At 42.1% G+C, this 63,421-nt stretch overlaps 2 protein-coding genes and 2 long non-coding RNA genes across 7 annotated transcripts; 2 read left to right on the forward strand and 2 right to left on the reverse strand.

Annotated features, from left to right (window-relative positions):
- Positions 1-24,630: 24,630 nt before the first annotated feature.
- On the reverse strand, positions 24,631-31,086 carry AICDA (activation induced cytidine deaminase). Its single transcript, XM_031611523.2, has 5 exons — positions 30,859-31,086; positions 28,541-28,688; positions 27,816-28,086; positions 27,567-27,682; positions 24,631-27,274 (listed from the first exon to the last, which is right to left on the reverse strand). The coding sequence occupies exons 1-5, from the start codon at positions 30,864-30,866 to the stop codon at positions 27,221-27,223; spliced, it is 597 nt and encodes a 198-aa protein (XP_031467383.1). The 5' UTR covers positions 30,867-31,086; the 3' UTR covers positions 24,631-27,220.
- LOC149919757 (uncharacterized) lies at positions 29,953-38,393 on the forward strand. Of its 2 annotated transcripts, XR_016470193.1 has the most exons (4): positions 29,953-30,447; positions 31,858-31,988; positions 36,240-36,521; positions 37,109-38,393. It is a non-coding gene; the product is annotated as an uncharacterized LOC149919757 (long non-coding RNA). The 2 variants fall into 2 exon arrangements; XR_016470190.1 differs by lacking the exon at positions 37,109-38,393 and having other exon boundaries at positions 36,240-36,750.
- A 774-nt stretch (positions 38,394-39,167) lies between these two features.
- MFAP5 (microfibril associated protein 5) lies at positions 39,168-54,466 on the reverse strand. Of its 3 annotated transcripts, XM_090148522.1 has the most exons (9): positions 54,221-54,466; positions 53,537-53,664; positions 53,092-53,154; positions 50,467-50,514; positions 48,067-48,102; positions 44,968-45,003; positions 44,197-44,284; positions 43,675-43,748; positions 39,171-43,066 (listed from the first exon to the last, which is right to left on the reverse strand). In XM_090148522.1, exons 3-9 carry the CDS (start codon positions 53,150-53,152, stop codon positions 42,945-42,947), a joined length of 465 nt encoding a protein of 154 aa, XP_090004648.1. In that variant the 5' UTR covers positions 53,153-53,154; positions 53,537-53,664; positions 54,221-54,466; the 3' UTR covers positions 39,171-42,944. The 3 variants fall into 3 exon arrangements, with proteins under 3 accessions (XP_090004645.1, XP_031467382.1, XP_090004648.1); XM_031611522.2 differs by lacking the exon at positions 54,221-54,466 and having other exon boundaries at positions 39,170-43,066; positions 53,537-53,586; XM_090148519.1 differs by lacking the exons at positions 48,067-48,102; positions 54,221-54,466 and having other exon boundaries at positions 39,168-43,066; positions 53,537-53,587.
- On the forward strand, positions 48,274-53,161 carry LOC149919758 (uncharacterized). Its single transcript, XR_016470207.1, has 3 exons — positions 48,274-48,453; positions 49,673-49,862; positions 53,012-53,161. It is a non-coding gene; the product is annotated as an uncharacterized LOC149919758 (long non-coding RNA).
- Positions 54,467-63,421: the final 8,955 nt, after the last annotated feature.

A 63,421-nucleotide genomic window follows, 5' to 3' on the forward strand; every position in this document is an offset into this window, starting at 1 on the left:
TTTTGTTTTTCTATTTTTTCTCCCCTCATGAAGCCTTCTCCAGGATGAAAAGAAGGAGATTAATTGCATAATCAATCCTAGGTGAGACTCAGGCTCATATCCCATTCTAAAGCCCTTTCTAGGGGGACCCAGATAGGCTTGAACAGTGGGCCTCATGATGTGAACCTCATGAGGTTCAACAAATCGAAGTGCAAGGTCTTGCACCTGGGTCAAGGCAACAACCATTGCCAGTACAATCTGGGAAATGAAAAGATTGAGTGCAACTCTGCTGAAAAAAATTTGGGGGGTACTGGTGGATGGCAAGCTAGACATGACCGAGCAATGTGCCCTTGCAGCCTTGAAAGCTAACCATATCTTGGGCTGCATCAAAAGATGCCTGGCCAGCAGGTCGAGGGAGATGATCCTGCCCCTCTGCTCTGTGCTGGTGAGGCCTCACCTGGAATATTCCATCCAGATGTGGAGTCCTCAGTACAGGAGAGATACAGACCTGTCCTAGGGAATTTCTCTGTCCCTTTATTTCCTTTCATTTGTCTGCTGTGGCTTAAATTTTCCTTTTGGAGACAGAGATCCAAGTGAGGAGATTGACTAACTCATGGACAGATATCAGAGAACTGAAACTGAGTGGCTTTGTTGCCTCTGTGGTTGTTCATTTATTTGTGTCTGTAAAGAAGCCTGTAGATAATATAGTTGAATTGTAGGTAGGCTAGCAGGACAGGCAGGGTTATTCCAAAGCTATTGACCCTGATGCACGAACACACTATGAGCTGGAATGAGGTGGGGCATTTTCAGGCTGAGGACAAGAACAGTGAAGGTTGTGAACGTGCCTAGGCAGATTGCATATTGGTTGTACCTAATGCGGGCTATCCTATAGGATAGGGATTTATCCTGCTTGAGTTTCCTCAGCTCGGCAACTCAAGCCTCAGTCTGCCATGCCATGGATGCGTGGACAACTCCTTGTGCTGAGGGGCTTCTGTTACTGCAGATGTCTCCAAGAAATTCCTCTGGTGATGGAAGGGCCTTGCAAATGGACAGCTAGGGCTGCACAGATATACACTGTATTGCATTGTGGCTTTCTTTGCCTCCCTCTGACTCATGTTCTCCCTTCATGGAAAGAATTTCCCTGTCTGTCTTACTGAGGTGGAGTATCTGAATGGCAATATCACCACTCAGGGTAATCTTGTGGCAGTGAAGAGGAGTTTCCGGATGGCATACAGTTAATACAGGACAGAGAGATCTCCTTTAAGGAGAAAAAGAAATCTTTTATCCTGTTACAATTGTTAGGCTTATAAAGGAAATGACGCTCCTTACTCTCTTTTTTTTTCCCTCGAAGACCACCTTTCAAAATGGAATCTACTTCACTGTGTGCCCCCAGTATCATCCAGTTAAAAGTCTCTGGAAATCACTGGCACAACAGGGAAACAAGCTTGATAACATGAGATCAACAATTTTCCTTGGGGTATTTATTTGCCTATTGTTTTTTGTGCTCTGAACTGTCCCTCCTGTTCTTTGTCCAAGGAGCCTAAATGTCAGATAAGTGACTGTGACATAATATGAGACTAGAGCAGCTGGGCCATAAGGAAGGTCAGCAACTTGACAGCAAAGGCAAACAAAGTTTAAAGTACTACAGAGAGATGTGCTAAGGAGTGTTGTTGCTTTGTGATATAAGGATTTTCATGACATTTGTTGATTTGTATGCATTCTCCTGTCCTATTCAACTTTGGGAGATGATAAATGCTCCTTAAAAAAGTTAAAAATAGAAGATGGTGACAGAAAGCCCCAGCTGCTGGGAGATCAACATCCAATATGTGCATAAGTAACATTCCCTAATATTTGGCAAGCTCTTAAAAAATATTAAGGAATCACATAAGTGTAGTTATGTTATGGCTTCTATTTCATTGAGTAATCAAGAAAAAATATGAATAGCAACATATTAAATGATAAATTTAATTAAAGCATAGAAAACCTTTGACTCATAAATTCTTATTCTAGGATTCTATGACTATGCAATCAGAAAAATCCTAGACAATTAATGCCAGGCAAATGCTGTGCTGTCAGTCATCACTAGGTCCACAGATTTGTCCCAGCTCACATGTGTGCCTGTGGCAACATCCAGACAGGACACTGCTGACTGTTCCCAGCTGTGATTTTTTTGCCAGCAAATGTGTCACTGGCATTGCAGGTGGTACTGAGCATGGCTCATGCTGTGCATTGCAAGGATGTAGGCCTGTTGCACAGATCAGATGCTTAGGCTGCTTCCTAAATGGCATGAAGGAGCAGAGTGATTGTGTTCCTGAAGATGCTGGTGCTAAATGGTTGTGTCCCTGGATATGAGAGACTTTACTTCAATGAATAAGTCCAGATCCTTGGACTTTGGGATAACAAAAAAGCACACACACAAAAAAACCACCGAACAATCAAACAAAAAAATCTAAGCAGTTTTCTGACATACTGTTTTTAGTGAAATGGAATGAAATACATGTATGGTTAAGTAGATTATTGCATATCGGGGAAACCCACTTTTTGTGGCATCAGTAGAAAGGAAATATTCTGTGCTATTACAAGCACTATGTCCATTTTGGGATAACAAAAAAGCACAGCAAATTCAAAGTATAACTGTTGAAGGATATAAATGTTGTATTTTAGTTTTTGTTTCAGGATTATCTGTTCCACAGAGAGTGGCCATCTACTTTCTTATGTCTGGAAGACAGTAGTCATAAAGTGTTGCTAACTTTCCTCAGTTTCTATCAATATTGTGCACAATCAGCTTGTCATTGAGGGTCTTGAGTACACTGGACCATGCTAAATGTCCTTGATGAGAAACCTGAGGATGTGGAAATGGAAGCATAATGAAGAACAGTGTTCAAGGCCCACTTCTCTTCTAAGGTAGTTCCTCTATACTGTCATCTGTACAGCCCTGCTCTCAGTACTATGTGCTTGGAAATATAATCTTTCTCTGTCTGCTTTTCCCAAGGCTAGGTTATTTTTTCAAGACTAAAATAAATATTCATTTTTTATTGCTCGTTTCAGTCATTAAACGCTAAAGCTACAATTGGGTCTGATTCTTCTCTCTTTTAATACTGTCAGAAGAATTACTCAGAGTTATGGATAGATCTAACCTAAAGAAAGTCTTGCTTTACAGATACTAAAAGATGTCTACCTGTAACTCACAGAACAGTAGTGTTCTTCTGTTAAGTAAAGTCCAATTTGTTAGATGCATCCCCTTGATCACATACAGATTTTTCAATCTTAGAAAAACAGGAACTGATGCTTTCAATATTGTCTTAAAGAAGCAGAGAAAATGGATCGCGTTAGTTGTTATGGGGGGAAGAACAGCAGAAATGAGACACCTCTAAGTGCAGTTTATGAAGTGAATCGAGTGAGGGATATCAGGAGAAGTTTTAGACACACTCATACACACACACACAGAGATCAACTCGTCACCACTCGTGTGAGTCAGCAAAGCTGAGGCTAGGCTCAAACGTGGCTCTCTTTCCCATCAGTTTCCATATCAGGCACTTAGATGGTAATTTGTCTTCAACATGCAACAGTTCTACTTTGGGCACATGGCTTCTCATTCCTTAGGGAGTAACTGACCCTTGCTATGACCTAGCACTATCTGGCAAAACCTACTGTGACTTGGTCACAGAAAACAGTGGCTCTGGACTCTGAATCAGTTGTTCATATTCTGATTATCTATAATACTATGATGAATTTTCTAATTCAAGCCATTCTTTTTGAGTCATATTTGCTGTACAAATCAATCTGTATTCGAACAGTAAGCAAAAAGTGACATTATATTCAGTTCAGTTCGTGTCTGATTCCTCTGTGCCCAGTGTGTGAGGGGAGAACAAGGGAAATAAAATACAGAAAATATATGCTGTATCTAATGTAATAGCAAAAAATAAACATATTAAATGAGATCTGATAGGCCAAGTATAAACGATGCATCTGAATAATATTTCTCAAGATAACAAGGAAATCACAACTTAGGAATCAGAATCAATCTCTCTTGGACTGTTAGAGACAAAAATCAACTCATGAAACGTGAGAATAGTCTTGTTGCTGCCATAGGTGACTGGATCATTCCTATTTGGCCATGTGACATATGCATATGAGGCTGCAGAAAAGATCTAGAAACTTGGGGGTTGTGTTCTTTGCTTGGGTGCCTTGTTCTTATGAACAGAGAAGAAAAAGACCTGAATCCAGCTCCATGCAGGCTCTTTATGGTCACTGCTATTTATGTATTGTGGCTTTTCTGTTCCCTTTATTGGGCGCAGGACATCTTAGTCTCCTGTGGACTGAAATTTGCACTCAAACTCAGTTACTGTTGTAGTATAATCCAACAGGTAGCTCAGCTCCACACAGTTGCTTACTTGTTTACTCTTCCCAGAGGGGAGAGAATCAGAAGGGTGAAAGTGCTAGAAGTTGTAGGAAGAGATAAAGACAGTTTTGTAGGTGAAAACTGTGCATGCAATCCAAGCAAAACAAAGAATTCATTCACTATTTTCCATTGGTGGGCAGCTGCTCAGCCACTTACACAAAAGCAGGGCTCATCTCATGTAACAGTTTATTGGGAAGACAAACACCACCACTTTGAATGTCTCACTCTTCCTCCTTCTTTACCTCAGATTTTATTGCTGAGTGTGATGCCCAGCAATGGCATGGGACATCTCTTTTGTCAGCTGGGGTCAATTGTCCTGATTCTCTCCCCTTCCAGCTTCTTGTGCACCGCCAGCCTCCTTGCTGGCAGTGAGAGGAACGGAAGTGTTAGCTGTGATGGAGAGACACGAAAATTTTGGCATAAAGGCCTGTATCTCTGCTATCTTCTGACGACCTTTTTAACAGTCTACCTGTGGGTGGGTAAGGTAGATAGATTTCTAGCTTACTTGTTAACAAGATTTTGTATGGATTAACTCTAGTAAGCAGCTAAGCATCAAATCATGGAATCATAGAATTACTTGGGTTGGAAAAGACTTTCAAGATCATCAAGTCCAACCACAACCTAACCATACTACCCTAGCTCTAACAACCCTCTGCTAAATCATGTTCCCAAGCACCACATCCGAATGGTTTTTAAACACAGATCAGGGTTGGTGACTCAACCACTTCCCTAGAGAGCCTATTCCAGTGCTTAACCACCCTTTCTGTAAATAAGTTCTTCCTGATACCCAACCTAAACCTCCCCTGGCAGAACTTGAGACCATTTCCCCTCGTCCTGTCACCTGTCACCGATAAGAATAGACCAACACCATTCTTGCTGCGATCACATTTCAGGTATTTGAACAGAGTAATAAGGTCTCCCCTCAGCCTCCTCTTCCCCAGACTAAGCAGCCCCAGTTCCTTCAGTCATTCATAATAGGGCATATTCTTCAAGCCTTGTTGCCCTTCTTTGGACCTACTCCAACACCTCAATGTCCTTTCTGTACTGAGGTGCCCAAAACTGAACACAGTATTCGAGGTGGAGCCTCACTGGTGCCGAGTTCAGGTGCAAGAATACTTCCATAGTCCTGCTCACCACACCATTCCTGATATAAGCCAGGATACCACAGGCTTTCTTGGCCACCTGGGCACACTGCTGGCTCGTATTCAGCTGACTGTCCATGAGTACATCAAGGTCCCTTTCCATCAGAGTGGCAGCTTTCTAGCCACTCTTCCCCAAGCCTGTAGGGTTGCCTGGGGTTGTTGTGACCAAAATGCAGGACCCAATACTTGGCCCTATTGAAACTCATGCAGTTTACCTTGGACCATCTATGCAGTCTATCTGGGTTCCTCTGTAGTGCCTTTCTACCCTCCGGTAGATCAACACTCCCTCCCAACTTATTGTTGTCTGCAAACTTACTCAGGGTGCACTCAATCTCCTCATCAAGGTCATCAATAAAGATGTTGAATAGAAGTGACCCCAGTACTGAGCCCTGGGGGACACCACTCGTGACTGGCTGCCAACTGGATTTAACTCCACTGACCACCAGTCTTTGTGCCCAGCCATCCAGCCAGCATTTCACGCAGCAGAGCATATGCCCATCCAAACTATAGGCAGCCAGCTTCTCCATTGGGATGTTGTGGAGGACAGTGTCAAAAGCTTTACTGAGTCTAGGCAGACCACATCAACAGCCTTACCTTCATCCACTAAGCAGGTCACCTTGTCATAGAATGAAGTCAGGTTTGTCAAACAGGATCTACCATTCATGAACCCATGCTGACTGGTCCTGATTCCCTGCTTGACCTTTAATGATCCATGATGGCTCCTGAACTTATCTGCTCCGTAACCTTCCCTGGCACCAAGGAAAGACTGATAGGTCTGTAGCTACCAGGATCATATTTAAATGGTTGATCCCCCCTCCCTGCCCCAGCTCACATTTTGGGAGAGAATTGGAAGGGCAAAAGCCGATAGGCTGCTGTTGGGAAAATTTTGCTCAAACAGGCTTACTCAATTATCTTTATCCCAAAATAGAGACAGGGGAGAGTCTTTAGCTTTATTTATTCAAATAAAAGGAGAGTCTATTGGGGACATTTTCCCAGTAGGATCTCTCAAAGTACCAGACTTTGCAGATTCCCTTTTAACTTCCCATTTGCATTATCCCACTTCCTTTCCTCAGTGTCTGAAGTACTTGGAGGTTACAGACTTCCCAGTCCTCCTAGTACATGTTCCTCCTTGTATAACACTTATTAGGTCTGTACAGTAAGTCTAAAACTCACAAGTTCAAGTTCTCTATGGATCTTTGTAACTAAAACCTTATCTGATAAGAGTATATAGACTGATTGGAAAGGAATTTGCAAGCTTCTGCACAACAGCTTATGAGCAAAGGCTTCTTGATTGCAAGTCTCCGTGTAAATGATTTTATTAGCAAGGGCATCCTGCTTGCAAGCCTTCATGTAACTGATTTTATTAGCAAGGACATCTTCAAGCTTATTTTATGTCAGCTGGGAAACAAAAGTGAAGGAAAATAGAACGAAAAACAACAAGAAATCCCTCAAATAATGTAAAAGTGATCATCACCACCAGTGTGTGTGGTATCTGCAGAAGGACTGATAAGGATAGAGTATCATCATAGTCCAAAGTACAGATATTTTCAATTAAAACTTTTTTTGTTTGCTTGTTTTTCACACTGTCTCATGAAATATATTTGATCTACTTCTCTGATTTCTGTAGCATCACCAGTTAAGATGAAGGAATTGTATCATAAGGATATTGGGACGTTCTGTTTAGGTAAGAAAAAATAATACTGAAGTAAGAACACAGGTAAGTCCTCACTGCCTGTATTCTCAGCCTTCCCTGGGTTAGGACTCTACCCCCACATCCTCATGGCTGGCTAAAGCTGGCTTGTTGTTCAGAGTTAGAGTTGTAAATCTCACTGAGTAATAACAGAATGCTACCAGTTATCTTAACCTGTTATGCTACGTACAGAAATTGAACAAGAGTCTTAGTAAATTATGCTGCTATGTAACCTGCAGTTAGAGGAAAGGAGAGCAAAAGTGCTGAAGAGGGAAAAAGAACACTGTTGGGCATCCATATAGGTTGATATTTTTAAACTCCTATGCATTTAGGATTGAATATTTGTGTGTCTACAAGTTTGTTTTTTGTGTGCATTATTGCAGGTCACGGAGTTATTTCTAGATCTGTGTCCATGACAGGGGGCATAGGCCTGGAGAGAAAAAAAAAAAAGAGGAGAAAATGAACACTGTTTACTCCCGTCCAGCCCAGCCCAGTAACTAATAAGTGACTTACAGGCCAGTGGCTCAGACGAGCAGGGAAGGGGGTGCAGGAGAGAAGGGTAAGGAGACAGTAGATTAATCTAAAAAAAAAACCAATGGCAATGATCTGAGGAGGGACAGTAATTTACTAAAATCCAACAAAATCAAACAAAATGAGAGAGTGTGTCTGATACGAGGTCTTACTCTAGTAGACTGCAGGGGAAGCATGTGCTTTTCTCCGCAGCAAACTGAGCAGGAGAGAGGGAGAGCGGCTGGCATCCTGCCAAGGGCTCCACTTTTCTTCCTCTGGACCTGAAGTCCTCTGGGAATGCCAATCCTCCTCTTCCCTGTTTCCTGAGAGACATCTGTATGGAGCTCTCTCTCTGACACTCTATCTAGCTCTCTATTACTTGGAGTATATCCTGGAGTCCCTGTGCAAAGTGTTCCCAAGAAATTCTGAAGTTCCTGGATGATTTTCTGCAGTGACTCTAGTTATATATATATGTATATATATACAACATGGCACTATTACCACCAAAATGAATATTACCATGAAGGTCTAGGGAAGCTGGTGGCAAAAGGAGTCATTAATTGGTGTCCACTCTGTGTGCCCTTTGCAGTTTATGTTTCTCTAAAGTGCATTTATTTTTTGGAAGTGTGTGTATGAGAGTAGCGTTTTTTTTGTTTTTTTTTCAAAAATCCATTTGCTGGTGTAGGTGAGATATACTCAGATGTTACAATAGCTCAGCATTTTATAGTTTTTGTGTTTATCTCTAAAATTACCTTGAGCAACTTCTATAATGGATATAATTGATATTATGAGAAATTGGAAAAAATATTTTCATTATGGCCATAGTCAGCATGCACCAGGGAAATGTTGAATAGTAGTATTGATGGTGAAACATAGTATGACCATAACTGGAACTTCCACTTGAAAGGCTTCAGATGACAGAACTCTGTGTTTCCCCCTTCTGCATTGCCCACTGTAACTGTGGCAGACATCAGTTTTCATTGCTGTTACATTCCTGGCACCATTTATTTGGAAGATCGGATAGGCTGTGTATGTAGTCAAAAATAGACGCAGCATGCCTTAGTTGCATGTCAGCAAGCACAATAAAATAATGTTTCATTGACAAAGCATAAAGGGCAAACAACTGGGATGGAGGGAAACACCTCAACTGATGTATTTGTTGCTTCAATGTTATGTAGGCTACTAAACCACCATGAGAAAGAGATGAAGTGACACTACAATATTCCTTTAATTTTCTTCTTTGTGGTAGATACTTACAAATATGTAGTTGTAAATATGTATCCTTTCTCTGACCTGAAAAGAATGGTTTGATTAGCAGTAGTGCTCAGTAATAGTGCCACAGGAAACAATTGACTCCAGAATAGCAGTTTTTCTTGCGTGGGATTAGTGGTAATAAATAAAATTTCTATTCTGCACTGCAAAAATCATTCACCTGCTAGTGAATTTAGAATTGAGTGAGAACAAAGTCAAACCCTTAAAGCGTGCAAAGTTTCAGTGTAGTTTTAATGATCAAGTTTAGCTCCCAGGTAAAAGTACATCACTTCTGGGTCCCAGAGTAGCAAGACTGCTACTGTGCTGTGCAAGGATTACTTATTAAACCCCTTTATATAAAAGAGATTTGACAAGGGAGTGAAAGGGATGAGAACAGGAGGTGCAGAAATTTTGTTTTCTGAGCTACTGTCCCCAGATGGCTGACAATTTTTTTTCTGCTCAGATCCTGCACTCAGAGTGAACAACAAAGGGTAAGAGACATTGTTCCATTACTATGTGCTTCCTGAGCCCCATGGAAATCTCCAGAGACAGACACAGTTAGAAAGCATTGCCTCTTGTTTTCTTCTCATCACTCTTTTTCCAGATCTTCCTTTCTAGTTGTTGTGCTGCTTTGACCAGTGCTGATCTCAGCATGGTGATGGCTATGATGACTCACCCACCCAACATCTGTCCAGGAGGTGTTTCACCTTCTTTTCAGTGCTGTGGACATTTCACTAGGGTCACTCTACGGGTATCATTCTGGGATCTTCATCGAATTCCAGACTTAGATGATTAGACTGTAACATTTTTCAAGTTATTCCTCTGTGACACAGAAGGCTGAGAATGGAAGAATGTGTTGGGTGATGCTGAGAACAGGCAATGCACAGTACAAGCAAACATCCCTAAGCATTGGAGTCACAGAGATACTGCTGATACTTTTTTTTCAGATGGAAGATTCAGCCAGATGACTTCAAAATGAACTATTTGCCTGACAGAATGTTGTACCTTTTCTAAGAATTTAGGTGTAGCACAGGTATTATCTGGAGGAATTGGTTGGGATCAAAAGGTTATAGTAAGTGGAGTTACATCAGGCTGGTGACAGCTCACTATCAGGGTTCTCCAGGGCTCCATTTTAGGGCCAGTTCACCTTAATGTTTTCATGAATTACTTGGATGCAGCAGTGTTTTAAGCAAGTATGCTGCTGATACTAAATTTGGAGAAGCTGTTGACTTCTTCGAAGGTGGAGAAACTTTTCAGAGAAACCTAAAAAGAGTAGAGAGCTAGGCACCAATCACCAACTGCATGAGGTTTTTAATGAGAGCAAGCACCAGATTTTGCACCTGGGATGGGTGGCTATACATAAAATTCTGGTTAAACATACAGATGGGGGGGATGAGATGCTGAAGAGCAGCCCACTTGAAAGAAATCTGGAGATCTTGGTCAACAGCAAGTTGAACATGAGTCAGTGAGTCAGGCAACCAAGAATGCCAACTACGGTTAGTCTTGATGCACCTCCTGGGGGGCATCAAGCATGGCATTGCTAGCTGGTGAAGGGAAGTTACTGTCTCACTCTACGCTGCACTGATGCTGCCTCACTTTGATTACTGTGTTTAGTTTTGGGTGCCACAGTACAAAAAGGACATAAAATCATTTGAGAGTGTCTAAAGAAGGACTACAAAGGTGGTGAAGGGTCTAGTGGTGAAGATGTATGAGGAGTAGTTGAAGTCCCTTGGTTTGTTCAGCCTAGAAAAGAGGAGACTGCAGGGAGACATCGTCACAGCGTATGATTTCCTCATGAAGAGTAGTAGAGGGGCAGGCACTGACCTCCTGTCTCTGGGGACTAGTAATAGAACCTGAGAGAAAAGCATGAAGCTGTGATAAGGGAGGGTCAAGTTGGGTATAAGGATAAGGTTCTTCACAATAGTTTGGTCAGGCATAGAACATTCTTTCAAGGAAAGTGGCCATGGCACTGAGCTTCCCAGAGATCAAGAAACATCCGGACAATGCTCTCAGACATACGGTATTATTTTTGGGTGTTCTGTGTGGAGCCAGAAATTGGACTTGATGGTCCTTATGTGTCCCTTCCAACTCAGGTTATTCTGTGATTCTATGATTCTGTGAATTCTAGCCAACACACTGAAGTCAACTTCTTGGAAAACTACTTCAATGGCTTGCCATCAGTTTCTTGCTCCACTGCCTGGGTCCTATCTCCTACCCTCTGCGGGAAATACTCTAGAAAAATTCCAGAGTTCCAGAGAAAATACTACAATGCGACCTTGGAAGTATACACAGTCAAGTTGTTCAAACCTGGACATTTGTAACTGGCAAGATTTCAGGAGCTTGATGATTGAAGGCTTCATCATATGTATTATGAATCTTGAAGGTAACCCAATACTTTTTATCTTTGCATGGGTGTGGATCTAAAGATATGGGACTATCTCCACTATCAGCTGTCATGCTTTGTAATAGACTGGTACTGGGAAGGACTAGCAAGTGCACAAACACCACTCCTTTCTGCCTTATTTCTTTCCTGGTACCAGCTGCTGGCTCAGTATGGTCATTTCTGAATAAGGAGAATTATGACATTCTCTAGCCATCCATGCCTCTATTTTATACAGTGTGGAAATCTGACAGTAAGATAGATCCTGTCTCTCTTAGCATGTATGTGCACATCAGCTTTCTAGTTGCACCCAGTAAATGCATTCTTGATAGCTGGAGAAGAGAGGGAGACAAATTTCTAGGAGATTCTGAGATAATCCATCACAAACTTCAATTGTGTCTTTTGCATTTGTGTTTTTTGTATGTATTGCATGCCTGTTGATATTTGGTTTTAAGATAACCGAGGGAATTAACTCATAGAAAGGAGTATACATTGGAAGATATGAATCTCCTGTATGTGTCTGCGTATGTTTTATTGTAGCGTATAGTTATAAAAGCTACCAAGTCGAACAAAAACTTTAAGGACATTGATTATTTTGAGGTACTCATCCATGTGATTACACCACCAGAGCACTGACAGAAGCTCAGGCTACTGTATCAACACTAAGATTAATATGAAGCTGTTAATCTTCATAAATGTTAGTGTTCACATCCCTGATCATAGAGGTAAGTCAGACTGATTCATAAATGAAGCAAGTTTATTGCCTTACTTGGAGTAGCTGTGATCAAGCTCACAGTGCTAAAAGATACACCTGAACAGCCCTGTTTGCATGTTCTGCTTCCCTTTCCAGTACATCCCAAAGAAGCAGCCTATCATTCATATTACTCCTTCCTTGGCAAAGTTTCTCCGGCCTTAAACTCTTATGTGGTATGGGTTGCCTAAGCCACCTCAGTGATCTTTGTGTCTGGTAATTCCCCTTTTTAGACGTGTTGCTATTTGTATAGTTTTGGTTCCCCTTTCCACTAACTTATTTGTGTAGTCACAGGTCATTGTTGTCTCCTTGCATGAATACCCTCAGATGATTATCTTTCTCCTGACCTTAACAGTTATCTTACTGAGAAAGGACTGACTTACTGATACTTTAAAGAAAGAATGTGGCATGCCTTTCAGCTAGAGTGACTGTATATTTCTTTTCTCAGATTACAATTACTGGTGGAAATAATTGGTTGCATGCCAGTATGGAGAAGATGGTTGCTGGCCCGTGAGCTTCACTTCATACATCTTTCTACACTGGGTAGAGCTCTGTCATATAATTTTGGTTAGTAGCCAGTTTGAAGAAAATGCTGAGAGCAAAAATAATATAAAGGCAAATTTAATTTGTGTCATCGCAATGATGTTAGCAGAAACTGTAGTAGGAATATTAGGTGTGGGTTTGGTGCTGTGTAAACGGAGTGCTGAATGGCAAGACATTGCCAAGGACTATGCTGATACATTGTACCTTTCCTCATAGCCAGGAACAGAGCAGTGAAGTAGAAATTCTTGAAACTTTATAATAAGTTATATATACTATGTTAGCTTGCATTTTACTGAATTATTTGAACTCAAAAGCAAGGAAAACTAATTCTTGTTTGAACTATTTGCTGTATGTAAGGTATATAAGAGAGGGACTAGCAGAAACAGATGGACAGCAAAAACAGTGGGAGAAGTGCGTAATACAGACAGGGATTTAAAGTGTAGAAGAAGAAAAACTAACCTATTTATAGGATACTGTTTCTGCTGTTTCTGATTGAGGAAAAATTAAACATTAGACTTCATTTCAATTTCATTCACCCTAAAATTTACACAGGTCTTTAAATATCTCAGGACTCAACCTTTCTAATTCTAACTGTCTGAATAAGATATTGAAGTGACAGAGTATGTAGTCAGTGACATGCAGTCGGTCAGCTAAGCTAATCTCTCAAAGCAGTTAATACAGTGTAACTGCTTGGGAGATACTTTCCCTTGTCTTTGAGCCTTCCTCAGTGTCTTCATATCGGAGTGTAAGTAGTTTAGTAGATCATACACAAATGATTTCATGATTTTGTGGCTTGTTATTCGTATAGCATCATATAGCGTACTGGGAGTTAAAGAGTTAATGCCGTAGTTCTGTGGATTGTTGATAGTTTCAGGTACCTGGTTCTCAGAAGAGAAGAGTGAACTACAGCTCCCAGAAGACTTCATTATTCTGTTTCTGTTTTCCGTTCAGAGGAAAAGATAAAATTGACTGGAAGTCACAAGACTATCTCTTTGCTCGCTGGCAGGTCAGAGTAAGAACTTCAGTTTTCAGAAACTCTCTCTCTCATTTGTTTTATTTATTAGCTTCAATCCCAATTAACTTGTATTTCGCTACTACAATTAGTAAACTAAGTTTGCTTTCCTCCTCAGATTTTTACTGCTACTTTTTCCCCCTCTTTTGTTCCTTTCCCTTTCTTTCCCTTTTTGGGCCAGTGGGCTTGTGGGCCTGCTGTCCCCCTGTCATGGAAAAAGGCCTAGAGATAGAAACCATGACAGATAAATAGCATGCTGCTAACCAGGCAGCTGGACAGAACTATCTGCCACATGCCTGTGTGTTAATAGCAGTCAGCAGAGGACATAAGAAATGGGGACAGGGGACATGAGAAATACAAGAATCCTGTCTGCCAGTGAAGACCTAGGCAAAAAAACTCTTCTATTACCTCAGCCTTCTCCATATCTGTTGTAACCAGTTCTCCTTTTTCATTTACCAAAGGAGGTATGATCTCCTTGGTCTGTTTCTTCTGGTTAAAGTACCTAAAATATCTATAGAATCCCTTCTTTTTGCTTTTAACATCCCTTGCCAAGTTCAGTTCCATCTGTGCCTTGGGTTTCCTAATCCCCTCTGCAAGTCTGGACAGCATCCCTGTATTCTTTTCAGGATACATGCCTTTGTTTCCACAGCCTGTGCAAACCCTTCTTTTCCCTCTGTCTGACCAGCAAGTCCTTGTCAAGCCACACCAGTTTTCTGCCTCCCCGGCCTGCTTTCTTATTCTGAGGGACAGAGAGCCCACATGCTCTCAGAAAGGCATCCTTGAAGAGTAGGCAACTTTCTTCCATTCCTTGTCTCCAAGGACAGCTTCCCAGGAGGTCTTATCTAACAATTCCTTAAATAGACTAAAGTTCACTTTCTCAAAATTCAGGGTCCTCATCCTACTCTTTGCCATGCCCACATTCCTTGAGATCCTTGAGATCATACCAATTGTGCTCAAAATTCAGATGTGTCTTACTGACCTTTGCTATAGCGAAGATAGCTTACACTGTCCATGGGGCAATCCAAGACTCTCTGATCACAGAGGTGTAACGAGGAGAGTGAGTTCCAGACACATACTCCTGGAAAATACAGTCCCTAGTATCAAATTCTGGGTTCCTTCACAGAGGAAGAACACAAACCAGAGGAGTACCACTGCAGTAGTCATGGAGCTGGAGCACTTGCCCCAGAAGGAGAGAGGCTGAGAAAAGTGTATTTGTTCCACATAAAGAAGGTTAAATGGAATCTAATTGCAGTTTTCCACTGCATGAAGGCAGAGAAGACTGAGCCAGAGTCTTCTTAAAGCTGCACAGAAGGAAAATAAGGCAACAAACACAAACTAGAGCAAGAGAAGTTTCTACTAGAAAAAGCCTCCCGCTGACAGTGATACTGTACTGTAACCTAGAGAAGCTATCAGATCTTCATCTATGGAGATACTGAGAACTTTCCCAGGAAAGGTTCTGAACTACATGACCTAGTTTTGCCACACTGTAAACACAGTATTGGGCTAAAGACATTTAGAGACATCTCTAAATAAAGTAGCTGTGTTTCTACAGTATCTAGTCCCGTTTCCTCTAGTTTCAGTGAAGCAATCAGTTACCTTTTAATTGCTTCTGTTTCTGAGTGGTCTGCTTTTCTAGCAAGAGTTTAATTGCTTGGTAAATTCTGAGGTGTTACTCTGTTGTATGTACTCCATTGCATGTGTCCTGTGGCCTAAGGCTGATTCTCTGACGTTCTGATGGTGAAACTATAAAATATGTAAAATCTGTGGCTAGTAGAAAATGGAAACCCTTCACTAAAAAGTTTCAAGAAAATCTTCAGCACTTGAAGACTCATGCTTGTCTCTTGTCAAAATTCCTCAAGCATCATAAGAGTTTTGATCACAGGTTAGCTTAGCACAGGCCTCCTGTCTTGACACTGCCCACCGCTAAATAAAGCCTGACTCCATCTTCTTCACACCTTTTTCTTCAGGTATTCATATACAGTAATCAGATGTATTTGAGATTTATCTTTCTGAACTTGAATGATTGGACTTGAATCTCCCTGTATTCCTCCTAAGTTATCCATCCTCGCTTTCAATCTCTATATTCTTTCTTTTTGTTTTTGAGTTTGGCTAGGAACTCCTTGTTCATCCATAGAGGCATGCTGGCATTTTCATCTGGCAACATCTTTGTTAGGATGCACAGCTCTTGAGCTTGGGAGAGGTGATCCTTGAATATTAACTACCTGTCTTTATTAACCTCCAGGGCCTTATCCCATGGAACTTTTCCAAGTAGACATTTGAAGAAGTCTGCTCTTCTGAGACCAGGGTTGTGAGACTGCTTTTTACTCTCTTCTCTGCCTTCAGGATACTGAATTTCACCATCACATGGTCACTGCAGACAAGGCTTTATTCTTGCTCTGAACTTCAACTAACACTCAGATGTTTAGCCCCAGGCCAGAGAGAGTTGGATGAGGGTGGGAAGGTGGCAAAGGGAGAAGAGCTCTTGTCAAGATATACAGCAGAATAAAAGAAGACAAAATTACTGTGAAGGCAGAAGGAAACAAAAACACTTTGGGCTTCTTGTTTTATCACACAGCTGGTTGCAATAGTATGATTCTCTTCCAATTATGAGTGTTGTGGCTAAGCCCTGCAAGCAGCTAAGCACCATTTGCTCACTCCCTTGTCTGGAGGACAGAATCAGAAAAAAGGTAGAATGCCTGGGCTGGGAGAAGGACAGCTTGACAGGAAAGAAAAGGGGAGAGGGATGGAAAGGGGAAGAAGAAAAACAAATGAATACACAAAACAAATGATTTACAATTGGCATGGTTTCCATGACAAGGAGGCAAAGGGACCCACACATTCATGCCTCAAGGAGGGTGGGGGGAAGGGAAAAGGCAGGGAGACAGACCTGGACAAAGAAAATAGTGGCAACGAGCCAAAGGAAAAAAAAAATCAATTTACAAAATATAGTGGTGGAATGTGAGATAACACAGTATAATACAATATGATTGAAATTGATGCTAATAAATCAAATAAAATGCGAGAGAGATTTCTGAAACTGAAGTCTTTACTGTAATGCTGAACGCAGAGCGGCCAGGGAGCTAAAGAAAGACAAGTCTCGTGACTTGTCCGTTTTATCTTTCCCTCCAAACGGAGAACAGAAACAGAAAAAAGAGATCTTCTGGGAGTTGTAGTTCATTCTTCTTTTCTGAGAAGGGGGAGACTGGAAGACATGAAATATGTCAACAATCTATGGAACTGCAGCATTAACTCTTTAACACTTGGAGCACTGCATAATGTTATGGTGTGGAATACTGATGAAAAACCATAAAACTATGACATTCGATCCCTTATTCCACATCACCACATCATACTTAATATGTACAAGCTATAATTAACATGCATTAAGCACACACACATACACACATATTTACATACATACATGGAATTACTGGCTGCATCCCCAGCATTAAATTTCCTTGTGGTACACACTGAACATCCCCATTTTTCTGCATTACCCACCAGGTGGACCCAGGTTCCTGAGCAAAAACAGTTCCACAGAAAGCTGGAAGGACCCAAGCTGCTTTTTTTTCCCAGCAAGCTCTTTACATGTATTAGAGGGACTTTATCTCCCTCTACAGTATACAGGGAGCTGGATTGAGTCGGACCGTCTCGATACATAGATCCTTGAGTTCTGACCAACCAGGTGGCTTCTGCTAAATGCTTCTCCCAGTGCTTAAATGTTCCACCACCCATTACTTTCAACATGGTTTTTGACAACTCACTGTATCGTTCAATTTTACCAGAAGCTGGTGCATGATAGGGGATATGATAAATCTGTTATATGCCATGATCTTTGTTCCAAGTATTTACAAGAGAATTTTTAAAATGAGTCCTATTATCTGACTCCGTTCTTCCTGGAGTGCCATGTCACCACAGAACTTGTTTCTCGAGACCTAATATAGTGTTTTGGGTGGTGACATGAGGTATAAGGATATGTTTCAAGCCAGTTGTTGCCTCCACCATGGTAAGCACGTAACGCTTACCACTACGGGTTTGTGGCAAAGTGATTTAACCAACCTGCCATACCCCTCCATGTTTATACTTTTGTCATTGCCCTTCCTCCCAGAGAGATTTCATCCTCTTGGCTTGTTTAATTGCGGTGCATGTGTCACAGTCATGAATAACCTGTGCAGTAGTGTCCATAGTTAAGTCCATCACTCATTCTCTAGTCCACTTATATGTTGCATCTCTTCATTGATGGCTTGAGCTCTCATGGACCCACTGAGCTAGAAATGACTCACCCCTGTGTTGCCAGTCCAGATTTATTTGAGACACTTCAATTTTGGCAGCTTGATCTACCTATTCATGATTTTGTTGTTCCTCAACAGCTTGACTCCTGGGCATACGGGCATCTACATGACGCCTTTACAATCATATTCTCTGTGTGGGCAGCAAACTTGTTCCACAGTTTAGCAGCCCCAATAGGTTTACCTTTACCCCTTCTTTGCCAGTATTTTGTTCCCACTGCTGTAACAACCACCATAGGGCATTTGCCGCCATCCATGAGCCAATATAAAGATAAAGCATTGGCCACCTCTCCCTTTCAGCATCATCTAAAGCCATTTGGACAGCCTTTACCTCTGCATATTGTCTTGATTCTCCTTTTCTTTTTGGTAGCCTCTGCAATTTATCTTATAAGGCTCCATACGAAGGCTTTCCATCTTCGATGCTTCCCCACATGATCCATCAGTGAACAGGGCATATTTCTTTTTGTTTTCTTGAAGTTCATTGTATGGTGGGGCCTCTTTAGCACATGTTACTTCTTCTCCTGGTGATGTTCCAAATTTTTTACCATCAGGCCAGTCCATAATTACTTCTAAGATTCCTGGACGACTGAGGTTCTGTCATGGTTTTATGATTTTTGTTATTAGTATTCCACATCATCACATCATGTAGTGAACTGGAAGTCTTGGAAGAGAAAAAATGTACTACAGCTCCCAGAAAACTTTGCTGTTCTGTCTCCATTTTCTAGTCAGTGGAAAAGATAAAACTGACTGAAAGTCACTTTTTGATCTCTGGTGAATCAGAGTAAGAACTTCGGTTTTCAGAAACTCTCTTATTTTATTTGATTTATTAGTTTCAATCCCAATTAACTTTTATTTCTGCTATTATAATTAGTAAATATTGTTTTTCCTCAGATCATTGCTGCTGGGTTTTTTTTGTTTGTTTGTTTTTTGTTTTTTTTTTCTTTTTCTTTCCCTCTTGCCTTCTGCCATTTCTCCCTCCCACCTTTTTTTGGGCTGGTGGGCCTGTGGGCTTGCTGTCCCCCTTTCACAGACACAGATAGATCTAGAGATCACCATGACAGGTTCCCCATCCTACCTTGTTGTGTAATCAGTGCAATCCACTTACTCCAAGGAGCATCAGTAGCTTGATGGGTGGAGTTAACATTTCCTTTAAACATTCAGTTTAGTACAGGCAGTTGAGGTGCTAAAAGGAGCTGATTTCAGTACTGATTACTTTGGAAGCAGCTCGAACTCCCTTATATGTGGCTAATATCTCCTTTTCAGCTGGAGTGCAGTACTCTTTGGATCCCTTGTACACTTCACTCCAGAATCCAAGCAGTCAGCCTCAGATCTTTTCTGAGGCTCTTTCCCAAAGACTCCAAGTGGGGCCTCTCTCTCCAACTGCAGTATAGAGGATGTTTTTTGTATCATGTTCTATCTGTACTGTACTGGTCCCAGGGCCACGGCATGGGCTATCTCCTGTTTAATTTTCTCAAAAGCTTGCTGTTGCTCAGGGCCCCATGTAAAGTTGTTCTTCTGCATCCCCTGAGGAAAGAAGCTTACAATGAGGCTGTAGTTCAAAACATACATTCTTTAAAAATCTACTACACCTGGAAGAGATCGAGTTTCTTTCTTACCAGTGGGTGGAGACATAGCATTAATTTTGTTGATCACATCTGCTAGGATGTGACATTGTCCCTCTCGCCACTTTATTCCTAGGAGCTGAATTTCCTGTGTAGGTCCTTTCACTTTGCTTTGCTTACAGAAGTACTTGGATTATTCACTCTCCTTTCTTGAAAACCTTCCCTGCTGTATTGCTCCGCACAGTAATTTTGTCATTGTACTACAGGTGCTTGGGAGCACCACCTGCGCTATTCCAGTGCAGTTTGGATCAACCCAAGGCAAATTGTTGGACTATGTTTGCATCCCTGGGGCAAACGGTTCCAGGAATACTGAATGCCCCTCCAAGTGAAAGCAAACAGTGGTCTACATTCTGTGGCCAAAGGAATGGAGAAGAAGGCATTAGCAATGTCAGTTGTAGCCTACCACTTGGTTACTTTTTACTCCAATTCATTACTCCAATTCAATACATGCTAGGACTGGAGTTCTAGCATGTCCGATACAGCAGCACTCACTGGGAGTGTGACTTCATTCAGGCCATGGTAGTTTGCTGTCAGTCTCCACTCTCTGCTGGCTTTATGCACTGTCCATAGGGGGCTTTTAAAAGATGAGTGAGTTTTGCTTATCACTCCCTGACTCTCTAGTTAATGAATCAACGTATGAATGGGGAGCAAGGAATTGTTTTTAGTGCGGTACTGCCCTCTATGCACTGTTTTTGTAGCAATCAATAACTGTTGCTGTTCCACTTGTAGCAACCTCACAACAGACAGATCTTCTGACAGGCCAGGCAGAACAGACAGCTGCTTATCATCTTCTTTGTCTACAGCAGCTATTTCAAAGGCCCATCAATACCCTTTGGGCTCCTTCTGAGGTAATCAATACCAAGTATATACAGACCCCCAGGCCAGTGACAATAGGATGCTTTTGCCAGTCTTTACTAATGAGGCTTATTTCTGCCTCCAACACGGTCAACTCTTGAGAATCCTCAGTCACCTCAGAAATATAAATTGATTCTATCCCTTCATGTCTTAAGGGCATTAGAGTTCACTGCGCACCAGTCTCTACCAGTGCCTCATATTTCTGTGGTTCTGACGTGCCAGGCCAACAAATCCATGCAGTCCAATACGCTCGATTATCCCTTTTCATCCCTTTTTATCCCCCCTCCCCTGTGGGCAGGGCTCCTCTAATTGTTATCTGTATTGTTCTTCTTTTGTGAGTCATGATCACCCTTACAGCTCTTGCTGTGTTCCTCAGTAACTGGAGTGATCACCTTTGTAGAGGAGATCACATTGGTGATTGGTGTGTTTTGTAATTCTCTTACTTGTGCTTATAGTACAGGAGTGGGTTTTTTATTCCACTTCTTTATATCTTCTTCATGATCACTTAGGTGACATCTCAAAACAATGTGTGACATAGACTTACTATTGCCACTTCCTTGTGCAGGAGAACATCTGCTTTTAATAGCTAAGATACTGGATGATACAGATGGAGAGCAGGGTTCATCACCTTTAATCAGTTTGATCGGCTCCTTCTGTAGACTGTTCTGATCATCCTGATTCTCATCACGTGTCTCTGATGCCTCTGTGGGTGTATTGGATTCATAGGTTTCATCACGATTAAGCAATGTAGAGTTTTCTCCATCATACTTTTCTGATTACTGTCCACTTTATCCAGTCTTTCAGTTACTTTCAAAATGGCTGAAATATAAGCTTTTGTATGGGCTAGATATTGTTCAATGTTATGAAGTATAATATGTTATTCTCTGTAGTTATCTGCCCAAGTATTTTTTTTGTCCCTCCTTCTCTGAGAGGTTAAGCAGTCTTGCCAGGAGGAGTCCCAAAAGAGAAATCCAGCAACAACAGATTCCTGAAAGTGAAATCTTAGAGAAGAAAAAAGTGAAAATGCTTCTCACTTGATGCACTTCCAGGCTCCAGTTCTCTTTAGATCTTCCTTCACCAAATGTGTTTTCTGACTAGTCAGTAGCCATTTCTGAAGTGTAAACAGCTACATTACTGTTCTTGGAGAAAAAGTGAAGAGTGATCTTGGAGCCAACTGAAAGCAGAGACTGCATTTTATGGGGGCTGTAACTGCCTGTAACTGGAATATGATATGGTCCTGTGGCCCTGCTTAAGTAGAATTGGCCAGAGGGATGGGACAGAGACATGCCCATTTGCTCAGCAGCAATTCTAGTTCATTAAGCAAGAACTTTGAAGTGGTTATGGCCCTAAAATAGATAGGTCTATCATTAAGCAAGAGGAAACATGATGAAAGTAGAAATTCTGAACAGGCAAGTGTGAAAGCCATACTCAAGGTAGAACCTGCACACCAATCTGTCACAGGCTGGTGCTGGAGCCTGCCTGAATCACAGTTGACTGGGAATAGTCTCTTACTACAGCACAGCACTAAGGTGTAATGCAGAGCTCTCTGGCATCCCAATCCACATAATAGGTCACAGTTCTGCCACTACTCACGTCAGCTCTGGACATTACCATATCATTCAGTTACACAGAAATGCCTGAATTAGCTGTAGTGCATGACCTCATCTAATGAATTAACCAGAGTTTGTAATTGTTTTATGAAAACATCCTTTCCCACTGATGGCAAAAGACAAACTTTCTCAGGTCCACCTGGAAGCTTGCCAGTTCTAAGTTGAGTTTTTTGCACCAAACTGCCAGAGTGATTCACTGTATCACCTTGCAACTATTAGCTTGTTAAGCTCTAGCAGTGAGTCTACCACTGCTAGATAAAACTACAGAAGAAAGCTGCTCTAATTTCTTTTTCTTTCTCTTTGGAAGGTTCCTAACTGTGATTAGCAAAAAGGTTATAACATGGAGACATCAATATCCTTCCTGCCCCTGAACTTGAATGCCACCTGCATTCTCCAGTGTCAGGAGACAAGTCTGGTAGACAGGAATATTACCTATCTCCAGGTAATATTAATTCCAGACCTTGAAAATTCACATCAACCCTTCAACTGATATGCTTAATAATAATAGTGGCAATGACAGCAGTAACACTGGTATTTTAGTTACACTTGAAGCCTGAAAGAAAATTTGCTTATTACAAGCATATGAGAAATTTAAATGTTAATTGCAGCCTACTTATGATAGAATCATAGAATTCCTGGGTTGAAAAGGACCACAATGATCATTTAGTTTCAACCCCCCTACTATGTGCAGGGTTGCCAACCACCAGGCCAGGCTGCCCAGAGCCACATCCAGCCTGGCTTTAAATGCCTCCAGGGATGGGGCATCCACAACCTCCTTTGGCAACCTATTCCACTGTGTCACCACCCTCTGTGTGAAAAACTTCACCCTAATACCTCCTAAACCTCCCCTCTCTTAGTTTAAAATCATTCCTCCTTGTTCTATCACTATACACTCATGTAAACAGTTATACCTCCTCCTGTTTATACGCTCCCTACAAGTACTTGCCACACTTTGGCTCCTGCCCTTGCAGAAACCTTTTCTCCTTTTCCCTCAGAGGCTCTGCTTATCCCTACTAGCTTGTCAGAAGAAATGGCATCTTATATGCTGAGCATTTGTTCTGTGAACCAAATCTGTTTCCTACTACCACGAGTTTTGAATATGTATGTGATTAAAAAGTGATTTTTTTTTTTGGCCCACAGAAACACCAGTGGGTCTATACCAAGGAGGTGAGAACAAAACAACTTGATTTCAAGAACAGTGATGGACACAAATACCTCACAAATACCTAAAAACCTTTGATCAGACAAGTAGCAGGGGACCAGACACCATGACTTTGAAGCCTTTTCTATACATGTCCAAACACGTGGGGGACTGGGGAAGGAATAGAAAGAGAAAGGAAGAGAAAAAGAGAGATAAACTTCCCCTTCTCTCCTCCTTCCTCCCTGGTATTTGTAAGGGCCTGGAGCTTGTTTTTGAATTGTTCAGTGGTAATGTTTCTTATTCTTGCAAAGTGATGTCCAAGGATGCTGTGTGCTGACGTAATGTAATGCTATGTTCAGCTGTGGGAATGATGTTTGCATCCCGCTCTTAAATGATCTGGGGATTCTTGAGAACTGGAGTCTAGTAGCCATTTGCAGAGAGTAGAAGTATCACTCCAGCCTACGCCTTCCTAAGGGGTGCCACATACTCCATGCCCATTTTTACATACAGTACCAATAACCATCCAATTTGTCTTGTTTCCTGCATTATCAAAGATAGAGCCTCTGCAGAGATGGAGCTTTGACAGAGTGGGTAGTCTCTGCATCCCAGTTATCTAAGTGATAAAGCAAATGTGAGTTGTTCTAAATCTAGATGCATTCTGGGAGTCTGATTGCCAAAAGGTCCTTCATATAGCTGTGTGAACAGAAATACAGACTCATCAGTGAAGATGCTGGAGCTATCCCCAGTGTGTGGACAGCACCCTCGGCTTCATACAGCATGGAAAAAGCATCCAAAACTTTGGACAACCAGCTGTGGAGTTTTCTAAATGGCAGACCTATTGAGAATTTGATTATTTTGCCAGATTTGATGATAAATCTTTTGGATTCTGTTGTTAATGGTACCTATAGTTATGATAAGAGTAACAAGAATGCAGAGATGGACACTGTCATGAAAAACAAGGTTTGTATCATTAGTGTACAGTTATTTGGATTCAGTCTATGCCTTGTGCATCTCTGCAGGTCATGAGATTTTGAAACAAGTGAGACTAGAGTTTCAGCTAGCACCACAGGCCCTTTCTCTGTGTGTTGTCCAACCTCCTGAAGGAAAATTCCTTCCAGAAATCTCAAGCATGGCTCCTGTTTCCCACAGCTCAGGCAATGAGATCTGAAGAGTACTCTCTTCATTCCGGGGATTTTTCCCAGGTGCATGCCAAGGAAAGAAAGAGAGACCCAGAATAGCATATCCACTATTTCCATATGGGACGTGCTATAAATATAAGTGATAACCAATACGCTAAAAGTAGTTATATGTTCCCTATATACACAGTCAAAAGACAAGCAAAAAATTATTAGGCTGAAAAAGTAATGTTACTATGTTGTAGTCATTGTCCTGGGAGTTATCTTGGCAGACACATCTAATTCATTCGAGGTTGAAATAATTTATAATGCCAGTTCAAGGAATGCTTTGTAGCAAGTAATAAGAATTAGTATGTAAGAACAGAATAAAAATCTTCAAAAAATCTTCATAGCAGGAGAGTTAAATTCCTGTAAATAAATCACATAAATCAGCTGAAAAATCAACATTTCATTTAATCTGCTTTAGGTTCAGAAGAATCAGCTTGGAATGTAGTTCATGTTTCTTTGTACTTACTCATTATATTTATTCTCCTATTGTATAACAACACCAATTTCCATGTTTCAATACTTATCTTTGAGTTAATGTTTGTTTGATAGAATTTCAGTAAAAAATAGTATCTCAACTGCTTTATTAGAAAATGCTACTTTTTTAAATTGTTGTCCAGCAATTTCATTCTGAAGGACAGTGGTGTTGGATAGGTCAAACCAGAAGCTGGAAGACAAAAATCCTTTTTTGACCTCTTCTACACCTCTTGTTTTGCATTATGTGTCGATTCCACACTTCCGTGTTCAGTTTGGTCAATTAGGAGTCATAAATTTGGAGGAGCTAGTAATCAACAGATGAAGCATCTTGAGCAACTTTAGTATTTACATGATTGATTTTTGGTACTATTTCCAAGGCAGCTATGGGCTGAAGACTTTATCAACCTTGATTTTCTGGGTGACACTGTCAACAGATCAACAGTTAACAGTTAAAAGGAAAAAAGCATAAAGACAGTCTAACAGGATAGTAGTGCCAGTTTCTCCATGTAGAAATCAAACAGGATAGATTACATGCCAGTCTTCTGTGTTGATTTTTACTTTTCTCTTGAATTGTTACTAATACAATGACAAAAAAAAGGTGCTCTTTTGCAAGACTTTTTTAATATAAATAATATGCTATCCAACAAATATATAACACCACATCTGCAAATTAATGCTTTGTAAAGATCTCTTCCTGCTGTTCTTGGTCCAAATTCCTCAAAATGAGAGCTTGTCAGAAGTTGTAGGAAGCTTGTGTTGCACCCAGCTCTGACAGAGCAAAAGGCACTGTGAGTGAAGAGCTGTGCACTGTCCTGCTGCTGGCCCATCACTATAGGAGGCGTTAGGAGCTGCAATGGAACACTGGCCATGCCCAGAAAGAAGAACAGGATGGAGCAGAGAACTCACAGCGATCATGAAGGAAAAGACAGAGCACCTTCAGAGTATGAGACACACTGTTAGCCCTGGTAAAGCCTGAGGAAGTTAAACTGAAGAGGACAGTCCATCTGCAATCCAGGGAGTTGGTGTGAACCATGAACCAATATTTTCAACTTAGTAAAGACTGTCCACAAAACAAGATTCTAATTGGGCCCCTTAAGGAAAACACAGTCAACATCAGGAAGGAAGATAATTTGGTTTTGCCCCTACATCTATGAGCTGTACAGCTTCACTCATGATGGTTGTTTTTTCTGGTCAGTTCTCAGTCTAGTCACCAGCTAGCCATATCTAGATGTATTATAGTCAACAAAAAGCTTTTAAAGACGGAGGACTATATCTCAAGAGTCACAATTTCATTCCACGCTTGTGGATAATGACAGAGAAACAATTATAGCAACCATCTCCAGCTGCTTTCTAACCTGGCATTTCAAGAATCACAGAATTGTAGGGGTTGGTAGCGGCCTCTGGAGATCATATAGTCCAACCCTCCTGTGAAAGTGGGTTCCCTCAAATAGGAAAGAAACTACAAAATTGTTAGTTTTGAGTAACCAAATTAACAAAGAGAGCAAATCCTTAACCTTTCAAAATTGCAGGCTTTTAAACACAGTACACAGGCCAGAGCCTTCTGTCATATAAGCCATACTCAAAAGAACTCACATAACCCCAAGTAAACTGGAACAAGCAGGGTGCCTCCAACAGAGGACAGTTGCCTAGGGATGAAGCATATTGCAGGTCTGATCTAGGAAGAAATGCTCTGTGACTGGAAAGTACTCTGTTAGTGAGACTTGTACTGCTCATCCTTGCAGTATGTCATGAAACAGATGGTGCCTGATGTGGATGCCAAAATACCATCTAAAATGCTACAGTCTCAACCTACAAGTCTGAGGGATGATACAAATTAGAAATGAAGTGTGTTTTCTGGTAGGTATATGCTGGAAAAACACTGCCATAGTGAAATGCCTTGGAGGCTCCTTTCTTGGCTGGGTGAGAGGTCTGTAAAGTGATAAGCACTGATGTGGAGCTGCCACGACTCTCAATGTAGTAGCTCCTATTTCTGCAGCTCACACTCGAAAATGTTGGACAGAAAATCTTTTGCTTTCATTTTAGGCTTTTATTGTCTAGTTTCAACCTGTCATAGGGAACAAAATCTGGACCTACATCTATTCAAGCTCCCTTCATTCTGGCAAAAGGGCCTAGATCTGCACACAAACCACTTAGAAGATTTGCTGGTTTCAAATGAACTGTTCAGGACTCAGTTCAGTACTCTCATGAGAGCTTTTCAATCTGGCTGTTAGGACAGAAAAGTACGAAAGGTCTTATATTTGGACACAGGGCTGGAAGAAAGAGAGATGGAAAGAATGAAGAAGGCAAAGATACACTGTGAGGGAGAGAGCTGGATATCAAAGAACAAATGCTTGTGAAGTCTTCTCTTTGCTGATGACTTCCACTTCAAAGTCCCAGAGTTCTAAAGGCATCTCGTAAATCATCTACTTCATACAGTGGCTGCACAACAAAATATAAGCAATAGGTCATTTATCAAGTAAGCAGGAGCCTATAATGATGGGGAAGGACAAAAGAATGGCATGAAATGTGAAGAGAGGTGGAAGAGAATGAGGTGTGGGAATATGAACAAAGTTAGGAGAAAGAGGCATAAGCAGAACGATCGTGATGACACAGGAAAGAATGAAATGATGGATAGCGGAGATGAGTAGTAAAAGCAGAGCACTTTTGCAAGGAAGAGAGGAAGAAGCTGAGGAAAAGAGGCACTGGAAGGAGAGGAAGAATTAGTCCTTACCAGAAGGATCCGTCGAAGTTTCCTGGACAGATGGACAGAGTTTTCATGCAGACCTTCCCAGGCTTTGAATGTCTTTTCCCTGTTCTCCACAAACGTGTTCCAGCAATAGAAGAAATCTGTGCAAGGCACAGGGGCATTAAAGCATGCTCAAGATTGCTCCAGAGAGGACACTAATCTCTTCTAGGCTCACTAAATCATCATACCGTATCCTGACATAGCTCTCAGTTATTTCTCCCCTGCCCATTTTACCTTTGAAAGTCATGATGGCGATTTGGGCCCCAGCCCGGTGCAGGCGTCTCAGCCCCTCAGGCTCTGCCTTGCGATCCTCACAGAAATAGAGGCGGGCAGTGAAAATGCGCAGGGTCAAGTTTGGGTAGGCACGAAGGAATTCAGCCACATGTCGGGCGCAGTCATAACAGGGGCTCCAGGAGGTGAACCATGTGATGCGGTAGCAGCGGCCTGGGTCCAGGTCCCAAGCTGAGATGTAGCGTAGGAACAGAACCTCCACATGGCAACCCATCTTCATGAAAGAGGAAGAGGGGCAAAGCATGAGACAAGAATGAAGTAGGCTATAAGGGGAGGAAGGAGGGAGGTTTGAGCTGAGTGATGTGTGGGAGGAGAATGAACAAGGTGAGAGAGAGATCTTAGGGTCAGTGCACAGAAGATGGCACAATGCGTAAATGATGACCACAAGAAGAATGTGGGGGAGCAAGGTAGAAAAATTGAAGTATTGTTAAAGCAGCAGGGACTATATGGATGTCTTGCTAGTAACATATTTGTGCGTAGCACAAATACAGATCTACCTGGAGGCTGCATCCCACAAATGTTATATACCAGCATGGTATCCATTCTTGTGGATGCATATGTCAGAGGAGGTCTTGCTACTTGCAGCTCTTCTTTCCCTGCTGCTCCATGTGAAAGAGCTGCATCCTCAACATGGATATGAGAATAGGATGCCAACGTGTACCTCATACCTTGTTACGCAGATATCCGAAGTCCAGGGAGCACGATGTAGCACTGTCACGGCGCTTCACAACATAACAGAGGTAGGTTTCACGACGGCCTTTGGCCCAGCGGAGGTTCTTGAAATTGTAGAGGAAAAGCTTCCTCTTCATCAAGAGGCTGAAGGAGAATACAAGAGATTGTATATTACTCTCATCCTGAAGTCATAGGTGTGAAGTTGGTCAGACCTATGTTGAGGGCTCAGCAACAAAAATATCACCATCAAGTTCAGACCTTCCTTTGTGAAATAAAAACATCAGTAATTTGCATGCACTATTTTGGGGTGAGAGTGTAGACGTGACTGTGGGGGATGAAGGAGATAAGGAGGTGACCTTGTGAGTGGGAATGGTAAGTAAATTAGTAGTGATTAATCAAACAGCAACCATGTCTGAGCAGAGTGCAAAAGTATCCCAAAGATGGACACAAATGAGAGCAAAGTAAGAGGGTATCTGGTAAAAAAAGATATGAGAAGATGAGAAGGTCTGGAGTTCAGTGATCAAGGTATATTCTTTCTAATATGTGAAACCTTTATAACCACTGGGGTAATTAAAGGATCAAATCAGAGGCTTTTTAGAGAAGACTGGACTATTTCTTTCTATCCTTTTCCAAATGAAGAGTGTGGCTGGAAGTGTTCCATACGCTAGTTGACAGAAGTAAGTACTAGGGTAGGCATGCTGACATACCTGATGTGTTAGTTCCATTCCCACACTAGGTAAGTAAGCGAAGAGATTGGCAAGGGCCTGATCCTATGCCAGGTTTCCTGATGGGGATAGGTAGCAGGAAAATGAGAACGATAAGATAGTCATGAGCCTTATTCAACAGTTCTCAATGTAATGTGGAGGTACATCTGAGGACCATGTTCACTGTGGTAAGCTATTCACCTCCCTCACAGCAATGCAAAACAGAAGTGAATGTGTTAAAAATAATAATGTCCTTTGTCATCTTTTCCATCCGATAAGCTGGTGTTCAGCAGGGAGCTGGAGTCAGTGTAAGAGACGTGGAGCTGAGTTTTCTGGGGGTCTCTGGTGTGGTGTGGGAAAGGGGAATTTGTATTTGTTGGGAATTTCCTGATTTATATATGAGAGTTTAAACAGGGAAAATTTCATATATAAACACTCAGATGGTTTAGGGAGGACAACCTAGTCATTTACATAGTAAATAAGTGGATATGATAGGCCAGAGAATTGCAAAGCTCTTACCTGAGCTATATAACAAGAGCAAAACATCAGTAAAGTTTTCATATAAATATTTGCTTTCAAAATGTTTTTGATTTCCTTCCTGCAATCCCTTTCCTTCCATATTCCCATTTTTTCTCTTTTCAAAGCTCTTACTCCTGCAGAGCAACATGGTGTTGCAAAAACAAGTGAATGAGAAATAACAACAAGAAAAAAACATTTGGGCCCTTTCAGTGTCAGGACAAAGTGACGACTATACAAGACAATTTTGAGTCACAGGGAGCCATTTGTACATCTAGAAATATTTGTTAACATCAATTCCTGATTTCTCTGCTCTGCAGAATTGACCATTGCTGGGGATTTTTACTAGGAAGAATGACCAGTATGAGAACAAAAATGAATGAAAAGATGTTATGGGACGCAACTGAGAAGATCTGCAGCGAAGTGCGATGTGATGGCTACATATGCAACTCCTGTAGCATAGGAGTACGTTGCATAGTTCAAGAGAAAGCAGCAAAGACACAGGAGCTGTGATCATACACAAGCACTGAACAAGGATCTTCTCCTCAAATAAAGATTCATGAAGCAATCCAGAAATCAGAGCGAAAGCCCTTGAGTGTGTGAATGATATACAGTTATGCAGAGTAATTGAAGAGCAAGTAGAAGAATGCAGTGCTGGAACAGTCTGTGCCTGAAAGCACAAGGTAAGAGCAGCAGAATAAGATTGAAACCTGGTGCAAGAGGGAGAATAGGTGGAGAGAAAGAAGAGTGGGCAGAGATCAAAATGCTTAAGCAGCATCTAAATGTACATCTTTCTGTTATATATATATATTTTTTGTTTGTTTATTTCTAGAAAAGAAAGAATGAAAGGGAACAGAGAATAGTCACAAGAAAGAAATGACAGGAAGGGAAAAGGATGCAGGTTAGTTTACAGTCAAAGAGAGAAGGAGTGATGGGGACAGAGTGCTGCAAGGTGTAAGAGTAGAACAGGGTGGGGATTTAGATCACTGAGTCATAAGGAGAAAGGGAAATAGACAGTAAGCGCCAAATGGACAGCAATTTAATTAGAAACCCAATTTATTCTATCAGCAAGAAATTGGAAGTGTTCATTTTACCTGTCCATGTCAGCTGGGTTCTCTCTCAGATGACTGGGTTGCACAGAAGTTGCCTCACAGGCTCTGACTGTTTAGCCCTCTGGTGCACAGAAATGTGGAATGCTCTGTACTTCCCTTCCCCATTCACCCCTATCTACTCTTGATGGGCTTCAGACAGTGTGTCTAGGGGAGGAGTTAGAAGGGCCCCTGGAGCTGTATGAGCCAAAGAGCAAAGGGTTAAAATGTGAAGGGACTCTAGTTCTGAAAGATGCTGTGCACTCATTGGCTGTCTGTCCTCATTGCACTTGCCATTGGGCCCTCCCAGTCTGCAAAATTATTCTGAATTAATATCAATAACATGACAAGGCAGGAAGCATTGTCTACTGGTTAGGGGGGGGGGCTGGGAGTTGTGTACCACTGACAGTGCAAAACCACACTACCCCTCTGGGCCTCTGCTCACACAGCTGTGCAGTGATGATGGTGATGCTGACCTTCCCTGACAAGGAAGCAGCAGGGGTAGCCTGTGAGAGTGCACTGTGAATCCAGGTGGAAAAAGCCCAGGGAGCACCAAATTGTTGTCTCCTCCATTTCTTCCAGAAAGGTTTGGCAGCTTCTTGGGAGCATGTGGCAGCACCAAAACTGAAGAGAAGTGAGAATAGAGCTACCTAGCTCATGGAAAAGGCATAGGGGTGGTGTGCAGAAATTGGGCATGTCACCCCTGTTTGACACTTGGGTGTCATGAATTCTGGGCTGTGTCAGCATGAAAGCAGTAGGCACTAACCGAAATCACAAAACTGTATGCAAAAAACCTGCTGAGCATGACTGAGGCCTAAAACCTACTGAGCACACGACAGCTGGAAACATTACTGGAACCAGCAAGCTTGGGGTGCAGAATCCCTCCTCTGGATGTCTCATGGCAGCATTGCCTTCACTCATCAGGCCTGTGGTTACATGCAGGTGTGCTGAGGTTTGCTCTCACTATGTGTACTCTCACTTTGCTAACAGTTTTCTGCTTCTCAGGCTCTGCTCCACTGCAGCACTGTTGAGGTGACCATCCCCTCAGCAGGGCTGAGGGACAGCCAAGAAGAATCTCACCCAAGACAGGCTTGGGTGCTGAGGAGGCAGATAAGGACTATCGTGCTCCATTTCAGGTAGGGGCTATCCTACTCCATTACTTCCTCAAGCTGGGCATGACTGTGAGCACTACAGCCCTTTTGTTTACCTCATGCTAGGGTAGTTCTTCATTTTTTCTCTGCTTGATTTACTTTCTTTATTAATTTTACCGGCTTTCAGCTTGCTGCTAGTACCCTGTGAAGCCAGTATATGCAAAAACATGAGTTGACAGACCAGAACAGACTACTCCAGCTCAGTACTTTAAGAGTGGCCAGTAATGCATACCTCAAGAAAAGGAGAACTCCTGGAAGATTCAGGACTGGACTGTCCTACATCTTGGGGAAGTGTATTCCTAGCTCCACAGTAGTAGCGGTCATACTCAACAGACACACAGTTTAGCAGCTTCATTGCCAAGGGTTGTGGCAATTATGCTCTTTGGAGATCTGGCTTTTAGTGTTTGACCAAAGACAGAAGAGTCTGCATCCCTTATTAATCCCTGTTCTACATAACAGACTAATAGAGGACTTTCCTGCTAATAAAACAGCTGCTCCCTTTCAGCCTTTGCTCTAGCAGAACCTCATGACAAATATCCCAGGTTAGTCCTAGAATAATTTTATCCTGCCTTCATACTGTTTTTTCTTTCAGTAACACAAAGAGAATGTCTATTACACATAAAAAATAAAAAACAACAACACACCCTTGGAAATGTTCTACTGAAGGTCGACTGTCTATGTTTCATCAGATAAATTAAGATAATTTATCTGATAAATTGGCTTTATTCTTGTTCTGGTTCCTAATTTTTAGATCCAAACATTTATAGAAAATTTTGCAGATTTTTATTCACATTAAAAGGAATGAAAAAGGAAATCTTAATAGTCAGCTAGATCATATCAGTAAATGAAATTTGTGAGATTTATGTGTTGATTCTCATAAAATCACAGAATGGCCTGGGTTGGAATCTCAGGGATTGTGAATCTCCAATCCCCCCACCACAGGGCCACCAAACCTCCACATTTAATACTAGACCAGGCTGCCCAGGGCCCCATCCAACCTGGCCTTGAACACCTCCAGGAACGGGGCATACACAATCTCTCTGGGTGGCTTCTTCCAGCACTTCACATCACCTCACCTCACTAGTAAAGAACTTTCCCCCGACAACAAACCTAAATATTCCCTCCTTCAACTTAAAACCGTTTCCCTTTGTCCTGCTGTTATCTACCCTTGTAAAGGGTTGGCTCCCCTCCTGTTTATAGGCTCCCTTTAGGTACTGGAAGGCTGCAATTAGGTTCTCCTGCAGGCTGAACAAGCCCAGCTCCCTCAGCCTGTCTTTGTAGGGGAGGTGCTCCAGCCCGCTGATCACCTTTGTGGCTCTCCTCTGGACCCTCTCCAACAGCTGTCTTTCTTGTAACTGGGGGCTCCAGACCTGGACACAGTACTCCAGATGAGGCCTCACAAGGGCAGAGTAGAGAGGGACAATCCCCTCCTTGTTTCTGCTGGCCACCCCTATTCTGATGGAGCCCAGGATACTATTTGCTTCCAAGCTGCAAGAGCACACTGCTGGCTCATGTTGTTTTTTATCCACCAGGACCCCCAGGTCCTTCTCCCAAGGACTGCTCCTTCCAGTCTATATAGATGCCTAGGATTCCTCTGGCCCAAGTGCAAAACCTTGCACTTTGTTGTGTTGAACCTTTCAAGTCTGTTGAGGTCCTTCTGAATGGCATCTCTTACTTCCACCATGTCAACCTCACCACTCAGCCTGCTGTCACCAGAAAACTTGCTGAAGGTGCACTCAATTCCATCGTCGATGTCATTGATAAAGCTGTTAAAAGAGCACCGGTCCCAAGACAGACTCCTGGGGAACGCCACTCATTATCGGCCTCCACCTGGACATAGAACCATTAATCACCATCCTGTGGCCTTTCAACCAATTCCTTATCCATTGGGTGGTCCACTCATCAAATCCACATCCCTCCAATTTGGAGATAAGGATGTGGTGGGTGACCATGTCAAAGGCCTTGCTCAAGTCCAGGTAAATGACATTGGTTGCCTTTCTCTTTGTCCACCAATACTGTCAGTGTTGAAATAGATTCTTTCTCAGATTCTGCAAAACATTGGAATGCATTCTTCAAGATTTAAAACATAAGTCATTTTCCATAAACTTTGATATTCTGTACAGAGATAAGAAAGAACAAATGAACCAACAGATGAGTTATATCACTCTTTGGAGGACTAGCAAGTCTAACTGCTGTTGAAAGCTTCTTAATACCCTTCATTTTGACCAGCCATCCACTTCCCTCTCACTTTTAATGTGTATGCCCAAAGACAGTAGCAGCACTTCTCTGCCTCCAGCTTTAATCCCCAGAGCAGGAATGTGTTGGTGTCAAAGATAGCTATGGATTGTTTTTAGTGTCTCATAGCAAGTCTAGGATTATATCTTGAGAGGGACCCTCAGCTCCTATGCTGTTCTTATGGCAAGAGATGCAACCTTTCTTGCACATTAGCAGAGATCACCTATGATCTGGTTAAGAACATGATTAGCAAACAAGCATGGAAAGATCACCGACCCCTGATTTATTTGCTAGTCTATCTTTCTCCCTGGCTGTAAATTGCCAAATTTTTAATACCTGGTGGGACTTCTTTCTGGGTAGGAGTTAATATACATGAGGAGAGATTTTGACCATGCTTGTTCTTCCCTTTCTGCTCAATGCAAAATCATTTGGAGAAGGGATGAGCTGTGAAAGAGTGAAAGGGTTTTACAAATTGTGATTCATCAGATTAAAGCTCAGGTCAGTTAAACAAGGCTAATGGGGAAGGCTAGGAAAGTTTCCTTTATTGGTGTGTTTGGAGTATTATTTAGAAAAAGACACTGGTCCCGCTTATCATGATTACATAATGATGCCCTAGCATCCTTTCAGGCATCTTAAATTCGGGGATTTATTCTCTGCATAAAAGTGAGAACATCAGAGAATTAAAAGCAGATTGAAGAGTGGAGTAGGAGAGGAAAAGGAAGGTTAACATCACCAGAAAGCAAAGAGAAGAAATCAGAGAGCAAAAATGTGGTGAATAATTAAAAGTAATGATCTAAACCCGAAGCAGAGTAGAAGTTGCTTGTTTAGTCAACAGGAAGTTGTGTGCTGTTGTGTACTGATATAAATATTTTTTCCATTCACCTCTTGCTCAGAAATCATATTTTGAATCGACCGCCAGTGTCAACAGTTGGTTATTTCTTACACTGAGCATAAGAACTGCAACCACCTGCTTCCCTTGCCTCAAGCGAAATTCTCAAGCAAAAAACTTTCTCTTCTTGAAAAGTGCTGGTGCACCATAGACACATAGACTTGCACAGATGCCTCAAACAGGGCAAAAGCAGAGGTCTTTGTAGATGGACACAGGCAAATAAACAAGTTGATGTGCTTATTTTTTATAAGCACATTACATTGTATTGTGTTTTTTTTTTTTCACAAAGATTAATTGTCCCATTTTGAAAGATAGATCCAGCACAGAAGTAAAACAGTTCTGCCAAGACTACTCACATTGCTCCCGTCCCAGGTGTGAAAAAAATTAGCATTACATGTGGAGGCTGCTTGTTCCATGGAGCAAAGGGCCTTGTCCCTACATCTGCCAACTCTTCCTGTGATGCATCTGTTGAAATCATGACTGGGAAACATGTTTCAACAGTGGTATGGCAAAACACTGCCTTTCATGGTGTGGAATATACAGCACCACAGAGATGCAGGAAAATTCTGAGGATGTGTGTGAAGTCTACTTGGATGTGACTGGGAGGATTTTGTGTTAGTTGGGGTGGGCTGCAAATGAAAATCTAAAGCACTGTGAGGCAAGTGCCACTGAAGAGGCATCTGTGTTAGATAAGAACAACGGTCTAAAGTCAGAAGAAGGAAGTGGGAGTGAGAGAAGGTGGAACTCAAGGATGTGTGGAAGTGCTACTGAGGGGGTGGGCTTATGAAACTTTTACCTCCACCTTGTGCACTACTGCATGCTGAATGCTTGTAGATGATGCCACTGATGTAGAATTGAGGGCTGATTGAGGGCTGGGTGTGCACTAAGATCATACTTTATTATGCCTTTCACTAGTAATTTGGCTTTCCAGGCTCAAACTGCAAAACTTTTACCTGGAAGCTTGTCATAGTTTATTTTTTTTATTCCACTGTTGAGTTTGTATTTTTGCTGGAGGAAGAGGAAAATTAGGGTAAAATTATTGAATTGAATACATGTTTTTCAACTGCAATTGTATGAGTGCCTCTCATTCCTTCCCTGTAACTCTCTCCTAGCCCAGAGAGACTGACACCTGCTGGGATCACTACTTGTAGAAGAAAAGGAACCAGGTTAGTTGAGGAGTATAAGAGCTACTGAATATCTTCTGCACCATACATGCAGGTAAAAATAAAACTAGAAACCAAGTACATACGGTAAATGTTTGACACTTACAGTAAGAAAGACACATAATCTGCAAATCAAAGGAGAATGTAACTTCCCAATGCTTGGAGATGGACCTGGGGAAATAACTACCAGAGCTGCTTGCACCATAGCAGTGCATGCAGCTCCAGCCTCAGGTATGTCCTACCTATCTGACTTGACTTTTGACTCTGTAGTGTGTGGACCTGGAGAAAATCCTCTTTTTGCTCAGGGTATTGCAGGTGACATTCCAGTGTTACTCCATTTTGCAGCACAAACTCCTGGTTTGGACACCCCAGGCCCTGCTCCTAGTCCCATATTTCCCTTAGTGCAAGTCACTGGCTCCATATCTCTGCAATCTTCTGCTAGTCACAGAGAGAAACTCAATTTTGCACCGCAGTTTTTCACAATGAGAGTCATCTCTTCACTGTGGTTATGGTTTCCCATAGTAAGAGACCATAGTTGTCTCTTATTAGCTCCTGTTTGTGCAGTTGCTGCAGCTCATGTGATTCACTGAAAAAAGAGCTTGCACCTGGCACCTGGTGTAAATCCTGATTTTTATTTTCCTTTTGTTTTTCAGTAAATTTTGTTTAGGCTGTGACAAAAGTGCTTGGAAGCTTACTAAAGAGCTTTCATGTTTCTTGGCTTGCAGTCATGTGTTCAGAATTCCCTGCAGTTTCATAAGTTTTTCTTGGCTGTTAACAAAGGGCCATTGTGTCCACTCTGTGGTTTCTTTTCTGTGCAGGTACAGGGATGGGTAGGGAACAGGCACATTTACATTAAAGGAGCTAGCTTGGTCCAGCCTCAATTTGGAAAACCACTGACAAGACTAAAATAAGATCACTGATTTGAGAAGCGAAAATCTACCATGAAGTAATTCTCCTAGCAGTGCTCTCAGTGAAGACAAATGGCAAAGGAGCCAGCAGAGACTATGAGGACTTCCATGCTCATTGTTAGGAAGTTGCCCTTCCTAACACAAACTGAAGAAGTTACAAACATACCAGCTGAAGTATCTAGGAGAAATGGAGTAATGCTGAGCTCAAGAAGAGATGATGAGAAACTGAAGGGTAATACTAGGCTTGGAAAAAAGCATGCTTAATTTGTAATTGAATTAAACCTTAATAATGGCAAACACTGCTTCTTGAGTTGTTCTGTGCCACTTTGAATACCAGACAAGAGACACAGAGAGATGTAAGCATTTTCTAGTGGGTACATTTTCTGTCAATCTGACTTCAGTGCTCCAAGGGAATAATCTAAGCAGTAAGTTTCACCGGAATGCTTTGAGCATGGAAATGCTTTGTAGGTACAACATACCCATTGCAAGATATGCATGCTGATGTTTATCATTGTGAAACCACAACCTTAGTCATGTTGGTAGACTGTTGGCTTTCATGTTCAAAATAACTGTTGCTGCTGCACTTGCCACTGCTGCTCACACCTCTAAAGTGTTTGCTAAGAAACTAGAGAAAATAGCAGGAGGATCCAAACCCTGCAAACCTTCAGTCTCCAGGTTGCTGATTAGGAGAGTAATGTCTGCCTACAAGAAACACAAACAAATGATAACACATGACTCCAAAAGGGAACTGAAGTCTAATTAGTATACAGAAACTACATCGCTACATCGCCAAACTGGGGCTCAGTAGCCTGGACAAGGGCAGCAGATGATTTGGTGCTTCTAGCTCCTCAAGCTCAACAACAAACAAACAAACAAACAACAACAACAAAAAAAACAAGCAAAGGAAAAGGTGCCAAGAAAGCAGCAAAGACCAAAGAGAACCTGGCACATAGTAGCTGTGACTGTACAGAACATCCCAAGGAAAGCCAAGAAACTGGTAGCCATGGTGGCCAAGAAAGCAATCAAAAGACTAGGGGAATATGAAAGCTGACAGACCAAAAAAGGCAAAGATCCCATCTAAGGGCAAAACAGTGAAACTTGAGACTGCCAAATGCAAAGTCAAGAAATGAAAAGTAGCCCTGGTTAAGAGGGCAGTGCATGAGAAAAATGGGCTACATTGAGCACAAGCAGAGTCTTGCTTCAGGGACACAAAATTCTTTAACTGATTAATTTGTTTCAATCAGGTTTTGCATTTTTGCATGTAGTTCCCTCAGAGGAAGAAAACTCATAATAATAATTAAAATATCCTGATTTGAAAGAAAACTCAACCTTTATATAAATTATGGGGTTTTTTTTTGCTATTTCCTTCAATTCTCTACAGCATGACTGTTGAGGAGAGAGAGCCAATCTCTCTCACAGCAAAATGAGCAGAGGCAACAGATCAGCTGAAAAAAAAGAATTTGTGATTTAAGATCAGGAAAATATTCTCAATTGTACCAGGAGGGCTGTGGATTCTCCATCCTTGCCAGTTGTTTCAAGGTCAGCTGACCTAGGCTTTGAGCAATTTGATTAGTTTTGGTTAGCTCTGCTTGCTGTTAACATAGTTTAATCAATGATCTTAATTGGGATCTCAGTGAGGACACATTTAAAAAACTGTACATTTAATGTACATTTATTCTTACATTTAAGCAGGTGAGTTCTTTTGTTTCTTCTTACTTAGAAACATTTAATACAGATATTTACTTATATATATAATAATATATTTATAGTTTATCTCTTTCTTAATGTCTAATTTGTGAAACATTGTAGTTGGATGGAAAGTGGAATCTTGTTGAAGTATCCAAAAAGACAGTCTGAAAGAACATTTTGTCATTAAATCAAGCTTTGCTCTGTGGATTACTTTTGCCAATTACTTGTTTTATATATGGCAACAGATTGGCAAGTACGTGCAGCTTGCATTTTAACATATATTATTGAAAACATTTATATTAAAAGGAAATCACTTACTTGAACAGGAAAATCATAGAATTATAGAATGGATTAGGTTGAAAGGGAACTTTAATGATCATCCAGTTCTAACTCCCTTGCCACTGGCAGGGTTGCCTCCCACTGGATCAGAGCCCCATCCAACCTGACCTTGAATGCCTCCAAAGATGGGGCATCCACAACTTCTTTGGACAACCTATTCCAGTGCTTCACCACCCTCTGAGTAAAAATTTTCCTCCTAACTTCTAACTTAAATCTCCCCTCTTTTAGTTTAAAGCCATTCTCCTTTGTCCTATCACTATTAGACTGTGTAAAAAGTCAGTCTACTTCCTGCTTATAAGCTCCCTTTAAGTACTGGAAGGATGCAATGAGATCTCCTCAGAGTCTTCTCCAAGCTAAACAAGACCAGTTCCTTCATACTTTCTTCATAAGTGGTACTTCAGCCCTTTGATCTGCTGGCAGAAATACACTGCAAATACAAAAGAGCTCATGAGTCAAAGCCTAACTCTACACAGGTTCAGGCCTGTGCAGATGAGAGCGCCATTTATAGTCACTCAGGCTGAGGTTGTTTTTATTCTAACAGTGTGAAATAAGGATTCAGTAGTGCTAACCAGAAAGAAATATTGATTCTAGGGGATAGAATTGTGCAAGAATGTGCACTGTGTGCTTCAGTCGTGAAGAGTGATGGGATGCTATTAGATGCAGTTTAATGGGCAACTTGGGTCACTGCCATTTTTGTTCTAGAAATACTATCTAAATGTAGTTCTCTTGGACAAGAATGGACACTGCTCAAAGTCCTCCATGCATCGAATTCTCCTTCTTTGTAACTGAAATATGTGCAGTTAGCATCTGATGAATCTACATGAAAGCCAAATAAAGATAATTTTTCTGATCTTCTTGATCTAGATGTATACTATTTAACATAGTAAATCTTTCAGTTCTCCATATTTCTGAGTTAAATGTCACTAGAAAGCAGATTCTTTGCTTATAAAGTGATGTATCACAGTTCTTTACTTACCATTTTACCACCATACCACCTTACCATTTTACTTGGAGACAGTAATTCTTTACCAGTAAGTCATGGCACATGATTGGTTGGAAGACATATCTTCAACACACATCTCAAGTTATCATTGTGCTCTCCAACTATGAACTGTCAGAAAAATGTAGCACAACCATCCATGGGAAATAAAAAATAAAAAAAAAAGCTGAGGATAATTTTCTTTATCTGAAAAAAAAATAATGAGCTCCTGGAAAGACCTGTGATTCATGAGTGAAGCAGGTAGCAGCTCAGGAATGAGCTAGCAGGGAGTAAAGAGGTCCAAATGGCAGATTTGGGCTGGAATCAAGTCTACCCACAAAGCTGGAGGAAATACAGCTAGACACAAATAAACTCAGACGCATGAGATTTGCCAAGAAAAACAGAAAATAACCTTTCTTTTAATGTTTTGTGTGTATTATATGGACTCAAGCATTAGAACAGTGTTCTCCTGGGGAGGAGCACCTCTTCCTATCCTTGCTGAAAGCAAGCAACAGAAAGATTTCTAACTATTCCCCAGATTGTATGAATATTTCTATATACTGTACAGTAGATATGTTATGCAGTTATATATCTATATATCTATATATCTATATATCAGCTTATATTCAACTCTAAATACAGGGTGGAGACTTGCCCTAGTCCAATTTCCAAGAGCTCCTTCTAACTTCTCATTTCCATCCTACAGGGGGGCAGGACATGAGGAGGGGGCTTCATAGGCATCCCAGCATAGAAATCAGTGACTGCAAGTTACTCGATCAGTTTTGAGATAAAGTTCTTGGTGCCCTTCTCTCCACATAGATGTGTAATCAGTATAATTTCCTCATCCATCCCTAATCTCTTGAGCCTGGAGTACTCAAGAGGAACATCATCCTCTGTGTACAAGGGCTATGCCCTTTTGTATGTATATGCAGGCACTGCATAATTTGAAATTCTTTGTCCTGTAAAATTTATTAACCGTTAGAGATTTGGCTCATTTAGCCAATTTTGACCTTATATAGAGCAAACATGTCTCTGCAGGATGTCCTTCCGTACATGGAGGATGTAATGCAGCTTCTGTCTGTGTACAGCAGAAATCCAAGTATTGTGGAGAGGCTCTCATCAGTTTTCTGAGAATTCTAACTCTGCACAGCAAACTTATATATTGTGTTACTCTGGTTGTTCAGCAGACCGCTGTTCCTGCCAGGCTGAATGGTACTCAGTTCAGTAGCAGAGTATATTGTGTTGTGAGCATGAATACATGCTGTAGCAAACTATGAGTTAGAGATAGGAACAGTGCCCAGAGTTCCTCACTGATCTGCTGCATTAAGATAGATGCTGAGATAAAGTGCTCCACAGAACAGTTAGGCATGCCACCAAAAGTCACAAAGAGTGATTAAGACTCTTCAGACAGCTCTTCACCACTTCCCTTATCCAATCTCAGAACACTGACCATACACCTGGAAATGTTTTCTGTGCATCTGAAAAGTGAGGTTCTCTAGCAGCCAACAGACATCCAGTGCTACCAGAGTGAATTATTTTCCCAAGGTTGGCCTGTTTCTATGCTCATACCTAGAGATGTATCCACCTCCCCACCAGCACCCAGTTCTGTGCAATACAGCACACAGACAACCTGCAGGAAAACCCAAGGATCCCAGATAATGATTCCTCTACCACATCTCATTCCAGTTTGATTCCTTTCTGTGCAGAAGACACCAGGTCAGGAGGTAGGAACTCAAGTGGAGATAGTGAAAGTGGACTCAGCAGCTGGTGAATATAGACGAAACTAGATCAAACAAGTCATCAGGAGCTAATTCATGGTCTCTTGCCCTGTCCTTCACCACACAAGAAGCAAGTCCCCAGTTCTTTAAGGACACACATGTTTTTGGGGCTCTCTTGGGCTTAGGAACAGATGTATTCATACTTCCTGCTTCCTGAAACTTGTCTGAAATGGGTATCAAGAGTTTTCTTCAGTGGAAAGGGAAGAGCAGAGCAGAGGAGAGAAAAGGAGAGATGAGGAGAGAGATCTCTCTTCTAGGGAACATAATCTTCTTGATAAAAGTATAATGCCATATTAAATCCAGAATTCTTCTTTTTGGTAGCATTTGTGTGAGGGAGACAATGGGCATGAAATGAAGAACTTCCCAGAGGTAGTTACAAATCATCTGCTGCCATACAATGAGGTTTGCCTTGGGTGGAAGACAGCTCACCTCCCAGTTCTGTCACCTCTCTGAATCCAGCAGACACAGAGCAAACTCAGTAGCCATGGAGGACTGGAGAGGAACAGTATGACTAAGAGTATCAGAACTCATACTCGTACCATGCAAGAAGCCTAGGCCAGGGCATAAAGCCTTGTGCATACAGTCTTGCATTCCTCCACATGAGACACAGCTTACGGCATTTCTACCATTGGAGAGGACACCCCATCTCCATTCATGTTTCTCTGCAGAGACAATACACAGATATAAGGACCTCTGGGAAACAAGCCTGCCAAACAGAAACTGAGAGAAAAGGGGAGCATCCCACATCCTCAGCAACAGATTTAGAAAACAGTTGCAGCTACCATGACAGATAGGGAACTCTGTGCGCTGCAGCACTTGAAGAAGAGGATGTGGGAGAAGACAGAGAAGCAAGAAAATGGTGGGGGAATCACAACAAGAAAGAAGGACTTGTCTTGGGCTGTGGGCAGGGGATAATGATTTCTCTTCTCTCTCTTCTTTTTTCTCTTCTACTTCTGGTAGCTCACAGAGCATCAGGCCTCCTGTGCTGCTGCTCCAGGATCTGTTTGCAAGGGAGATATGGGAGTTGCCCAGATCGGCGGAGACGTCGAGAAGGTAGGCCAGCCAGCTGGCGACAGATCTCATCTGAAAACAAAGCACATAAATACATGCTGACAGATAATCAAAACTTCCTTCAAACTTGTCACTACAGAAAATTTAGGAGTATATTCTTCACTGTGCCTGAAGAAACTGTTATAACTGCTGAATCCTCACATATAGGAGGCAAGTGAATAAAACCTTAGGCTTTTTTTCATTTTCTTCTGACTTTATTAATATATAATATATATAAAAATCATACATCTTTTGCTGCAACAGCAAAGACTACATAAGAAATCTAGATTTTTTTTTTTATTATTTATGAATAGAAATACTGAGAGTTACTCTTTAACCTCAAAGGAATATAAGTTTGAGTAAAGGCTTGTCTGGGGTTAGCAGAGCATGATGAAAACCAAGCAAATTCAAGGCACAATTAAGAGCTCTCAAAATTTTGGTAGTATAAAATCTGCCTCCCATGCTTTTCATGGCATGTGTACTGGATGCAAGCCTGCACTGCATTAGAGTTCCCCCAAAATTAGTCTAGGGAACATACTACATGTAGATTGGGACTGGGAAATGTTAGTTTGGAGACAGTATCAGATGGCTGCAATTATTCTTCTATTCCCTCCCCTACGCTATCTTGTACTGTAACTCACCTTGCATGACTTCATTTTCCTTGCAGACAATGCGAGAGCACACCTCTTTGTTTATTACGTACATGCGACGCACACTGTAAGATCACCAGGAGAATGCCAAGGACAACAGAGAAAAGCACAGGAATAAAAAGAAACAAAAAAGAGACAGGCAATAAACATAAACTCATGTTTATATTCATGATGAGGAGGCAAATCCTAAATCTTTTTGGAACGATCAGTCCAGAATAAGGCTATCATCAAAAGAATGGTAACCTTTGTCAAGTCTTCATGGTATGGCCAAGTGACTTATATGAGGATTACAATATAGGACACATAGTAGCTCCTTAGTGCTGCTCAGATAATAGATGTTATATTGTTTTAATTAAGAACTTTAAAGGGCAGCTCTGAGGGTAGGATTAATCTCACCAACTGGTCTCACCAACTTGAAGGAAGGTGTAGTTTCCAAAGGAAACAATTGTTGAACTGGATGTGCCATTTTTGGAGGGTTTTTAGGGCTTTTCTTGGAGACTGCAGTTTTCTTACCTGGTAACACAAAGGTAGCTGATACACTGCTTTACTGGTTTGTGAACGGAATACAGGCGTGTGCAAGGGAACTGTTCCTCACGACAATCTGAGAACACACGTAATACACAGAGGTTCAATCCAGCATCACTGGCAGTTGTATGCATTCCGGACGCATATTGTTTTACTAGGTACTGTTTTCCAGGCTTCTAGTGAAAGCTGCTAGCAACTATTTTCCATTCTCATGTAAGAGCTGGGAATGTCTTAGAGAAGAGAAAAATAAGGCAAATATTTCTGATCACCTTTCCTCATAAGATAAAAGTAAGGGAAAATGAAGTACAAAACAACCCTACTGGGAATCCTCAACACGGAAGGCATATTCTTTGAAGTGGACAGATACAAATAAACAAAACATAAATTATGGTTGCACATTTAACTTGTTTCTAATAGATCTATAGTCTTTCACTTTGGGATACAGACTTGGACAATCAAGCCCACTGACTGGGGTTAACTATAATGAGTTTTCTTGAATTTCCTTCTGACATACCACTTAACATGCCTGGTTTTGTGATCTGCCAATTTTTCCCACCCTGGGCAAGCCACCCAGTGAAAGATTTCCATTTCTACTACTACCATTATCTAGTACCCTTAATACAAGGAACAGGATGAAGTGAATTTTCCAGCAGGTCTGAGGAGACAAAGTTTGGTGCTCAGGCAGCACCCACCTGGAGAGGTAACAAGGTGGGTGAAAGTGAGTCAGTGAGAAGGTGCAGGCAGCAAACTTAAACATACCTGATGAAGCTGTTGTAGTTTCACTGTCAGACTGAACTGAAAGACAGAAAGGTAGCAAAATTAGTGTGGTTTCCTAGACATTGGCTTATTTAAAAAAAAAAAAAAAAAAAAAGTAAAGCTCTTTCAAAAGTCCTCTTTTGTAACTTCTGATGTGAAAAAAATTTCTTTGTTACTTGCACAAAGTAATAAAAAGTACAAACCCAGTGTGAATCTAGTGTCAGCTATTGAGCCAACAATGGTAAAAATCTGTCCAAGCTTTAGCATAAAGCATTACCACTATTGTTCAAAATCACACTGTAAAAGGCATCCTGAATTATAATTCAAAAGCTTGAGTACATGTCACAGTAATTGCCATCCATTTTGACAAGCAAAGAAGCTTGTGACTGGCTTTTACTAGCTGGACCAGCTGTTTTTTTAATGCCCATGACAAGAAAGCAAAAGGAGGTTGGTTTTATTGTTCCCTGTTATAAACCAATACACCTGTACCACAGTAAAACAGTACATTTTATTGTTTACCCAGTGACAAACTGGAAAGGGACTCAGACAACTTGCCAGATGCAAGTTTTCATCAGTGGTAATGGAAAACTCCTGCACAGTTCCAGTGTCAACCAGAAACACAGATAATATAAACGGACATCTACAAAAAGAGTCTCCTGGGTACTGGGGCTCCAGTTAGGGACTTTCAGGATTTCAGCCTCTTTGTTCCTCCCACAGTTCTGCCAATGGCTCATCACTACTGACCTGTAGACATAACACATGTTGTTCATACATTCATCAACAATCTGATTTTTCAGATTAACTGCAGGCTTCTGTGAATATGCTGGGTTTTCTACAGCTGATGGGATGCTGTAGGGCAGAGATGGATTCCATGGCACATCCTCTCTGCAGAGTTTCTTCTTGATCCTTCCACAGTATGTATTTTGAAAGAAAAGTTTTCTGTCAAGGCCTCATTTAGCCTTCTCAGGTTTAGAAGCAGGTTAGCCACAGTAATTTTGTTGTGGACACAGAGTGCATTTATCTATCCTACTACAGACCGTCCAGTCTCACAGACCGAATGTGAGATTCATGTATGTTGCAGTCACCTCACACCAGCCACCAGGAAGATCAAGAACTACGTGAACATCATACTATGCTTCCACTTTTCTCTGCCTGTGTTTTCCCAGTGTTTTCTGCTTAACCCATGATATTCTAGACACTGATTCCCCTGGGGCAATCCCCACAGCAAGACATGGCTCTCATATTTGCATGATGTAAGCCATAGCTGTCCAACCTTTTGGCTTGCCTGAACTGCACTGAGTGAAGATAAATTGTCTTAGGCTGCATATACATAGGTTGCTCTGAAAGTAATACCTCCTATTTATTTCCATGGAAACTACAACAGATACAATGAGAACAGTAATTCTGCTTGATAGAGCAAATTCCTAGCAACAAAACAGTATTTTTCCAACATAGTTACTACCATTATGCAATGCTATGCATTTTCACCTGTGATGAACAAGAGGATGCATGCCAGGCTTGTTAAAATCTGCACCAGTGGAGGTGACCCACTGTCACCATTGCTGAAATGCACTACTGTGCTCACATCTAGAGACATCACTGGTCTCTAGAAATGTTCAGTGTCAAAGAAAATCAGTTTGTTGTTGTTGTTGTTGTTGTTTCTTTCTTTGTTTTGCATGGAGAAATTCAGTGACATACTCCTGCTTCTTAAGTACTTCAGTGTCAGACACTATTTTGTCAGACTGCCCCTCTGCTGCCATCTGTCGCACATCAACAAAAAGTAACAGCATATTGGTGGGAAGGTTCAACCTCTACTGTCATACCACCAACATCCACCTCTGATGTCACGGGACAACATAATAAAACAGCAGGCATTACATTCAGAACAGCCCTTGTAAAATATATGCTATTGGGAGAGAAACAAAAACATGAAGCTAGTGGGATATTTGACCATATTTTTGTGAAACTAATGCATCAATCTGGCTTGATGGCACTGGTTGCAATTCTTTGTGAGTTATCACTGTACTCATCAGAGATTTTTAAGTATGTTTTACTCTTCCTGTTCCTCATCCTTGACAGTAGTTGCTCACAAATGTGCATACTGCCAAAAGCAATGACATGAGTAAGGCATGACTGTGAGCAAGGGATATTTTTCTCTGTTAGGAGAGGTCTTATAAAAGTCTAATAAACAGATATGATCATTTTTTCCAGTTGAATATTTGATTGAAACTCTATACATTCTATTTGAAAGTTTGCAGGTGATGTATTTATGTTGACTGAAAATGGAGTCACAAACATAAACTGGTGATTTTTTTGGCAATCTTGAAGCCTGCTCTTAAATTCCTGTATCAAAACAGAAAGCATGGCTGTGTATTTTTCGCTGTTCACAGGACTGTGTTTAGCCAGTGTATCAAAATGCAGAAAATTATTTGCAAGAACTTGAGTCAGCCCTGAACTGCACCCCCCCCGTGCCCTAATTTCAGCACAGACAGTGCCAATCACGTACCGATGTTTGATTGTTGAGAGCGACGAGTGCGCACCCGGCCACTCGACGGGGAAGAGCCGCCACCAGGGGGCGGGCCACAATGCGAGCCGTGCCGGGCCGGGCTTGGACCTGCCTGAGTAAGTGCTCATCTGGAGTGCCCCCCATTTCCCGTATTTTTCACCTATATTTTGCCACTTCCCAGTGGCACTCCCCACCCACATTAGCTGCAGGTGCGGCAGGGAGGACAGGTGAACCTGTGGCCAATTTCTCTCCCTTGTCACTTAGTCTCTGCTTACTTCCCCTGGAACTTCCTCTGGAAGCTCAGGCTGTGTAAGCTTCAGATTTCATGGCTTCCTGCAGGGCAATCAACTTCAGACAGTTTTGAGTACACCAGATGAAGCCAGCAATTCCTTGGAGAACAAATCATTAGCTACCTTTATTCACTTCCCTGCATGGTGCACAGAAAAGACTCTCTGAGAACCATAAATTCTGGAAGAGCACTGCCAGATGTCAAAGGTGGGGAAGAGGGGTTTCTTAACATCTGGGGCAATATAAGTGAGAATAAAGGTGAACAGGGGGATAAAGAAGGCTGAAGTTGCTGAAAGGTAAGTACTTACCAGGGGTGCTGATGAGAGAGCTTGTGTGAACATCACCTGGAAAAGAGAATGTCACAGAATCACAAAATCATGGGGGTTGGAAGGAACCTTTGGAGGACTTCATTATAGTAGATAACATCCAGGTGGATTTTGAATATCTCCAGAGAAGGAAACTCCTCAACCACTCTGGGCATCTTGTTCAAGGGCTCTATAAACCTTATAGTGGATAAGTTTTTCCTCATGTCCATATGGAATTTTCTATGTTCTAGATTGTTCCCACTGCCTCTTGTGCTGTCACTGTGCAACACTGAAAAGAGCCTGACCTCATTCACTTGACTCCCACCCATTCGATATTTATAAGCATTGATAAGATCTGCCCTCAGTCTTCTCCAGGCTGAGCAGGCCCAGGTCTCCCCCCCTTTCCTCCTAAGGGAGATTCTCCAGTCCTGTAATGATGTTTATAGTCTTCCACTGGACTGTCTCTTTAAGTTCCCTGTCTTGAACTGAATTGCCCAGAATAGGACACAATACTCTAAATGTGGCCTTACCAGAGCAGAGCAGAGGGCAAGGATCACCTCCTTCAGTCTACTGGCCACATTCCTTTTAATGAACCCTGGGATATCACTGACCTTGGCCACAAGGGTACCCTGGGTCATGGTCAACTTGTTGTCCACCAGGACACCTAGGTCCTTCTATGTCCTGAGAGAGTTTGTCTTTACTTTTGCTGTTCCTTACATGACAAGCTATAGCTAGCTTGAATTATCTTGGCTACTGTGGTAGGCTCAGGAGAAAGTGGGATTCAATCCAGTAGGTACATAAATGTAGTGAACTCATCCCATCCTTATCCATTGCTTTCCTCAGTGACTGAACTGGAATTGGAATGCTTAGTGTTCATGTTTGGCTGTAGATGTCCCTTGACATCTTGAACAAGGGAGTGGGAGTAGATAATCCTTAATGGTCCCTTCCAACTCAACCAGTTCCATGGGGGTTGCTTCAAAAGTAATGCTTACTATTTTATTTTGGTGGCCCAGAACACCACACGTAAACACTGATGGCATGGCAGTAAAAGTTGAACCTTCCATCAATCTTCTTCTATATTTTGTTGTTGTGTGGCAGATGGCAGCAGAAGGGCACTCCGGCAAAATAGCATCTGACATGGAAGTGTGTATGAAGCAAATGTGTGTAATTGAATCCTCAGTGTTGGAAGAAATTGCACCCACTGACATTCATTGATACTTGCTGAATGTTTCTGGAGAATGAACAGTGAATGCTAGCACAATGAGGCAGTAGGTGGTGTGTTTCAGAAGAGGTGGTGTGTTTCACATCAGACAATGATGTGAAAGACAAACCAATGTTCTTGACAGCAATGTGAATTTTTACGAGTGCAGCATGCAGGCTCCTGTTTATCACTGGTAAAAATGCATAGCTAATGGTGGAGACTATGTAGAAAAAGAGTGTTTTGTAGCTGAAAATTTTCTGTATCAAACAGTATTATTGCTCTCTTTGTATCTGTTGGAGTTTCTATGGCAATAAATAGGAGGCATTACTTTTGGAGTGAACTATGTATGATCCTATGATGTTACACTAAACCCTTACTGAACTCTGGTTTCATATTCTGATTTCTCAGATATGGCCACTGTAGGCATCATGATTGGAAGAAAAGTCTTCTAAAGCTAAGGCACTGATGGCTCCTGCAACAGTAGGACAGACAGCTGGAGTGTTCACTGCATGTTAGGAGCAAGGCGGCTCTAAAATCTAGACTGTAAGAATTCATCAGCAGATGAGTTTCTCTGAAAGGCAACAGATGGCAAACTGAGGTAGGTGTGATGGAGGGACAAAGTGTGAAGGAAAGGGGAGCTTGGCTGACACATTTTGGACTGGCCTCTGAATTGTTTTCCAAAATGTCTAAAAGCTTACTCAGTTGCTTCAGTTTGAAGAAAAGTCAGGCTCTTATGGTCCCTCTAAGTGCTGAAACATGATGCAAATATACATTTATTTTATGTTATTATGTCACAGAAATGGAAGAAATAAGGTACAAAGGGATGAAGCAATTTACCCCCAACAACACATTCAGCATAAAAATCAGTTAATATCCTTTTCCAGCAGTCTTGCAGCTAAAGTATATCACGCACCATTTTGCTCAGGATTTTCCTGAGCAGTGGTTAAGTTGCTCCTGCTTCTCACTGCTTAAGAAATGTGATCTTACAGCCCTTGCTGTAACTTCATGCAAACCCCAACATTACTTATAAAAAGCACATAACATTTAGCAGGTTATTTTAGAAGCCTTCCCTGAAAGACAAGTTACAGTGTCAGAGGCAATGAAACAAAGAACAGCATTTGCAACTAACCAGACTGTAGCTATATAGGACAATGAAGTCACATTAGCATTCTTTCATATATTAACATGCCAGTAATATTTACCAGTTACACTTTCCAGTTCTTGTCCGTTGACCACCCATGGAAACCAGCCTGCAAGGAGAGGAGAGTGAAGAAAGGAGAGGGATTTCTATAAGAAGTCTTCATGAAGTTTGTTAAGAGATGCTTGTTTATCCAGGAGACACCACCCACTGCTGAAGGGAGAAATGCTCTTTCTTCTGCCTTAACCCCCCCTGCTGGCTGGTTTTCTTCTTTAAAGGCATTCAGATACAGTGAATCCTTATTCTCCATCTGCTGCTTCCACCAGAATTGAAGTCTGGGCAGAGTAAGAGACTGTAATTACCTCCAAATTGACTTTGCACTTCTGCAACACTCCTTGATGTATTTTGGTAACAAATTGCTCCTTACCTCCCTGCTGAGGTTGGTCAAAATCTCTATCTGTTTTAGATAAAAAAAAAAAGAGGAATCCGACTCATAGAAATTGTTTGCTTGGGGTCACAAAAGTTGTGTACATTGGCACAGTAAGCAACAGATTGCATGCCTCTTTTAGCAAATAATTATCTGGTCCATCATCCTCCCTGAGTACTGAGCAGAGTAGAAGATCTTTTCCACACTCAGGGAGGCTTGGCTGTGTGTGCTGTGTGGCAGAGGAGGAATTGAAATGGACTGCTCATTTATCCAAACATAATGGGTGAAAGAGCTGCTTTCTCCAGGAGCCAGGAATATGAAAATATTTCCTGCTAGACACAGAGAGGGAAAATGTTTCCGTACTTAGAGATGGGTTGAAGGAAAGAGTTGGCAGGAAAAAGACAGTGATCTGGGGCACTGCAGGGATGTGTGCAGGACCAGCCCAAGACACAGTACATCCTGCTACATCTTATGGACTCAGCCTTTAGCTTTCTACTCTTAATAGGAGTACTGCATGAGTAAAGACCATCTGGTCTGGGGTTTTATTCTCAGCCCTTCCTCATTCCAAGAGCCATTACTTGCAGAATGCAGAAGAACTCTTGGGATTTCTATTCAATCATATTCTGTGGCATAAAAGGACTATTCTGTTCCACACCCAGCTGCCAGCAAGGGCTCAGCTGCTGGTTGTTGATCCAGGGAGAGCCAGATACATATCATTTACATACACAGGGTAGTGGAGTCCCATACTTTTCCAGTTCTGGTTAATTTCTTAATGGTAATAAGCATAGGCAAAAGATCTTCACTTTCTTGATAAAAAGCAAGGACTCGGGTTCTGACCTAAAAACAATTTTTAATTTTGAAATGACAGTTTTACTAGCCTTTCTTCCCCCTGCAAGATGACTAGAAAACTGGATCAATTCTAAAATGACAGGACATGAGTGAAGTAAAACCTCAGAGTACAAGGACAGGGGACAAAAGAGGTGAATTTCTAGACAGATTTTCAATTACTTCAATCTGTATTTGTTCCGGTAATCAATTCACATGCTTTATAAATGCTTGCATATTATTGTCCAGGTTGCAGTAAATTCACCCTTGAGGTCTGACAAAATTACAATCCTAACTCACCAATCTGTAGATGAACCAAAACTGAAAAAGACAATGAGAGACCAGATGGTGGTTACTGTTATTGTCCAAGTTAAAACAGAATTCCTAAAACAAAATACAGAAAAGTAAGAAATCCTCATTTAAGGTCTTCTTCTGTGCATCACAGACTTTTTACCTTCAGGAGCCAGCTCTTGGATGCCTCTCCTCCTAATTTAGTCATAAACTTAACATCCTCTTTGAGATAACTACTATGCATGCTTACAGGAAAAAAATTGTTATGGGAGCAAAACTGAACTCCAGTTAAATCCTTATGCAGTCATCAAAAACAAAGGAAGTGCATCTCCAGCCATCTCATACAGCATGAGAGGAGTACTGATGAGAGTAGATTGGAATGATCTGCTTTGGATGTAATAGGTGCAGTAATCGGTCTCTTACATGCAGTCATTCTGAGGTTAAACTTTTTCCACTCATTGGAGTTAATCTTTTGCTGTCTATTCTGAGAATTCTGAGTGTGCTGTCTCATGCTGATCTCTCTTTTTTTTTTTCTTCTTGAAATTTGATTGAATTTTTGCCAAAGATACACCAACAAAAGGATGAAGCAACAAAACAGAACAAAACCAAAATAAAGTGGAAGCTAGGTTTTCAAAACAGAAACACAAAGATGGACAAAATTTACTGGCAATGAGAAGACCTATCTAGAAGTGGGGGCACTCCAGCAGTAACCACTGGTGACATTAACTTTTTCACAATTACAACAGAATACATTTTGTGGAGTATTGGGAAATGCTCTGTAGATCATGCAGACACAGGTTGTCAGCTCTATGAAGTGCAGCACAATCTATAGCATAAAGCACTGCTAATTCTCTTTCTAAACTCCAGACCTGGGTGTTCTGCTTACTCAAACATTGCTATAGTGCAAGCTTTGGATCTCTGTCTCATGACTCCCACTATTCAATGGGGGGTTGAACCAGTCCCTAGTTCCTAAATTTTTCCTTATAGCCCTATATCTACCTTTTTCTTTCCTGTTCAGTCCTTCCCCCTTCACCATCCTTCTACATGTCTTTGTCTTTCTCCTTAGAGCTTTGCATTTTAGCCTATGCAGGACATTCCATGCAGCCAGGGTGGAGAAGAAACCCTCCCCTCGGAGTACAGACTCACCAGCTGGGGACAAGGAGAAAGCTAAGAGACACAGTGCTGTAAAGGTTGCAGAGGTCTTCATCCCTGTGGAGAAGAGGAGAAAGGGGTCAGAAAAAAAATTAAAATGTGAGCAGAGATATTCTCCCTTGTAGCCCAGAAATTTTGCTTGCTGCCTCCATTTCCCTCTAACAACTATTTGTTCTTTCTAGCTTCTCTCCCACTGTCTCCCTTCCAATCTGACCAGTTTTCCAGACATTTCTTAAACATTTTGGACTGAATGTAAAACTCCATCTGCCTTTTTTTCTCTTTTCACCTTGTTTCAGCTTCCATCCCTTTTCTTATCCAGATTGCTAAGCCCCCTCTGCATGCAACCCCAACATGCAAAGAATCTTCTTCCTCCCTTCTCTCCCACTTTAACAGTGTTTTAAGGGGAACTGAGAGAATACATAGGATTCCCATCACTTACTGCTGCCCTTGGTCTCCGCTTGTTTCAGCAGCAGATGCTCTGTCTTTCTCCTTTAGCAGTTCCCCCCACTTTGGCTATTGGGTAAATCAAATGCAACCACACCCAGAACATGCTCTACTTTTGATTGTCTTCAAAATACAATTTTGAGGGGGGGGGGGGGGGGAAAAAAAAAAGAAAGAAAGAAAGAAAGAAAAAGGAGAAGCCAGTGAGATGGTGGGATGTGGTGTCATCATGCAGCTGGAATGAGGGGGGGGGGGGGGTAGTGTGGAGCAGCAGCCCACACCCTCATTCCAGAGTTTATTATACTCCAAAGGAAAACTGCTCCTCCCATTCCCCTAGGATGGCCCAGCACCAGAGACGGATTCTTGTGCCGACGTTAAACATTCCCGTCTTGCTTTGTCCTCCAATGCACTGCTTTCGCTCTCCCTTCTCTCTTCTACACGAAGCCCCATTTTCCCACTTAGCTGTTCCCTCGATCCTCTTTTTTAACCGTTTCCCTGTCTCGTCTTTGTACACTGACAATATGCAGCCCACTCTATATTTTCCGAAACAACATGCTCGGCTCGCCACGGTGACACGATGGGTTCTAGTTTTCCCCCATGTTCCCCAGGACTGTAGTATTCCAGATAGACGGCCCTATCAGGCATGCGCTGCAAATGATGCTGGCCAGGAGAAATCCGAAACCGTTTAGCCAGAGGGACCAGAAGCCAGAGCGGCGGACGGGTCGGCGCACTTCGGCACGAGAACAGGGCGGATAGGGACGGAGGGACGGGTAGCTGGACGGGAAAGGATATTCCCACTGTGGCGAAGAGGGGTGCAGAATGACGGCGAGCACAGGGCGGCCCCGGCCGCGAGATAGGGGGCAGCGCTTGCACAGGCAAAGGCACAGTGCCACCATTCCCCCCGCCCTCCGCGCGCAGATATCTGCCTGGCCGTCAACCAAACAGCTGGCAGAAACAGTGATGACATCAATCGCCGCCCCGCGCCAGGGCGGGAGGAGTGTTCCTGTTCTCATTTCTCGGCAGTCGGACGGGGGCGGGAGTTGGGAATTGGATGGAGGTGCAGATGTGATGGGGACGGGGACGGGAGCAGAGAGAGAATGAAATGGTGAAAGGGATGGAGATGAGGATGGGGCGGCGATGAAGAAGTGGTAGGGAAGGGGATGGGCACAGCGGTGGATGGGAATAGGGTGGGGATGGCGATGTAGAAAGAAATGGGTAAGGGGAAGGGGTTGGAAATAAGGATGGGCATGGGAACGGGAAGGAGAGGGGGATGGACATAGGGATGGGATGGGGAAGGGGATGAGGAAAGAAATTGGGGTAGGATGGGGATAGGGTTGGGGATAGGCATAGGGTTGGGGAAACGGGTGAGGATGGGGATGGGAATCACGAACGGGAAGGGGGTGGGAATAGCGATGGGATAGGGGATGAGGATAGGAATAGGAATGGGAAGCAGATGAGATGGCAGTGGAGAGGGAGATGGGGAAGAGGATGGTAATGGTGCTGTCAGTGTAGATTGTCCTGTTCTGGAGTTGTGTGCAAGGGGGACAGGGAGAAGATGCTGGGCAGGGGTCAGCTCTGCAGCACCACTGCTGTTCTGGCCAGTCTGGGAAGGATGGGGAGCATGGAAAGTGTGTGCAAAGGGAAAAAGTGGTAAAATGGGAGAGATATAAACAAACTGCAAAAAGAAAAGTGAGGAATGAGGTGTGAGCCTCACTGATGCCATCCTTCAAAATTCCTTGTGCTGCACCTCCAAGGACACTGCACATTACAAATGAAGGGAGCAACACAGGTAATCCTACTGCAGTTCCCACTAACTCCCAGCCCTTCCAGCAGCCCTGGCAGCTCCTGCCTCCTGCTGCCTTCCCAAGATAGGGGATGGCCCAAGCTCCCTTCCTTTACAGCAATGGAGGACAGGAACATTGCACGGGAAAGATGCAGGCTGTAAGGCTCACCCTAGTTCGCAACAAATTGAAAACTAGGAACAGTGCGTAATTGGAAAAGGAAATCCTTAGTATGTCCTAGCTGTCACAAGGGATCCGAAGTGTTACCTCATGCAACAGAACTGAAGCCAGCACCTCTTACCTAACAGCAGCTGAGCAGCAGCTTAGCAATGTTTGTGGCAGTGCTTGCAAGAATAGACAACTGCCTGCTTGCTTATTCCTGGTCCTTCTAGGTCTCAGATGAAAAACACTGGTAGTGGGCAGCAGCAAGACATGGGTACGGCGAATGGGGAAAACTGGACATTTATTATCCTGCTCAACAGGGTAGTTCTAAAGTAAATCTAGATACTGTTTCACTGGTTCTAGATACCACCTGTCTCACTTGTAGGGATCAGTCAAAACTTACTACTGGAGATTCCAAAAGGTAATAAAACAAGCAAAATAAACTGCTGGAAGCTATAACTGCTCATTGGTTAGAGGAATCCTCTCAGATCCAAATAGCAGTATGTTTGGGCTATAACTTTCCACACAGCTTGGTTTACCGTTTGTTTCTCTCTTTGCCTCTTTCAGAGTAGCATGGGTGATTAAAATCTGAGAGCCGCTTCAAAAGTAATGGCTCCTATTTTATTATGGTGGCCACAACATCAGAGGTGAATGCTGATGGTATGGCAGTAAAGGTTGAACCTTCCCACCAATCTTCTGCTACATTTTGTTGCTGTGTGGCAGATGGCAGCAGAGGGGCACTCTGACAAAATAGCATCTGACATGGAAGTGTGTATGACGCAAATGTGTGTAACTGATTTCCTCCTCGTTGGAAGAAACTGCCCCCACTAATATTCGCGGACACTTGCTGAATGTTTCTGGAGACTGAACAGGGAATGTTAAAACAATGAGGTGGTGGTGGTGCATTTCAGCAGTGATGACAGTGACATGAAAGACAAGGCATGTTCCAGAAGACCATGTAGATGATTTTTATGAGTGTGTCATACAAGTTCATCACTGATAGAAATGCATAGCTAATGGTAGAGACTACGTAGAAAAACAGTGCTTTGTAGCTGAGAATTTCTCTATCAAACAGTGTTATTGCGATCTTTGTATCTGTTGGAGTCTCTATGGAAATAAATAGGAGGCATTGCTTTTGGTGTGACCTACTTTTTGCAGATGAAGACTGTATGAGTTCTGAAATACATTTATTTGAAAACTTTCACTGATGTCATATGTTGTGGTCTAGCATGTACTGATGTATCACTATATACCACAGACTGCAGAATTCAGCTCGGGTCCTGAGGAAAGTTTCTTCGAATTACATTTGAGCTTTGAGTCTTTTTCATACTGGAGGATTGTGTTCTCTCTAGGCTGATCAGTATATGTTAAGACTGTTTTTAGAGCTTGCTGCGGATTGGTGGGTGCTCATGATGTTGCAATGGATGGCTGTGAAGCATCTCGTTATCTTACACACCAGACAGACGGCAGTAAAGATAAATGGATGCATCCTGCTGTATTTGCTTTCTCCGGACACTGGAGGGAGCTGCAGCATACCAGCTTGGCAAGCCACACTTTTGCAGTCCAAGCACGTTCTTGGGAAGTGGCTCTGTTTCTGCAGGCCGTTAGCTGGCACGAATGGTCTTCTTTTAGTTCTCCCATTTTCTGCTGCATTGGACCCACAACTCTTCAACCGTTTTGATTTAGGGGCATCTTGTTATTTTTCCCCAATCTCTGCTCTGTGGCATTCACAAAGATGGCTAGACAGCCCTCAATGTTTGTAGATAAGAATAATTAACGTAATCCTAAACCTTCCCTTCTAATCCACTTTCCTATCTAATTCTTTTCATGCAGCTGTCCTTCTCCAACAGAAGTACCTTGGGGACATTTGCAGCAATCTGGCAGATGACTCAAGGTGAAATTCTTCCCTCTCAAAAGTCAGATCTCAGTGCCACAGCATGATGTGAAAGAGACCTGTGCTGCAGTAAACTGATACCTTAAATCAGTCAATCAGGAAACTAAGACTCAAACTGGAGTGTTAGAAAGCAGGTGTTCTTTAATATCAGTGCTGGATATGTAGGGGTTGTCCTACATGCATGGCTTACACAAAAGATCTTATATACATTAGGTTATATACATTACATGTTTCACATATGCTAATGTTTCCCAGAAGTATGTTACATGTTCAGTGACTTAATTCCAATCAGGACCTCCTATTTCCTCAGTACAAAGATTCAGCAGAATTTCTGTATCTCCTTGGTTCAGATACATAGCTCTTTCTGTAATCTAAACAAATTGCAGGGCAGGGTTATCTAACAATGAACACTAGCAAACTTAACAAAATCATTGTATCAAACAGCACGAGTAACTCATAAAGGAAATGTGTCCACATCCATAACACGTGCCCTAAGCTGAGCTAACCCCAGCACCTGTATGTGTTTACCTAAGAAGATATGCAGTGACAGTGATTCAGCAAGTTGTCTTCTTTTCAAGTACTTATGGCACAAAGATGCTATAGCAATGGTAGCATGATATTTTGGATAAGACACAAAATCAGCCTTCCCAAAAATGAAAATCTCCTGGTGTATTTCACCCTCAGAGATGACTGCATCTCAGCAGACAGGTGCACATCATTTGCAAAGGTCCTGGAGAGGCATTTAAATGCCAGATGAATTCATTCTGTGTGTCTCTGGTCTTTGCATATCCTTCAATAAGTTACATCTGAGTGATAAGAAATTAACGGACTGCTCTAAGATGCTTGAATGTATCATGTAGTATTTGGTGGTTACTTGAATTGGGGCTGGTGAAATGAGTTTTCTTGGAATATATATTGATGACTTCTTGTTTCTGATGGGCTCCACATCTGTGGTCTGAAACTATCCTGCAGCTGTCTCACTGCTGTAGCTGAGGTCATCAGTGGGGAGGAGGAATGAGCTCAAAGCCTGATCCATCTGTCCCCAGTTTTGGGAGGTTCAACTCTGACTTCATATCCAGTTCACTGTAGAAGGGGAATACTACACCTCTTGTTGAGTGACAATAATATTTTATGCTGTTTGTGTCTACAAGGATAAGGGATTCTTCACCCCTTTATTTCCAAATAAGCAGGTTTGCCTTGCGATGTCTTGCAGTCACATAATACCCTAGGGGAGTCCATGAAACTAATTAATATATGCTCAGCTCCTCTGAATCGTTTCAACACTTGTGAAGAATGAGAATAGGCAATCAGTGAGCTCTGGGCTGTTCGGTGATTTGGCCTTGTTATTTAGGCTTTTCATGGCCAACAAGCCTGCAGTGAGAAGTTGCCAGGATGCTCCTTTCTCCTTGCTGTGCTTTGGCATTCAATTTTCTGCTTTTTCTGTAGTTCCTACTACCAGAAAGCCCTTTTCTTTCTGGTCCCTCATACCATCTCAGGGCCAATGTTCTCCTGGCTACTTCACATGTCTTTTGGGAACTTCCCTTTCTTCAAGCAGCTGAGCTTAAAAGTGGCTTTTCATGGTCCTTTCTCCAAGACTGTTCTCCCAGGGAGAAATATAACACTTTAAGTGTATCAAATACACAAGTCTCACTTGTAAGACCAGTTATGTTTGTTCTTACAGATTTTGGATCAAATAGAAACATCATCTTTAATTAAACCAGTGCCAGTTTTAACTACAGATATGCTATAGCCACAAGTTAAATGACAATAGCAGTTTTAGACATTGATTCCTCCTTTCTTTCTCCTATCTCATGCCCAGGAGCAAAGTTAGCAGGATGAATCCTCCCATCAGAGAGCAGTAGACAGAGCTGGCTAAAGAAGTCACTGCCCTGTTCACACCTCATTCACAACCAGCTGTCTCTGCAGCTCCAGGAAGAAAGGATGTTCTCTTGAAATGTCTCCTAAACTGTTACTGTAATCTAACACATATGTGTGCTCAGGACTCCAGACTGTAAGTGGTTATTCTGGTTCTGCTCAACAACCAATCTAGTACTGAGGTTGCAAAACCATCCTCTGGCTGCAAGCGAAGCAGATGTTAGAAAGTAGGAATGTTCTAAACTCAGAAAGTTCACCAGAGCTGATCTGGGGGTGATTAAGTCACATCTGAACTTTCTCATCATTACTTGAGGCCTTAGTTGAGGCTCAGACTTTTGTACCATTTTATTGTTATTTAATAGTCCTAGTTTAGTAGTAGATGGGACAAGTTTTGGCACTTTAACTTCCTCTAGCAGGCCAAAGCCAGGAGCTGGCCCAGCCCTCTCCCCAAGCAAAACAGCTTCAGAAATCACACACTCAGCAGGCCACCCTGGTGTTCAGATGCAATGGTGCTGAGACGTGTACTGTCCTGGGATCCTCATACAGCCTCCTGATTCCAGTAGTGGAAATCTGGGAAGGCACTGGCTGCTACAAGATGCAGTGAATGCAGGATAGCCAGTAACGCCCAGATTAAGCACTTCTGAGTTAAAAATTAGGAGGGGGGGGGGGGGGGGAAATGAAAAAGATACTCCTATAAGCTCTTTAAATCTGAGATAGGGACAAGTGCTATGGTTTTTGTAACATTTAGAAAAATATCTACTGTAAGGGCTTTTGAAAAAATCTGTCCACATTCAGATTACGCAAACTGTTGAAGTCCTTTTTGGTGTCAGTGATGATAGCATTTACTCTGCTTCTGGAAGGAGGTAAGAAAGGAGAACAGCAATTGTACTGTGTAGAAGAAATGCAAATTATGCTACCTACCAGCAGATAAACTGATAAGAGTTTATTTTATGAGAAATTAGGAACCACCACCTTTCAGGTTTCCCATCCCTCCACAAAGACTGTAAAAGCAGATTTATTTTTTAAATCCTCAGTTATGTTTTATTCCACAATTGACATTATGGGAATTTAAGCAAATGAAGATTTTAGGCATTACTGCAACTACAATAAACACAAACTGCTGTCTCTTCTATAGGTATAGTGGTGTTTGACCATGTTACTCTGATTTTCTCTGTCCTTTCCCATGTGTAGTTACTATTCTGATTTGATAGTGGACTAGGCATACAATACTAATGACAATGTTCCTAATGTGATATGTGTGCATTTAAAAAGAAAGGGACTGCACTAATTTAACCAATCTCAGCTAAAACAGCACCAAAAGTAGACCATTCTGCACCAATATAAACAAGATATCTGTAAAAAGAAAACAACAGGGGACTAACCCATACAATTTGGTAATATTTTTTGCTTTTCTCCATTGATGCAGCTGCCCTAATACCTATTTTGTAATTAGAAAACAATTCAACTATTCATTTATTATTTCCTCATTTGTAATTGTTCTCAGAATAAAAATGTACTGGAATTTCAGTTGCATGCAGCTGTACAGAATATTTGCACTGAAATCAAAACGTTTGGTTTGCCTGTTGAAGTATATAAATGCTATTTCTTTGTAACAACCTGGCCTGTCTAGCAAGCCTACTGTACCCTTACTTCTACTTCCTCACCTGCCATCTCAGATATTCTTTCCAATTTCATCCTTTTTTCCTCCTACTTTTTTATTAATTTTTTTCCTATATTTTTTCTCCCTATCTTTATCCCCATATTTCTTCCTTTCTCTCCTCTTCTGTGCATGTCTTTTTTTTTTTTTCTTCCTCTTTTCTATTTTTTTTTCTACCTGTGCTTTCTCCCAGTTTTTCTGTCTGAGCTTTTCCAACCCTGCCTTCTCTCTGTCTCCCTGGTTTCTGTTCAGTTACCTTCACTGAAATGTTGGCAGAAATATTTTTTTGTCCACGAGGCTAAATAAGTAACTGAATAAATAGCTAGAAGCAGACAGGAGGTTTCAGTTGCAGAAGCTTCCGTGTTCTCAGGGCATTTCTTTCTCAGCAAAGGAGACAGTCATGCTCCTGCCCACCCCAGCCCTGCACGGGGACCTTGGCTGAGAGTGATGTATCACACTGCAGCAAGGGCTGGGAGTACTGCAGGGAGAGGAGGGGAGGCATAGGGAGTGAAGGGAGAAGACAGTTTGCCAGTATCAGGACTGGAAGGGTAGAGTGGGGAGTAGTGGAGAGAGAGGAGAGAGAGTGCAGTATGGAGAAGGGGGGCATGTCTAGGAGGGTGTGTTTCTGCAGTCTGCACCATTCTGGCTCTGGTTGAGCAGCCTGGAGAGACAAGGTCTGAAGGGAGGCTGAGCCAACAACAGCAAAAAGCTGCACAAGCAAGGCTGTCATAGAGCAGTAGGGAGACAGGCAGAAAATAGAAAAGCAATGGGAAAAGGAAAGAGAGGGAGAAAGGGGTAGAGGAGGAAAGAAAGTAAAGCTTGGTTTGTACAGCAATAGTAGAAGAACACAGCTCTTAGAATCTGAATTTCTTTGGAGCTGTAACAGGGGAGGCAACATTGAAATGCAGAAATATTTAAAAGGTCAATCAAACAAGGCAAACTGCAAACCTCATTGAAGTCACTTCCGTTGTACTCCAAAGGGTGCCTTTGGGCAGCAGTGAAGTACATTAGTTTCTCTGAGACTACTGGTGATGGTAAGCACATTGCCAGCACCTGGCTTCAGCAGCTTTGTTGCCATGCAGATTTTTGCAAGGAGGGTGTGCCCTTTTTATTGGACATCACAGGGAATGCAATCAGCATCTCCAAAGCACCAACTACAAGCACTGAAACGTCACTCATCATTCTTGCCTTGTGTTTCTCCTCTTCCTCTTTCATTTTTTTTCTATGCTTCTCCATATGCTCATTATTTGCTGGCCAGATTTTTGTGTTTCCACACAGCTTCCCTTCTCTCCATCACTGTCTGTCTTCTCTCCTTTGGTAGACTTCTTCCTGCTGCTCCCAGACCCAGCTCAGTGTCAGGGCAGTGTCAGGTCTCTCTTGCACTTTGCCCAGACCGGGGATTGCAGGGCTGTGGTGCAGCACTTTCAAAGGGAGTGGGGCCAACATGCAGCAGAGCTACAGCTCAGGACAACGGTGCCTGTCTAGCTGCAGGAGGGTTCTGTTACAACCTGCTGGAGAAACTCCCCACCAACATGAAGCCCTCTCCCGTGCTTGCCCCTCTGGCTCCAGCAGTCTGCCTCTCCAACCACCTCCCTCATCCAGCATCATGCTGCACCAGCTGCTGTTTCCAGCCACGCTGACCCAGTTCCGCTCCCCTGCAGGACTATTCCATCCCCCCAGTGCCAGCTGCAAAGAGAGCAGGGAAAGGGGATCCTGCACTACGGGTAGCCGCAGGGCACTATGTCTGCCATGGTGCACCCCCTGCCAAGGGGAGAGAGCCAGAGCTGAGGTACTTATGCCTGCCGCCCTTCATCTCCTCCAAGGGCTTGCTGCAGAGCACATGAGTTAGATGAAGCAGTTGCTCTTCACAAATGGGAGAAGAAAAACATTTCTTGTAACACTGATTCATCAGTTCTGGATACAGAATTGCTGGGCACTGAAGGAAAACACCAAAATGACTGGGAGAAACAGCATGCACTTAAGACTGATAAACATGTCTCCTTCAGGCTAAAAGTACCAAAATGCCTGCAAGGTATAGCCACCCTGTGGCTGCATCGTAACCTTCCCAACAGGCACTGAAATTGCAAGTCATCACAGCATTCATCAAAAGAAAATGGGAACATAGAAAAGGGCAGAACAAGGGATGAAAAAGGAGGAAATGATCTGGAAATGAACAAAGGAAGAAAGAAAGGAAAAAAAAAAAAACAACTTCCTCAAGTTGTTAGAAGACAAATTGATAGAGTGAGAAAAATAGGTGAGGAAGAGGAGCAAGGTAGATGAATACAAGAGATAGAAGGGAGAGAAGAAACACTTTCCTTCTGAATTATCGCATCCCTCAAGGGTTACCTTTTCCCCTTTGTCCAGCTCCTCAGTTCTGTTCCCTGTTTCTATGCAGTGTAACTGCAGTTAACAAGATGTACTGCTCTCTTTTAGAACTGGTTATGCAGCAGAGCTTGAAGCCTACCAGCTGTTATTCATCCGCTCCTTTGTTCCCGTGTATAACTGCCTGAGCTG

Source organism: Phasianus colchicus, chromosome 1 (genome assembly GCF_987193195.1).
Source record: "Phasianus colchicus chromosome 1, bPhaCol1.hap1.1, whole genome shotgun sequence".
NCBI classification, from domain to species: Eukaryota; Metazoa; Chordata; class Aves; order Galliformes; family Phasianidae; genus Phasianus; species Phasianus colchicus.

Excerpts from the sequence above, each read along its gene's own strand:
- AICDA (XM_031611523.2), bottom strand. Across the intron at positions 28,087-28,540 it reads TCGGATATCTGCGTAACAAG|ATGGGTTGCCATGTGGAGGT; the intron begins GTATGAGGTACA and ends TCTTTCATGAAG. Across the intron at positions 27,683-27,815 it reads CGCCATCATGACTTTCAAAG|ATTTCTTCTATTGCTGGAAC; the intron begins GTAAAATGGGCA and ends TGCCTTGCACAG.
- MFAP5 (XM_031611522.2), bottom strand. The coding sequence starts at position 53,152 with ATGAAGACCTCTGCAACCTTTACAGCACTGTGTCTCTTAGCTTTCTCC. Across the intron at positions 44,285-44,967 it reads AACTACAACAGCTTCATCAG|ATTGTCGTGAGGAACAGTTC; the intron begins GTATGTTTAAGT and ends GTGTGTTCTCAG. Across the intron at positions 43,067-43,674 it reads GGAAAATGAAGTCATGCAAG|ATGAGATCTGTCGCCAGCTG; the intron begins GTGAGTTACAGT and ends CTTTGTTTTCAG.